The following is a 72,089-nucleotide window of genomic DNA, read 5'->3' on the forward strand; positions in this document are numbered from 1 at the left end:
TACTGTCCAGAAAAGGACACACTTGCAGAATAGTCGACTGATTATATCTGCCAAGACAGAGTAATCAGCCCTTAATAATTCTGCATTACTAGGTCTGTCAGATGATCCTGGGCCAGAAGGCTGAAGATCAGATGCTCCAACATTCTGTAGTATAGGGACTGTCCAGGTGTCCAGCGGTCTCTACAAATTGGCTATATTTTAGAAGCTATGCTTTATGCTTCCCATAATCTCAGTTAACTCAGTCATTCTGGATTTCTGATGGGGTTGAAAACTTATAGTCTCATAGCCAATCCTTGCTATTTACTTTGAGAGAAAAGATTTGAGTGGATGGTTTTCAGCTGACATTCATTCTAAAGCCAAGAAAAAAAAGCCAGGTTCAAAACTAAGTCTTTTATTTAGGAGAGATGATAGAGGTTCTGCTTAGTCAACAAAATGATTTACTGGGTATTAGGTCTACCTTGCAACTTACTGACATAAATTGGTATAGTTATGCTCTAACTGTATTTTGAGAGAAAAGTTTTATTTTAACATGAAGGGTGATATGTAGGAGGAACTAAGGTGGGAGGAGTACAGAGAGGAGGAGTAAGGAGAGGAGGAGGAGAAGGAAAGGAGGAGCTAGGTAATGAGAGAGAGAGAGGTGGGCCAGACATGGAGGTGGATATTCACATGTCTCTGCCAGTCAACGATAGCTGATATATCTAGATTGGGTATTAGGTTACACTTCTAATTGATATTGAGCATTACCAAACTTATAAAGCCTTTGGTTGACATTAAAAAAATTGTATAAAAGCAAAAAGGAGAAGGGAGCATGGGATAGGGGTTTTCTAGGGAGGGGAAATGGGGAAAGGGGATGGCATCTGAAATGTAAATAAAATATTCAATAAAAAAATAAATAAAAAAATAGAAAAAAAGAAGAAACAATGACCAAAACTTTAATGTACATAAAATAGATATTTGTTAGAGAGAAAAATAAATGTACATAAAACAGAAAAAAAAAAGAAAATGTTTCCACTGAAATCACACTTAATTGTAATTATTTGGGGATAAGAAAATATCCATACAATTTGTTTTCCTTTTTTTTTTTTTCTCCACCAGAATAAGTGGGACATAAACACTTTCCACACCTAAAGGAAAGGTATGGGGTAAAGAGTGTGATGTGGAAAAAAAAAACCACCAAACAAAAACAACAACAACAAAAAATCACTGCAAAGGCCCATCAAAATAGCCAAGAGGCGGATCACAATCAATGATCAGGCACAGAGCAAACAAAAGATACAACCTCTTGTCTCCCTCAGCCTTAAGAGCCAGGGCATGGCCTGGGGATAACCTCTTCCCATTTTTTTCATGGAATCTAAGGAAACTTCACTAAACTGAGAAAGGAAATATGGAACATTGACATCTCAGGAACCTGTCCCCACGGCCTCTTTGGTGTTCAGGGACAGGGTTTTGCTGTGTAATTTGGAACTCTCTGAAGAGCCCAGGCTGAGTCTGAACTCCAGATCTTCCTGCCCCAGCCTCCCAAGAGCTCTTATTACCAGTGTGTGCTACCACACCCAGCAAGATAAGGTACCTTTAAAGAAAGAAACAGGACACTCAAGAGTTTTGAGACCAGTGTCTATTACCAGCGTGCAGCCAGACTCCTTGAGGGATGAGCAGCAGCTGCTGGTCACCTGGCCTGGAGGTGGAGGGACAAGAGAAGGACAACAGGCCAGGCTCAAGGACACAGCCCTGGAGATTTACAGAAAGGGCCAATGCTACTGAAGTTGCTGAAGACCAGTCCTCAGAGGATGCTCTACAGTTCAACGTAAAGTTGCTCCTCCACAGGCTAGTGACCAGCTTAGTATGAGGGACAGGAGAAGGTAAGTCTTCATTTAGGACATATATTGCACACAAAAGTGCTTCAAGTAAGACCCAAGCAATATTAGTGTAATCAACTCGGAGATTATACAGACATTATAACCACTTAAATATGAGACAAGACACAAATTGTGACTAGGGATCTAGTTCAGTGGCAGAGTCCTTGTGTGGTACATGTAAGGCCCTGTGTTTAATCCCTAGCACCAAGGGGGGGGGAAGCACCAGGGCATCAAATTGTAAGCTTCACATATTCAATCACTCAAGATACACACACATGGACTAGAAAACGAAGACCCCATAGAGGGTTTGAATCCTAGTCACCCTGGTTGGGTTTTTGTGCTATGTCCAATATCATTAGGCGAGTTCCGATTACAGCTTGAGTATAGAACTAAGTTCAGCCCAGGCCACAGACTGGACAGATGCCATTTTTCCAAACCTTTTCAGTTTTAACTCAGGTTCGATACACTTCATACGACAAATGACAAGCCTTCTTTCCTCAGGAAGGGACAACTTGATTTACTGCTGTGGCCCAGGAGGACATGGCCAGTTCTTCAAACATAGCTAGCCAAAAGGGAACCGAGAGTGGATAGCTCTCGGTTCCCTAAGCATCAAGAAAGTCCGTGGTCATCGGCTCCGTGTCTGTCTTCTAACTACTGTCACTGTTTCACGTGGCGCTGAGACTACACAGTTGTGCTTTAATGATTACAGGGGCCTTTCACAAACACAGGCATTTTACAGAAATGGCTTGGCCTCCCTGGATACTCTTTTAGGTAAAGACATTCAGGCAGGATTCCTTTGGCTTCAAGACTGAGAAGGACATGTATCTGTCCATTTACCCATGCTATACCACTTAAGATGGCTCTCTCCCTCCTATAGCAAGCATTAACTGCCTGTAGATCTTCAGGGAGAGGTGGGGCCTTGTGAGCCCACCAAACTTCAAACCATCACATAAAAGAGCTCTCAAACTTTAGACTTATATGAAATACTAATAAATCGGTTTTAACTTGTTTTCCATTCACGGGGATACAGACACCAACACCTTCCTTGTGTTAAGTCAAACACTTAATATGAAAACCAGATGCATTTTAAATAACACTCACTGTTCGCTCAGAAAATGCTGTAGCTGGGGACTGGGGTGATAGAGCGCTTGCTTATTGTTTGTGAAGCCTTGGATCCTACTCCAGCGCTAAATGAGAACAAAAGTCACCCTCAAAAAACAGACAAAACCCTGCATTATCTCCAAATCAAGGGGAAAAGATCTGTTAATCAGTTCAGCATCTTGGGCACCAGTGACTAACCGATGTATGGGTTTGTACTCTCATCTCTCTGAAGGGTTTGGATTGGAACTTAGGTTAGAATTAACAGGACTTTTTTGAGAGTCTGCCTTGAGATCTGGGGTAGGACGGCTCCCAGTCGGTTGTGCTCACAGTGATTGAAGCTACTTTCACAGATTCCGACTCAATAGGCTTCACTGACACCTGGATCACGACCTTCGTCTCAGGAGGCAACCCTTCCAGCTGCGTAAGCTTCTGAAACATCTGGTGGCACTGGGTCTTATGCGCTCCATTTTCTCCTTGAAGGTTAAAAACTGTAGCCAGCACTTGGAGCACTGGTGGCCGATCCTTTCCCAGTGGCCCCTGTAATGGCACATGTACGGCATCCCAGTTTTGAAGATCTTAAGACAAAATGGATAAAGCAGGTTCTTAGTGTTTACGTGGCACTTTGTAAAATGTGTTTCCACATCAGCGAAGACAGAGGACCTGTACTTACAGACCTGGCACACATAGGACATTTCCCCAGGCTTATGATTGTCCTTCATGTGCTGTAAAAGGGCTTGCTCTGTCTCAAATGACAATTCACAGATTTTGCAGACCACAGAAGGGTCTGGTGCCGTGTGCACACGGTCGATGTGGCACTCCAGCTGGAAAGGGGAAGCAAACTGGTGGTGGCAGCAGAGACAGGTGGTGTGGCTCTCCCAGGCGTCATCACTGCCCCGCCTCTCGAGCTCCAAATGATGCTTGGTGTGGTTCATAAATTTAACAATTTTTTTTAGAGCTTTCAAGCAGCTGGGACATTTAAAGGTTGTGTGAGTCTTCTGCTCTGGCTTCCCATCCCCTTTATACTGTCCATAATAAAGGTCACTAAGTAACAGGGTCAAACTTCCTTTCTTGGGATCAAAAGTCTCTTGACTTGCAGGATTTGAAAAGTCCGCTTCCATCAATCCACTGTCCTGGCGAGGGTGGACAGAGGCCTCTGAAAGAGGTGCCCCATTCACAAAACGGTTCAGTGAGTTGGGAGCATCAAAGGAAGGTGTCCTTTGTTGCGCACTCGAGGTATGGGAAGTACCTGAAGGGGGCAAAGCCGAAGACAGGTCTTCTACAATCTCAATACTACGTTCAGGCCTCTGGGTTTATGGAAAAATGGCACTTCGATACACACAAACTTTCATTCAAACCTCCTCCTGAAAGCGCTGCCTTCGCTGGACTATTCTCTGAACTTGAGAGTGTAACCAGAGGTGAGCAACACTTGATGAGCTACTAGGCACAGCTTGTGGTGAATTACTTTTATCATCAGACTCGGACAAAAGCTCAATAATAATAGGACTATCTGTTGATCTTGATTCAACTGGAGACGCCGGCAAGACAATCACTGCCTCTGATGTGGGGGCGGCAGGTCGTGAGGGCTGCAATCTTGGAGTAGTGGCCTCTCTAAGCCGGCTATGCTTTCTTTTTAACCGTGAACCTGGGGTGACTCTGTTTAGAATGTTCGAGTTGGCTGGTTGGGAAGTTGAAATTACTCCAACAAACATCAGCTCGGCATCTTCGACGGCGTCGTGGACTTGCATGGGTTCTTGTGAACTCTGCTGTGGTTCTGGATCTTGTTCTTCATCATCTAACAGGAATGGCTGCTCCATTTCTAATGTGGCTCCTGACAGGTGCGGCCACCTCCTCCACACACACTGCCACCTCCCCGCCAGTGTACTGGAGCCTCCCCTGAGGCCCCGGCCTGTGAGGCTCTGCACGGAAAGCCCCACACCACGACCTCCGGGGGCTCCCGGCCGCTCCATATCCATACAATTTACCATACACGTGCGATGACTGGAACTCATGTCCCCAGCACCAATATGAAAGTTTGGGAAGAATGGCTGCCACATGAACTTGTAATCCTAGCACGAACAAGGTTGAGACAGGTCATAGCTAAGACAAGGTGGCTAGCTCCAAATCAAAAGCTATTCCAAATCAATTGTCTCAGAGATGAACAAGAAACTCTGGGGCAGTAAAGGATGTAGAGAATGATGGAGAATGACACCTGATATCAACCTCTTCCTTCTACACACAGGTGATCACACAGGTATGTGTACACACAGAAAAGAACACACACATAAACATGCATGCAAAACACAACAATATTTAGATGATATAATTATTATCATCCAACCAATTTTGATTGACTCTGACCAGATTGCTTGACAAGAATCATTTGTGATATTTGTATACATAACATAGGAATATTTTACAATGCCTAGATTTTATATTAACCTGAGTGTCTATTTTCTCCATGTGTCTTATTATTACTTTATTGTCTGTTCCTTGTTCCAATAGTTCTTTTATTAGAAAGGCACATCTTCAGTTCTTCTCCTCAGTACAAAAGAAACCATGATATATGTGATGGTTTGCATATGCTCAGCACAGAAAGTGTCATTATTATTAGTAGGTGTGGCCTTGTTGGAGTAGGTGTGGCACTGTGGCTGTGGGCTATAAGACTCTTATCCTAGCTACTTGGAAGTCAGTATTCTGCTAGCAGCCTTCAGATGAAGATATAGAACTCTCAGTTCCTCCTATACCATTCCTTCCCGGATGCTGCCATGCTTCCTGCCTTGATGACTATGGATGGAACCTCTGAACCTGTAAGCCAGCCCCAATTAAATGTTATCATTTATAAGACTTGCTTTGGTCATGGTGTCTGCTCACAGTAGTAAAACCCTAAAACAATATATATTCCAATTATTCCACATATTATCAAAATTTAATTAATAGGTTTCATTTCTCTTATCTTTAATTATCCTACATGAACATAGTTACCATTTCAACACCATTAAAATGGATTTGTTCAAAATGTATTTTATCTATTCAAATACATACATAATTTAAAGCAATGAAGCATACCAAATTTTCAATACAACCAATCTAAAAACCTTACTCTTTATTTCTGTCTTGTACTATTTTAGTTCATAATGATTTTCAGTCTATCTCTAGCCCTGTAAGGAGCTCTGTTCTTAGAATATTCAGATTTAAAATTAAACTGCATGATTTTGATAAGAGTCTAGAATATATTTTAACATCTAGCATGATAAAGACAGTCCATATATAGATAACAGAGTGATAACCTATCTTTCTCTACCATTATACTGCCAGATATCTGGTGCTAATTAAAAGAGACAAAACATGCAATAAAAAAAAAAAAAAACATTTCCATGGTATCCCACCCCAAATGCATATAAAATAACTTTATGCTATCTCTAAATACTGTTCAACCTCTCTATCTTGTTGGGACTCAATGTCATAAAATTAGTAAAATCTCTTAATTATTTTATCTGAAGCTTTCAATTAGAATACAGAGAAATTTCTTCTTTTGTTGGTTATTTTACTTATTTGCATTTCAAATGTTGTCCCCCTTTTTTCTTCTCCCTTCTGGAAACCCTCCATCCCATCCCCTCTCATTTTTGCCTTTATGAGGGTGCTCCCCCAACTACAATCTCCTTCCTTACCCCTCTACCATCCCCCTATGCTGGGGCACATAGGACAAACAGCCTATCCCAACAGTCTCCACAGAAGAAGCCATCCCTCTTATTGATGCCAGATACAGCAATCCTCTGCTACATATGTAGATGGAGACATGGGTCCATCCATGTATACTCTTTGGCTGGTGGTTTAGTACCTGGCAGCTTTGCAAGGTATGTGGAGGGAGGGGTCGATTAGTTGATATTGTTGTTCTTCCTATGGGGTTGAAATACCCTTCAGCTTCTTCAGTCCTTCTCCCAACTCTTCTATTGTGATCCCTGAGCTCAGTCTGATGGTTGGCTGAGAATCTGCTTTTCAGTTATTCATGTGGTGGCAAAGCCTTTCAAAGGACAACTATATCAGGTTCCTGTCAGCAAGCACTTCTTGGCATTAGCAATAGTGTTGGGGGTTGGTGTCTGCAATGAGATGGATCCCAAGGTGGTAATCTCTGGACAGCCTTTCCTTCAGTCTCTGCTCCATTTTTTGTTCCTGTGTTTCCTATAGACTGAAACACTTCTGGATTAAAATTTTTGAGATGGGTAGGGTGGCCCCATCCCTCAGGTGGGGGCCATGCCTATCTACTGGAAATGGTCTCTACAGGTTCTCTCTCCCTTTTGTTGGGTATTTTGGCTAATGTCAACCCAGTAGGGTCCTAGGGATATCTCTGCTCCCCTGGTGTCTGATGCCACAGTTATGCTGATACAAACACCACACAAAGACCCAACCAAAAAAAAAAAAAAAAAAAAAAAACCTTCAGACCAAGTTCCGTTATGAATATCTATGCAAAAATACTCAATAAAGTACTCTCAAACCAAATCCAAGAACACATCAAAAGGATCATTTATCATGATCAAGTAGGCTTCATCCCAGGGATGCAGGGATGGTTCAATATACTGAACACCTTCAATGTAATCCATTATATACACAAACTGAAAGAAGAAAGAAAGAAAGAAAGAAAGAAAGAAAGAAAGAAAGAAAGAAAGAAAGAACACATTATCATCTCATTGGATGCTCAAAAAGCCTTTGATAAAATTCAACACCCCTTCATTTTAAAAGTCTTTGAAAGATCAGGAATGCATGGCACATACCTAAAGATAATAAAAGCAATATACAGCAAATGAATAGCCAACATCAAACTAAATGGAGAGAAACTTGAAGCAATCCCACTAAAACCAGGGACAAGACAATGTTGCCCATTCTTCCCCATCCATTCAATATAGTACTCTAACTTCTAGCAAGAGCAATTAGAAAACAAAAGGAGGTCAAGAGGATACCAATTGGAAAGGCAGAATTCAGGATATCACTATTTGCAGATGATATGATAGTATATATAAACAACCCACAAAATTCTGGCAGAGAATTTTTATACCTGATAAACAACTTCAGCAAAGTGGCTAGAATCAATAGCTTTTCTGTGCACAAAGGATAAACATGCTGAGAAAAAAAAATAAGGAAATAACATCCTTCACAATAGTAACAAATAATATAAACTATCTTGGCAAAACTCAAACCAAACAAGTGAAAGATCTGTATGACAAGAATTTCAGGTGTCTAAAGAAAAAAATCAAAGAAAACCTCAGAAGATAGAATGATCTCCCATGGATTGGCAGGATTAAAATAGTAAAGAAATGGCCATCTTATCAGAAGCAATGTACAGATTCAATGCAATTCCCGTCAAAATTGCAACACGACTCTTCACAAAGATAGAGAAATTCTCAACTTTCTCTGGAATAACAAAAAACCCAGGATAGTAAAAACAATTCCCAACAATAAAAGAACTGGGGAATCACCATCCCTGACCTCAAACTCAACTACAGAGCAATAGTCATAAGAACCACATGGTACTGGCACAGAAACAAACAGGTAGATCATTGGAATAGAACTGAAGACCCAGAAATAAACCTACATGTCTATGGATATGTGATCTTAGATAAAGAAACCAAAACCACCCAGTCGCAAAAAGACAACGTTTTGAACAAATGGTGCTAGTTCAACTTGTGTTTGGCATGTAGAAGAATGCAAATTGATCTATTTTTATCTCATTGTACAAAGCTCAAGTCCAAGTGGATCAAGGACTTCCACATAAAACAAAATACGCTGAATCTAACAGAAATTTGTTATTCTTTAGATTTATTGGCATTATTATTTTTTATTGGATATTTTATTTACACCTCAGATGCCATCCCCTTTCCCCATTCCCTTCCCCTCTTAGAAAACCCCTATCCCATGCCCCCTTTTCCTTTTTGCACTTATACATTTTTAAAAAAAAAAATGTTAATCAAAGGCTTTATAAGTTTGGTATTGCTCAATCAGAGGTGTAACCCACTACCCAACCTAGATATATCAACTATCTTTGACTGGTGGAGATACATGAACATCTGCCTCTCTGTCTCCCCCTCTTTCTCTCTCTCATCACCTAGCTTCTCCTCTCCTACTTCTCCTCCTCTCCTTACTCCTTCTCTTCCTCTCAGTACTCCTCCCACCTTAGCTCCTCCTACATATCACCCTTCCTGTTAAAATAAAACTTTTCTCTCAAAATACAATTAGAGCATAATTATCCCAATTTGTAGCAGCAGAACTCTTTCTTCGATGTTTGCTTGCAGGATCAATTGACTGGTTTGTAGCTCAATATGGTAGAGCAGTGGAAGAGAACATGGAGTGATGGAGAAAACGAAGGAACTCATTTAATTAATGAATTTTTTTATACATCTCTCATTAACAACCACATGAAATTCTACATTTAATTTTTAAGTATATTGTTATATTTACACAAAATAAGAGAAACTGTGGTGTAGATGGAATAATGTTCCCCCAAAATGTTTATGCCCCAAGTCCCTATGTATATTACTTTACACAACAAAAAATTTGCAGGTGTGATCAAGGCTCTAAGTGATGAGATAGAAAACCTACCTAGAAAACCTACCTTTGATTGTTCATTTGGACTCCCTAATATCCTGTCAAAATTTATAAAGAAAAGGAAAAAGATGTGACAAAAAAGAAAGACCAAAGAGTATTTCTTGAAAGTTTACTGTTGTGACATTTCTTTGAAAAGCAAATAAGACAACCAGAAACTGTTAAGTGGCTGTAGCCACAAGTGAATGGGGAAAGCCATGGGCTGGACTATCCTGCAATGAATCTAAAAGGCAAAATATCTTTTTGTTAACTTGACCCTATGGAATGAGGTCAAATCAGACTTCTGATCTCCAGAACTGTAGAAAGAATCTATTATTTAAACTACAAATTTTGTGGAAAGTAATTACAACTAATAAATAATGAACTGACCCACTATTGCAGTGAAGCTAGGAGAGAATTACTGACTCCACAGGATGCCCTGAGGTACCTACCAGTTCCAGGTAGACAAAAATGTTTTTAATGGCTTGACCATGGCAGGGGAGCTAAATCAAATAAGTAAATAAGTAGCAACTCTATCTACATAAGATTTGGCTCTGATTTGAAGTAAAATGGTGTGTTTCCCAAAGATTAGCAGGCATGGTGCAGGTATTAGATGAAAAGTTGATTCATACAACCCCAAAAAAGTAAACCACAGCTCAATCTTCAAGTGTTTTTCATGTCAGTAAAATAAAATAAAGAAATACACTAAATTTTATGTAAATTATTAAACAAAAATTTAAGAAAACATAGGCAGAAAGACTAACAAAGTGAGATTTAATATAAAAATCTTCCATGAATAATATCATAGCTTAAATTAGACTCATAGGAAGATGAAAATAATCACAAATGACAGAATCAGAAAGTTATACAAGGTGGGTGAGATGTCTGAGATTGCTAAAGCACTGAATGACAAGCCAGATGATTTAAATTGAATCACTGGGTCACATACAGACTATACAGCTGCTGACATTTATGCCCCCCAAATAAATAATAAGTATAATAAAATTTATATCAAATACAACAGAAAGATTTTTCTACTTTGCTTATATATTGCTGAGATAAAACACTCTGGCCAAACACAACCTGAAAATAAAACAATAAACTTCATTTTACACATCTAAGTCTACTCCATTATTGGGGGAACTCAAGGTAAGAACTCAAATCAGGAACCTGAAGGAGAAATCAGGATAGGTGGGTTTTTTGTTCTTTGTTTTGTTTGTTTGTTTGTTCTCTTGTTCATCCTCAGATAGTTTTCTTATATAGCCCAGACCTACCAGCCTAAAGACACTGCTGCTCACAATGGATTGGGATTTTCTACATCAATCATCAATCACGACAATGCCCCAGAAGGTATGTTCATAGGGCAATCTGATCAACGTGATTCTTCACTTGAGGTTTACTCTTTCCCAAGTGATTCTAAATTTTATCAAGGTGACAATAAAGACTATAAAGACTAGCAAGTTCAAGAACAAAAAGATGAACACACAGGAAAAAGCCTAACAATCACTAATTAAAAAAACAGAAATAATTTTTAAAAATAGATACTTTAGAAGAAGAGGTTTTGCTCCATTCCCTTGCTGCCTCTCCCCCACCCCTCCACTATCATTAGACCTGAGTCTCCTGAGCCATACAAGCTAATTTCTCTTCCCCTACCCATTCTCTGCTAGCTGAGCCCTCTGGGCCAAGCCATGCTGCCCTGAGCAGCCTGATATCCCAAGAAGATCCTTATTCTCTTGCCACCTCAGCTCTTACCATCAGAGCCTGTGGCTCTGGAGTCATAAAGACCTACAGAACTAGAACCATACAGCCAAAGGATACCTAACAGAGGCCTGCCACACCTGGAACACTGAGGTTCACTCCCCTCCCAATACATACTACAAGAAAAATATCTAGGGACCAAAACTATCCTGATGGTTAAAGGCCCTCAATAGAACACAAGTTAACAAAACCCAGGGTAATATGATACCGCCAAAGCACACTTACCTTGCTATAGAAAGCCTTGGATATCCTAACATAACCAAAACCACTAAAAAAATGATAGAGGCCTTTAAAGAGGAAATGAATAAACCACTTAAAGAAATACAGAAAAATACATTCAACAAGATAAAGGTCTTTAAAGAGGAAACAAATACCTTAAAGACATACAGGAAAATACAGTTAAAAAGGGGAAGAAAATAAATAAAACTGTATAAGACCTTAAGTTGAAAATAGAAGCAATAAAGAAAACATAAACCGAGAAAATCCTAGAGATGAAAAACCTAGAAAAGAGGAACAACATATGCAAGTATCATCAACAGAATATGGGAAATGGAAGAGAGAATCTCAGGTTTATAAAATACAATGGAATAAACTGATACATCCATCAAAGAAAATGCTAAGTCTAAAAATTCCTGACAGAAAACATCCAGAAGTTCTGGGAATCCTTGAAAAGACCTAATCTAAGAATAATAGGAATAGAAAAAAGTGAAGAGTACCAGCTCCAAGGCCCAGAAAATATTCTCAACAAAATCAAAGACGAAAACTTTCTCAGACTAAATGAATGCCTATAAACATACAAGAAGCTTATAGAACACCAATTAGCCTGGATCAGAAAAGAAAATTCTCCCAGCATATAATAATCAAAACACAAACTCGATAGAACAAAGAGAGAATATTAAACTGGGACATAAGAAAAAGACTAGGAAACATACAAAGGCAGACCTATCAGAATTACACCCAATTTCTCAACAGAGATTCTCAAAGCTAGAAAGGCCTGGAGAAATATCCTGAAACTGAAAAAAAAAAAAAAAAAAAAAAAAAACCCACAGGTGCCAACCTAGAGTATAATCAGCAAAATTCTCAATTACCATAGATGGAGAAAACATGATATTTCGAAACACATCCAAATTCAAACAATATCTATCCACAAACCCTGCTTTATAGAAAATACTAGAAGGAAAACTGCACCCCAACAAGAATAACTACATCCAAGAAAACAAAGGAAATAAGGAATTACATACCAGCAAAAACAAGGAAAGCACACACACACACACACACACACACACACAAACACACACACGCCCCCCCCAACACTAACACCAAAAACATCTAAATAACAGTCACTAGTCATTAATTTCTTTCAAAACAATTCCCCCAATAAAACGACACAGAGTAACAGAATGGATATGAGAACAGGATCCATCATTCTGTTGCATAGAAGATACACACCTTAGCAATAAAGATAGATATTACTACAGAGTAAAGGACTGGAACAATGCTTTCCAAGCAAATGGACTCAAGAAGCAACCTAGAGTAGCCATTCTAATATCTTCTAAAATAGACTTTCAATCAACTTTAGTCAAAATAGGCAAGAAAGGACACTTCATACTCATCAAAGGATAAATTTATCAAGACGATACTTGAATTCTGAACATCTGTGTCTCAAACACAAGGCATCCGCAATTGTAAAAGAAGCCAAACTTAAATCACACACTGAACCCCATAGATTAATAGTGGGAGACTTTGTCACCATACTCCCACCAATTGACAGGTCATCCAGACAAAAACTAAACAGATAAATAATGGGATTAATAGACATTATTAATGAAATGGACCTAACAGACATCTATAGAATATTTTACCCAAACACAAAAGAATATACCTTCTCTCAGAACCTCATGGATCTTTCCCTAACATTGACCATATAGTCAGTCACAAAGCAGGCCTCAACAGATACAAGAAAACTAAAATACTCCTTTGTATCTTATCAGAACACTATGGATTAAAGTTTGAGTTCAACAACAGAAACTCCGGAAAACCTACATACTCATGGAAATTGAAACAGTGTCTGCTCAGTGAACTCTAGGTTAGGAAAGAAATAAAGAAAGACATTTTAGAATTCAATGAAAATGAAGGTACAACATACCCAAATTTAAAGGACACAATAAAGAGGAAAGTTCCTAGCACTAAGTGCCTCCATGAAGCAATTAGAAATTTCTCATACCAGAAATTTAAAAGTGCACCTGAAAGCTCTAGAAAATAGAGAGAGAGAGAGAGAGAGAGAGAGAGAGAGAGAGAGAGAGAGAGAGAGAGAGAGAAGAATACCAAAAAGGAGAAGAAGGCAGGAAATAATCAAGATCAGGGCTGAAATCAATCAATTTGAAACAAAATTTTAAAAAATTAGAAGAATCAATGAAACCAACAGCTGTTCTTTGAGAAAATAAACAAGATAGATAAACCCTTAGCCAAACTAACCAAAAGACAGAAAGACAGGTGCCATTAGCAACTTTAAATCAAGATCACATAAACTATTTACACAGTCTTTTAACTCCTAAAAAAATAGAAACAATCATTAAAGGTCTCTCAAACAAAAAAGAGCTCAGGGACAGAGGGTCTTAGTGCAGAAGTCTACCAGATTTTGAAAGAGATAATATCAATACTTCTCAAACTTTCCACAGAATAGAAACAGAAGGAACACTACTAAAATCATTCAGTGAGGCCACAGTAGCCCTGATACCTAAACCATATAAACACTCAACAAAGAAAACTTCAGACTAATTCTTATGAATATTGATGAAAAAATACTTGATAAAATACTCGAAAACTGAATCCAGGACCACATCGATGACATGGTCCATTAAGATCAAACAGACTTCATCCCAGGAATTCAGGAATGTACAATATACAAAAATTCATCAACATAATCCACAATATAAAAAATGAAAGAACTCGGGTGTCTGGCTCCAGCGTCCTGGCTACTGGCTCTGTGGCCTGGCTGCTTCTCTGGGCGGCTGGGCTGGTCGGCTCTGGACTTCAGTGATGCCCCCTTCAGTGCTGGTGTAAGGGCTACATGTTCTGAAATTATTTTGAAGCAAGAATTTTTGAAAAATGGTTTCCACAGAGACCTTTTAATAAAAGTGAAATTTACAGGAAGCATTGAGGACTTACAGACCCACCAGCTCTTGATTAAATATTACATTCCAACAGGACTCTTTGTGGATCCCTATGAGTTGGCTTCATTATGAGAAAGAAATGTAAGAGAGGCAATGATGTTATCAGAAAGTTTTAATATAGAAGCCCCAACAATTTGTCCAAAGAATATGCAATCCTCATTTATACCCAGCAAGATGCACAGTGCATCAAATGCTTCCAGGCCTTTTTACCGGAGAACTATTGCTATCACCGGCCACATAGGCAAAATGGAAACACCCTCATTATTTCCATTGTGGAAACAACCCTGACTTACTATATTGAACTGTGACCAAGAGTTCCCAATTTTGAAATGCTGGGCTCAGTCAGAAGTAGCAGCTCCTTGTGCTTTGAAAAATAAAGAGATATCTCAGTGGGAAAACATGCAGTACAAATCAATACTTAAGAATTTGATAGTACAGGTATCGGTGGGAACAACTATACATACCTCTTTAATGTGTTCTATGACACCACTCATTACGATTCTGTGTTCTACTCAGATCCTTTTAGCTGTTTTCAAATATGGCCATTTCCCTGTAAGTTTTATACAGTTAAGGGTTTTCTATAAACTTAATAAATGAGACATATTCACTTGTAAAAAATATGAAAGAAAAAATCATATGATTAAATCATTAGATGCTAAAAAAAGCCTTTGATAAAATCCAACATCCCTTCATGTTAAAGGTGTTACAGAAATCAGGGATATGTGGCAAATACCTAACCATAATCAAAGTAAAATACAGCAAGCCAATAGCCTACATAAAACTAAATGGAGAGAAACTTAAAGCAAGACCCCCAAAACCAGGGATTAGACAAGGCTGCCCACTCTCTCCTTAACTATTCAATATAGTACTTGAAGTTCTAGCCAGTGCAATGACACACCAAAAGGAGATCAAGGAGATGCAAATTGTAATGAAAGAAGTCAAAGTATTGCTATTTACAGATGACATGATAATACACATATTCTACCAGAATAACTACAAAATTCTACCAGAGAATTCCTAAAGTGGACAAACACCTTCAGCAAAGAAGAGGGATACAAAATTAACTCAAAGAAATCAGTGGCCCTTATTTATAAAAGTGAAAAATGGGCCAAGAAAATTATCAGGGAAACAACACCCTTTATAATAGCCATGAATAATATATAAACATTGTATATAGATATGTGTGTATGTGTATGTATATAAATAGATATAGATATGTATTTATATAAAAATAATCATTATATATATATATATATATATATATAATATCTTGATGTAACTTTAACTAAGCAAGTGAAAAAACTCAATAATAAGAATTTCAAGTTCCTGAAGAAAGAAATTGAAGAAGATATCAGAAGATGAAAAGATTGCTAGTACTCATGAGTAGGTAGGATTAACAGAGTGAAAATAGCTATCTTACCAAAAGCAATCTACAGAGTCAATGTAATCTCCATTAAAATTTCAACGTAAGTTTTTATAGACCTTGAAGGAACAATTCTCAACTGTGTATGAAAAAACAAAAATGCAGGATACCCAAAATAATCCTGAGCAATAAAGTCACTTCAGGGGGAAACTACCAGAGTGTACTACAGAGCAATAGTAACAAAAACAGCATGGAATTCTTAGAGAAACAGGCAAGCTGATCAATGGAACTGAATAAAAGACACCATAAATAAACCCACACACCTATAAACACTTGATTTTTGATAATGAAGACAAAACCATATAGTGAGAAAATTAAAGCATCTTCAACAATTTCTGCTGGACTAACTGGATGTCTAAATGTAGCAAAATGAAAATAGAAATATATTTATTACCCTGCATAAAACTCAAATCCATGTGGATCAAGAATCTCAACATAAAACCAGAAACACTAAATCTCATAAAAGAAAAAGTAGAAAATACCCTTGAGCACATTGGTACAGGAGACAATTTCCTGATCAGAACATCAATGGCTCAGGCTCTAGGATTAACAATGGATAAATGGGATCTCATGAAACCGCAAAGCTTCTGTAAAGCAAAAGACACTGTCATTAGGATAATTGAGCAGCCTACAGATTGGGGAAAGACCTTCACCAGCCCCACATGTGTCAGAAGGCTAATATCCAAAATGGACAAAGAACTCAAGAAATTACATACCCAAAACCCAACAAACACAATAAAAATGGGATACAAAACAAAACAGAATTCTTAACAGAGGAATCTGTAATGGCAGAGAAGCACTTATGGGAATGTTCAGTGGCCCTAGTCATCAGAGAAATGTAAATGAAAACATCCCTGAGGTTCCATCTTACAGCTGTCAGAACAGCTAAGATCAAAAACTATAGAGGTAGCACATGCTGGTGAGAATGAACCAGGAGAACACTTCTCCATTGCTGGTCAAAGTGCAAACTTGTATAACCTCTTTGGAAATCAATTTGGCATTTTCTCAGAAAAGTGGGAATAGCTCTACCTCAAGTTCCAGCTAAACAACTCTTGGACATATACAAAAAAAAAAAATGCTCCAACATCTCACAAAGACACTTGCTCAAACTGTGTTCATAGCAGCTTTATTAATAACTAGAAACTGAAATCAATATTGATGTCCCTAATTTGAATAATGGATAAAGAAAAGGTGGTACCATCTTGGCTGAGGCAGACACCTAGCTGGTCTGCTCCATTGAAGAGACCATATCCTAAGACACACTGAAGGAACCACTGCACACAGAGCTGCAGGATTTCAGGACCCCAGAGGCAGCTTGAGAAAAACTTCCCTAACCTAAAGAAAAAGATGCCTATGAACATACAGGAAGCCTACAGAACTCCAAATAGACTAGACCAGAAAATTAATTCCTTCCATCACATAATAATCAAAACATCAAAAGCACAAAACAAAGAAAATGATACTAAAAGCAGTAAGGGAAAAAGGTCAAGTAACATATAAAGGCAGACCTATAAGAATTACACCAGATCTCATAGAGAATATAAAAGCCAGAAGATCCTGTACTGATATACAGACCCTAAGAGAACACAAATGCCAGCCCAGACTACTATACCCAGCAAAACTCTCAATCACTATTGATGGAGAAACCAAGATATTCTATGACAAAACCAAATTTAAACAATATCTTTCCACAAATCCAGCACTTCAAAAGATAATTGCTGGAACAGCACACGGAGGAAAACTACAACCTAGAAAAAGCAAAGAAGTAATCTTCCAACAACCCCAAAAGAAGATAGCTACACAAACATAATTCCACCTCTAATAAAAAAGATTACAGGAGGACACAATTTTCCTTAATATCTCTTAACATCAATGGATTCAATCCCCCTCCCCCCCAAAAAAGATGGAGACTTCCAGACTGGATACATAAACAGGACCCAGAATTTTGCTGCATATAAGAAACACACCTCAGTGGCAAAGACAGACACTACCTCATAGTAAAGGGCTGGAAAAAATTTTTCAAAGCAAATGGTCCCAAGAAACAAGCTGGTATAGCCATTCTAATTTTGAATAAAATCAACTTTCAACCAAAAGTTATCAAAAAAGATAAGGAAGGACACTTCATACTCCTCAAAAGAAAAATCTACCAAGATGAACTCTCAATTCTGAACATCTATGCTCCAAATGCAAGGGCACCTACATACATAAAAGAAACTTTACTAAAGCTCAAAGCACACATTGTACCTCATACAATAATAGTGGGGGGCTTCAACACCCCACTCAGCAATGGACAGATCATGGAAACAGAAACTAAACAAACACACAGTAAGACTAACATAATTTATGAACCGAATGGACTTAACAAGTATCTATAGAACATTTCATCCTAAAACAAAAGAAGGTAATTTTTTTCTCAGCACCGCATGGTACCTTCTCCAAAATAGACCATATAATTGGTCACAAAACAGGCCTCAATAGATACAAAAAGATTGAAATAATGCCATAAATCCTATCAGATCGACATGGACTAAGGTTGGTCTTCAATAATAACAAAAACAATGAAAATCCCACATACATGTGGAAACTGAACAATGCTCTACTCAATGATGACTTGGTCAAGGAAAAAATAAAGAAAGAAATTAAAGACTTTCTGAATTTAATGAAAATGAAGGATCATCGTTCCAAAACCTGTGGGGCACAATGAAAGCAGTGCTAAGGGGAAAACTCATAGCTCTAAGTGTCTTCAAAAAAAAAAAAAAAAAAAACTGGAGAGAGCATACACTAGCAACTTGACAACACACCTAAAAGCCTTACAGGAAAAGAAGCAAATACTCCCAAGTGCAGTAGAAAATAATCAAACTCAGGGCTGAAATCAACAAGGTAGAAACAGAAAGAACTATACAAAATATTAACAAAACCAGAAGCTGGTTCTTTGAGAAAATCAACAAGATAGATAAACACTTAGCCAGACTAACCAGAGGGCACAGAGACAGTATCCAAATTATTAAAATCAGAACTGAAATGGGAGATAAAACAACAGAAACTAATTCTCCCTAATGAATATCAATGCAAAAAATACTCAATAAAATTCTCGCAAACCGAATAGAAGAACACAGCAAAACAATCGTGCATCATGATTAAGTAGGCTTTATCCCAGGAATGAAGGGATGGTTCAGTATTCCAAAATCCATCAATGTAATCCACAATATAAACAAACACACACACACAAAAAAAAAAACCCACATGATCATCTCACTAGATGCCTAGAAAGCATTTGACAAAATTCAAAATCCCTTCATGGTATAAGACTTGGAAAGATTAGGAATTCAATGCCCATACCTAATTATAGTAAAAGCAATATACACTAAACCAGTAGCCAACATCAAACTAAATGGAGAGAAACTTGAAGCAATCCCACTAAAGTCAGGTACTAGACAAGGCTGCCCAATAAAGTATTGGATGTCCTAGCTAGAGCAATTAGACAACAAAGAGAAGCCGAAAGGATTCAAATAGGAAAGGAAGAAGTCAAAATATCACTATTTGTAGATGATATGATAGCATAATTAAGTGACCCCAAAACTTCCACCGGAGAACTCCTAAACCTGATTAAAAAAAAAAAATTTCAGCAAAGTGGCTGGTTACAAAATCAACTCAAACAAATCAGTAGCCTTCCTTTACTCAAAAGTTAAACAGGTTAGAAAAGAATTACACCCTTCACAATAGTCCCAAATAATATAAAATACCTTGGTGTAAATCTAACCAAGCAAGTGAAAGATCTGTATGACAAGAATTTAAAGTCTCTTAAGAAAGAAAATGAAGAAGAACTCAGAAGATGGAAAGATCTCCCATAATCATGGATTGGCAGGATTAATATAGTAAAAATGGCCATCCTTCCAAGAGCAATCTACAGATTTTATGCAATCCGCATTAAAATCCCAACTCAATTCTTCACAGAATTACAAAGAAAAATCCTCAAAATCATTTGATATAACAAAAAACCCAGGATTGCGAGAACTATTCTCAACAATAAAAGAACTTCTGGGGTAATTACCATGCCTGACCTCAAGCTGTACTACAGAGCAATAGTGCTAAAAACGGCATGATATTGGTACAAAGAACACAAGAAGATCAATGGAAAAGAACTGAAGAACCAAAAATGAACCCACACACCTATGGTCACTTAATCTTTGACAAAGAAGCTAAAACTGTCCAGTGGAAAAAAAGACAGCATTTTCAACAAATGGTGCTGGTTCAACTGGAAGACAATATGTAAAAGAATGCAAATTGATCCATTATTATCTCCTTGTAAGAAGCTCAAGAACAATTGGAGAAAGGACCTTCACATCAAACCAGATACACTGAAGCTAATAGAAGAGAAGGTGGGGAAGACAATCTAATACCTGGGCACAGGGGAAAAGTTCCTGAACAGAACACCAATGGCTTATGCTCTAAGATCAAGAATTGACAAATGGAACCTCATAAAATTGCAAAGCTTCTGTAAAGCAAAAGACACCATCAATAGGACAAAGCGGCAACAAACAGATTACCAATCCCACATCCGATAGACAGCTAATATCCAATATATACAAAAAAACTCAAGAAATTAGACTCCAGACAACCAAATAACCCTATTGAAAAATGGGGTATAGAGCTAAACAAAAAAATTATTAGCTGAGGAAACTCAAATAGCCAAGAAACACCTAAAGAAATGTTCAGTATCCTTAGTCTTCAGAAAAATGCAAATCAAAACAACCCTGAGATTCCACTTCATACCAATCAGAATGGCTAAGATCAAAAACTCAGGTAATAGTAGATGCTGGCGAGGATGTGGAGAAAGAGGAACACTCCTCCATTGTTGTTGGGATTGTAAGATGGTGCAACCAATCTGGAAGTCAGTCTGGTGGTTCCTCAGAAAATTGGACATAGCATTACCTCAGGACCCACCTATACCACTCCTAATCATATACCCAGATGATCCAATAAATTAAAAAAAGAGAAAATTTGGTACATCTACACAATGGAATACTATTCTGCTATTAAAAACCAAGACACCATTAATTCATCAAAGAATTCTCAACTGAGGAAACTCAAATGGCCGAGAAGCACCTTAAGAAATGCTCAACATCCTTAGTCATCAGGGAAATGCAAATCAAAACAACACTGAGATTCCACCTCACACCAGTCAGAATGGCTAAGATCAAAAACTCAGGTGATAGTAGATGCTGGCATGGATGGGGAGAAAGAAGAACACTCCTCCATTGTTGGTGAGATTGCAAGCTGGTACAACAACTCTGGAAATCAGTCTGGTGATTCCTCAGAAAATTGGACATAGCATTACCTGAAGACCCAGCTATACCACTCCTGGGCATATACACAGAAGATGCTCCAACATATAACAAGGACACTGCTCCACTATGTTCATAGCAGCCTTATTTATAATAGCAGAAGCTGGAAAGAACCCAGATGCCCTTCAACAGAGGAATGGATACAAAAATGTGGTACATTTACACAATGGAGTATTACTCAGCTATTAAAAATAATGAATTCTAGAAATTCTTAGGTAAATGGATGAACTAGAAAATATCATCCTGAGTGAGTTAACTCAATCACAAAAGAACACACATGGTATTTACTCACTGTTAAGCAGATGTTAGCCCAAAAGCTTGTAATAGCGAAGACTCAACTCACAGACCACATGAAGCTCATGAAGAAGGAAAACCATGAGGGAATGCCTCAGTCCTACTTAGAAGGAGTAACAAAAATGCTCAAGGGAGCAAATATCGAAACAAAACCTGGGACAGAAACTGAAGGAGGGGCCATCTGGAGACCATTCGAGCTGGGTATCCATCCCATGTACAGTCACCTATGCTAGACACTGATATGGATGGCTGGAAGTGCATGCTGTCAAGAATATGATACAGCTGTCTACTTAGAGGTCTGCCAAAGACTAACACATTCAGAGGACAATGCTCACAGCTAACCACTGATATGATCAAGTGTCTCCCAATGAAAAACTTAGAGAGAAGAGTGAAAGAGCAGAAAGGTTTTGTGACCTCAGGAGGAAAGCAACAATACCAACCAACCAACCAGATCTCCCCAGGGTCTAAACCACCAGCCTGGGCCCACATAGGGAGGGACCCATGACTCCAGCAGTATATGTAGGGGAGGATGGCCTTGTCGGGCATAGGTGGGAGAGGAGTTTCTTGGTCCCATAAAAACGAACACAGAGTGGGGCGGGGGTAGAATGTGAGGGTGGGGAGGGGGTAGTGGGGGGTAGGTGTGGGCACTGCCTCATAGAAGCATGAGGAGGGGGAATGGGATAGGAGGTTTCTGGGTGGTGGGAGGAAGTGGGGTAAGGGGATAAAATCTGAAAGGTAAATATAATACCCATTTTTTTAAAAAAAAAAGAGATGAAAAAAGGGGAAAAAGGGAGAAAAAAGAGAATAAAGAAAGAAAAAAAAGAAAAATAGGAGATTTAATAACACAAAGGGAAGGATTTGGAAATTTAGGAGGCAGGTTATGTTAATGGAAACAGCATCATAGAAACTGTAAAATCACACCCTCAGAGAAGCACAAGGAGCGGGGATTGGATAAGGAGTTTCTGGGTGGTGGGGGGAATGGGATAAGGGGATAAAATTTGAAATGTAAATATTACAACCAATTTTAAAAGGGGAAAAGATAAGAAAAGTTGTTAGAACCAACATCTTTAAAAAAAATGACAGCCCTGTAGGAAAAAAATTTTTTTTCTTGATACTAAAACTTGTTCTGAGAATTGTATATTGCAGAATACACAGCCTTGGTGTATCTACTCATCAAGCAAGCTGAGCAGACCTGCCCAAACCTCCGATGTCCTGGAATTCCATCTAGATTCAGTGAAGACACAGCATCAGAGGCTTATCAATTTACTCTTCCCCCCACCCTTCTTCTAAAATCTCAATGCCCTTAATCAGCTTGAAAAAGTTAAAGAGGAGTCAGTGCCCCTATTCCCTGGGCTTGGAGACTAAGGTGGTTACTATTGGTCTGTCTTTCTAGGGAAAAATAGTGGTTTTGTTGGAACAGGGAGGGTTAGCTAGGACTTATTACATAGCCATAACCTATTGGTAGAAATCTGTATAATTAGTATCAAGATGAAGTTATAATTTCTTAAATGCTACAAAATTTACTTTGATTTCAAATTTAAGGTTTTCATTGATATGAGCTTCTTATTGATATAAAAGTGAGATGAATATTGATACTCTCATGGGCATTGTGCCTGTATAACACATTTATGAATACAAGGCTTAGACCCAGTCCTTCTTTAACTTTTTTAACTGATTTGGGATGGTTAGACTATGAGTTAAGGGACTATAGCAAATTCATGGCTTTGAGTTTATTGTTAGGGTGTTTTCCATATTTTATTTAGAACTGGCTGAGAGGAGTTAACAGACAACAGTCCAGGTTACCTTACATGGATAGTTGGTTTTCAAAACGTCAGAAGTCCATAGAGTTGACATTACAAATATTTCTATATTAATGTTCATTTTGATTAGAGACCTGTCTGCTCCTGACAGCTTCCTGTATTGAATTCTAAGAAGAAATTGAGCATCCTTGGAGTTACTCCAGTTGTGCAGTGACAGCCACTAGGCAAGAATTGCCTCTTTCCATCTACAGACAAATTACTGTCTAGAAAAGGACACACTTGCAGAATAGTCGACTGATTATATCTGCCCAGACAGAGTAATCAGCCCTTAATAATTCTGCATCACTAAGGTCTGTCAGATGATTCTGGGCCAGAAGGCTGAAGATTTGATGTTCCAATGTTCTGTAGTATAGGGGTTTTCCAGGTGTTCAGCAGTCTCTATAAATTGGCTGAGTTTTAGAAGCTATGCTATGTGCTTCCCATAATTTCAGTTAACTCAGTCATTCTGGATTTCTGACAGGGTTGAAGACCTATAGTCTCATAGCCAATCCTGGCTATTTACTTTGAGAAAAAAGATCTGAGTGGATGGTTTTCAGTTGACATTCATTCTAAAGTGAAGAAAAAAAGCCAGCTTCAAAACTAAGTGTTTTAGTTAGGAGAGATGACAGAGGTTCTGGTTAGTCAACACAATGATGGACTGGGTATTAGGACTATCTTGTACCTCACTGGTACAGTTAGGAATAATTATGCTCTAATTTCATTTTGAGAGAAAAGTTTTATTTTAACAGGAAGGGTGAAGCTAGGTGATGAGAGAAAGAGAGAGAAGGGGTGGGGGACATGGAGGCAGATGTTCACGTGTCTCCACCAGTCAAAGATAGTTTATATATCTAGGTTGGGTATTGGGTTACAATTCTGATTGAGCATTACCAAACTTATAAAGCCTTTGATTAACATTTAAAAAAATGTATAAAAGCAAAAAGGAAAAGGGGGCATGGGATAGGGGTTTTCTAGGGAGGGAAATGGGGAAAGAGGTTGTCATCTGAAATGTAAATAAAAAAGTAAAATACACAAAAAATAAATAAAATAAAATAAAATAAATCAGCAAAACAAGAACACTAAAAATAAATATAATAAAATTATATAACCATAGGATTATTTCAAGCTTTAATTGTTTCAAGACATGTATAAGCTGTGCATAACTCTTGCTCAGTTGCTGACAATTACATGAATGTTATCAAAACTCATAAAATGAATATCTTTCCAGAAACTTATATAGACTATCCTCAATTTATAGTAGTCCCAATGAACAAGGTCTGGCCCTGGTAAGGACGATGTAAAAAGAGCTTACATCAAGAGATGCCACCCTCAAAGTTATGCTGCAGACCTTTATCTTGATAACAATGTGTGACACAATATTTTCATGATAAAGAACAGCAGTAATGTCCCGGAGGACTACTAGCCATGTATTTACAAGGGCAAACAATGTATTCTCTACAATATTTTTTCTATTAATTTCCAGTGTTCAAAATGCTGTGCAATAAATGTAATTTTTTTAACATCTAATCATTTCGCCAGATAAAACACCATCAAAATTTCAAAATAGCTACATTGGGACACCAAACCATCCACAAAACATTCAACCTACACTTTGTCCTGCCTGCAAGATACGCTGGGGTAAAAGTAGCACAGAAATTGTGGGAATCATCAACCAGCAACTGGTCTGGCTTGAGACTCATCCCATGAGCAATACTCCACCGAGACACTGCCTGGAGGGCTATTAGCCAGAGGCTGGACAGTCCACAGACGTAGGATAGAGGCAAAACCAACCAGCAAAAGAAGAAAAGTCAATGAAATGATTCTTAATTATATTCTGCTATACTCTTAGAAGAACCCTACCATCATCAAAGAGGCTTCATTTAGCAACTTAGATGCAGAGAGCCATAAGAGATGCCAAACATAAGGTAGAACTCAGGGAATACTGCAGAAAATGGGGAGGAAGGTTTGTCAGAGCCAGAGGGATCAAGGATATCACAAGAAAACTCACAAAGTCAACTAACCTGGGCTAATAACAGCTTTCAGAGACTGAAAAAACAATCAGGGAGCCTGCATGGGGCTGACCTAAGCCATCTGAACATTGGTTACAGATATGTAGCTTAGAGTTCTTACGAGATTCCTAAAAGAGAGACTAGGATCTGTTTCTGATACTCTTGCTTTTTATGCAGACCCCTTTCCTCCTGTGGGCTGTCTTGCTCAGTCTTTATTTTTTTTAAAAAATAATAAAACAAAATGCTTTTATGTAGACTTAGAAACATAAAAGAAAAATATCTTTTAAAACTTGGAACTTATAAAATATCAAAGCCAGAATAAATTACAAATAATTAAATGATTCTATTTACAGTACCTCAGGTATGGTCAATGAAATATATACTTTGAATTTTGAAGTCAAGTTTCTTTTTTTATTTTAGTAGTTTTTTAATCTTTTTATTGGATATTTTATTTATTTACAATACAGACGTCATCCCCTTTCCCCACTTTCCCTTCCTAGAACCCTGTTGGGAGCCGACTTTAATAGAAAGCAGCTAGATCAACTTTGCAGCCATCTGGAACCATATACCCTGATGAAAGACTTGGTTTTCAAAAGCCTATAACAGCTGAAGCACACTTTGATAAATATATTGTTTATCCCACATAGCTTGCTTTGCTGTTTAGTGACCTCAGCTGTATGGTGCACATGGCATGAGTTCATGGGCTCCTGGCAGGGTTTATAAGCTGAGCCCGGGAAGGGATCATGGGCTCGACATCTTGACTACCAACTGCTAAGCATCCTGAGTAAACTGCTGTGAGAAGGAACCGGTTGTTCCATGTCTTAATTCCTGCTCGTCAGGGTTGGTGCGGCACAGAATCCCTCTCCCATCCCCCCTCCTCCTTTATGCTTTTATACCATTTTGATTACACGCATGTATTAAGGTCAGTTCTAGGTTGAGGATCTAGCAATACAATAGATGCAAATAGTCAAGAAACAAGCAAGACAATAAACACAAACAGTCAAAGAAAAAGCAAGGCATTAAACCCAATTACATGAACAGTCCGAGATCACTGTTTCTAAGGGCTTATCAGGATGACCAAAAATATCTGAGCCTACTTCCCTGTCCTAGCCCAAGGTCATTTTCATGTCTGACACCTACTTCCTTGTTCTAGCCTAAAATCTTGCTCAGTCTTAATATATGAGAGGAGGTACCTAGTCTTATTGCAACTTGATATGCCATGTTTGGTTGATATCCACGCCAGGTCTGGCATGGCTGCAGAAGGGACAATGTGACATGGTTCCTGCCCCTGGAGTAGAGCCAGATGTGCATAGGTCTCCTCCAGTGCTGATAGCTGTTGTATGTATAAGGTTTGTTTATATAATAATGTGCATATTTCACTTATGTTCCTCCTTTGGGGAATGTACTCCCTGTCAAGGTTAATGACTCCATGATAATCAGAAACAACACACTTCTGAGAAGTGAGACTGTGTCTCTGTGACACTGAGACCTTCAGGACAGCCCTTAAGGCTGTGAAAGAAATCTGAAAATATGAGTTCATGAATACATAAATCAGTGTAAGAACTGTTCCTTACAGGTTTTCTCAACTATGTAAAATATAAGGATGCAATATGAATTGTATAAGGGGCTTCATGGACCTGAAAGTACAGAGGTAGCTGCACTAATGAGTCTGCTTGTTCAGAAAGATATTAAGGAACTCAGATGCAGTGGCACAAGTCTTTAATCCCACCATTCAGGAGACATAGCCATGTGGATCTCTGAAATCAATGTCTAGACAGCAAGTTCCAGGACAGCCAAGCTTAGAGAAGGAATTGGAAAACAGAAACGTGGTGATAATATAATAGAACAATGAGGCCATGTCCCAGCTCCAGCAAGCAGCAGAACTCAGCAGCTTAGTCCTTGTGACTCTGTCTTTAGTGTCAAGGGGTTAAGGTCATCAAATGCTGATGAATGGGATAATAAAAAAAGGAACCTAGGGTAAATAATTGAATTGACATCCAATTCCTAAGGAAGTAGCTTATGCAAAATAAAAAGACTGGGATTTGGTCTGCCAGAGATATCTCAAGCAGAGAACTCTCTGGAGTAGAGAGCCAGCTTGAACAGAACACAGAGCTGTCAGCTTGCATCCATCACTGATTCTGAGTCATTTGTCTCCTGCTTTCCATTCAGCCCTTCCTCAGGACCCTCTCTCAAGCTGAAGCAGGTCCATGGGATATCCCATGGGATATCCATGGGATATCTGCTCTTTTCTGAAGGGAAATGGATGAGGAGGAGTGGATCTGGGGGTAGAGGAGAGGTAGAGGAGGGAGATTGGGAAGGAAAGGAGGAATGTAATATATGAAAGAAGAATTATTAAAAGACAGTATGTAAATTCTTATTAACATCATTATAATTAAAATTTGTAACAGATATAGCTATGTAACTGTCCTTGGGAAGACATAAGCAAATGTCTACCAATCTAATAAGGCACAAATAACACACCAATATTTTGTCTAAGCACATCTAGCTTGGGGAACTGGTAAGTTTGCCCCCTATCTGATTTGTCTTCCTTGTCCTCTACTTTATCTCCTTTCACTTTTAGATCACATACTCTATTATCTTCCCTAAGGTCATCCTCTAAAGAAAATGTGCATGTGTAAAAAATTGGAAGCAAAGGTCTACGTCTGTGAGAGAGCTTGGGGTTTCTTTATTGTTGTTGTTTGATTTTTGTTTGTTTGTTTCATTTTGTTTCTGTCTTCCAAAGCCTGGGTTGCCGACCTTAAAACAGTGAGACAAGCTGACTCCATGATAGGCTTCAAATGGACAGTTTAAGAGACTAGGCCTAAATCTGTTTCCAAGAACGAGGCAAGTCTATTCAAGCCAGTTACAGAAAAATAAAAAAATTAAAAAATTAAAAAAAAAACAAAACAAAACAAAACAAAAAAAAAAAACAAAACAAAACAAAAAAAAAAACAGGCCTCAGCCAGCCAGCCACTCAGAAACTGCCCTGCCATTAGAAGCTGACTGAGGCAACAGCAATAGGTCAGCAACAGTTTCCAGACTTCCTCAACAACAGTTTCTAGACTTCCCTAGAGACAGTATCCAGTACTCCATAGCCTTGCAATGGTCCTAAAATGTCCATAGAGATAGAGACAACAAGGTTAAGATAGAGGTCACCTACTGCTCCCTGGAATTCCCCTAATGTGTTTTAAATTGGACCTGTGAACTCACTGGGGTACCTCCATCTTTACAGATGATAGATTCCAGCATATTAGACTTCTACAAAATAAGACACTCTTTACATTTATATAGTATTTGAGTCTAGGATATCACCAAAATTTGTCATTTTTTATTTTTTAAATTTGTCTTAATTTTAAGAGTATGCCTGTATACCTGAATATACATACATGTATAATACACAAGCAAGACCCCAAAGAGTCAGTAGAAAGTGTCAGGTCCTCTATAACTGGAGTTACAGGTGATGAGCTATCCTAATGGTGCGTGGGAAACAAACCTGGGTCTTCTGAATAAGGAATTGATGCTCTTAACTGCTGAGCCATTTCTCCAGCCTATCATTTATATTCTTGATGTGAGGAAAAGTCTCAAAACAGTTGTAATTTGAATTCTCCTAATAGCTAAGGATACTGATTAGTTTTAAAAAATATTTATTAGCCATTATGTTTTATTTTTCTTTTGTAAACCATTTATTTAGCTCATTTTTCATTAATTGATCAGCAGTTTTATTGCTTCTTTTGTTTTGTTTAGCTTTTAAATTTTGCAGTTATTTATTCCAGAGGGGCAATGCAATATGCTAAAAACTTCTCTTACACTCTAATAGACTGGGGTATTTAATAGGTCTCACAGTCAGAGTTAATAATTCAGTAACTTAAGACTTAAAATAACTAACCTACTGTGTACTCAATCTGTTTGCTTAACCTGCCTTTAAGAGAACTATGTAATAAACTACTTTACTTGTCCTGTATTTCTCAAGTAATCAATTTTTACATTCTAAATTAATGGATAGCCATCTGTGTCTCACTTTGGGTTCTATTCCATGTTCCTGACCCAAAGTAATGTATGTGTAGCATTAATGTATGTGTAGCATTTGCTGAAAGCACTAAATGCACGAGTAGAGAGTAAGTTTCTAAGTTCTACCATAAATGTTTAAAACCATGATTTATGATTATTGGTTGATAAAAATTGATGTTTCTTTTTTATCTGGTCAGCTGGGATCAGTTGGAGGCAGTAACTTAATCTCTTCTAAAACTCTGCTAAAGATTTCTGTATTCTCCCCTTCCCCTTTATGATGCTTTCTATGCTATTCAACACAAAATAGTCCTTTGTTAGGAACACACACACACACAGACTCACACAAAAACACTATTCACAGAGTTGATAAATCAGGCACACATCGAGATAGACAGACACATGGACAACAAATTCTTCACAAGACAGCTTTTTGGTAGTTACAGTTAATCCCTGCCTGAAGTATAGTTGGCACCTTCTTTAAATACTATAAAGGTCATGTGATTCCTTTTGGTAGTATAGCCATTTTACAACATTACTTCTATCAATCAAGGAACATTTTGATATTAAAAAAAAAAATCCCATATTAGAAAATGGAGCTATAAGGTGTTTACTACATGGATCTTAACTCTTTAGAGCTGTCTGGTCTGCTTTTTACACACTGATGTGTCATATGTTCAATTATACCCTCTAGTTACTGGAATTTCTCACTGTGTTAGTATTCAATACAGTTGTATCCTGGCTCCCTTGTCATTACTTTCTGAGTGTATTTCAAAGTAATCAATAAAGACAGAGGTACAGGCCACAGGATCTGCTTCTAAGCTCCTGCATTCCTCAGTTTCTCTCTCTCTCTCTCTCTCTCTCTCTCTCTCTCTCTCTCTCTCTCTCTCTCTCTCTCTGTCTCTTTTTTCTCCCAACCCCACCACTGGCCCTGCTATATTTTGAATAGGTGTATACTGCTGAAATTCATTTTGAAATCTTCATTGTAATGCTATTAAGACTTGGGGTTTAAAGTTTAAAGTGAGATTAGGTTACAAGAACTGAGCTTTTTTGGAAAATATTGGTGTTCTTATAAAAGAAGTTCAGAGAGCTGCCCTTCTCTGCTATGTAAGGACCCAACTATAAAGTAAACTGTATAAGGTAGAGAGTAAGCCTTACCCAGACACCAAAACTGCTGTTAATTAGTACTTAGATGTCTATTCTCTAGAACCATGAAACATAATTTTCTGTACTTTACAAATTAGCCAGTCTCTGACATTTCGTTATAATAACTGTAATGGTCTCAGATAGGCTGGCCAATAGATCATGATTTGCTTTTGCCTCTTCTTGATAATGTGCTTTCTGAATTAGTGGGCCCCATCTTGTTCATTTCTGACAACTGCACATGTAGAGGAGTTTTCTGTAAAATGTGCTTTACTCTCCCCCTTGCATTCTTTCTTTTCATTTATACTTCCTCTCTTTTTATTGCACATAGCCCCTTTAAAGGCAGACTAACCAGAAAGCATCAAGTAACATCTTTCAACTCTAGGTGAAATGGGTGCATGATTAACACTCACAATTAACACATGTTGCTGAGTGTGACCCAAATGATTAATTCTGTGTAATTTGAGTAACCTTTTCCCAGGAGCTCTACTTTTTTGTCTTTAAGATTATTGTTTTCCTTATACTCCTCATGTATCCCACACAGCCCAGCCCATTAAAAAATGATGTTGGGCTGCATTAAATTACAGACCTTTTAACCTCAAGAAAATATCAATCCAAATGCACTTTCAGAGACCTAGAATATTGGCCAAAGGTAAGAATAGGCTGCCTATGTCCCAAATGCAGCATTTCTAACCAACTTCAATCAATGTCATAACCAAAATATGCAGATCCAGTATGGAAGTTAGATTCTAATCTTACTTCTGTGGCATTTCTCACAGACTCTATGAAGTGTTTACTTCTGCTAAATGCTGAAAGGCACCAGGGATGCCTTTTTTGTCATTGTTCTTTTATATAAACTTGAATATTTACCAAAATGTCATCAGAGTACTAACTGCTTGCAGTTACGACAGTCATGACAATATTGATTTATATAACCCTGAATAAATTTTATAGACATATCACAAAAATCCAAATTGTATGTTTGTGGCTTTTCTCATTTATAGAATATTTTTTGCAAATAAACCCCCAAAGTCCTATTATTTCTACAGAAATCTCCTGAAGTTCAGAGAATAAATGGCTTTGCACAAATTCACTCAAGTATATATTAGTCACTAAAAATACAAACGTTTTATACCAGAGAAAAATCTTAGAATTATTCTTTAATTTAATTCTATTTATATGACTATCATTCCTCTGCATTTAATTTGTCAGAACAGGCAGAGTGAAGTAATAACTTAGCTGTTTCCTCCCTCCTTCTTCCACCAGGGATTCTTGCTGCATACCATTAATTAACCTGAGGAGACTGATTTCATCAGATATCTTTTGCGCAAATGCTCCAAGAACACACTATTTCCTGAATCTATATATCACAAACTCCTTTCCACATTCTTATCTTAGAAATCTTGACTATAATAACCATCTCACTGTAAATACTCAAGGAAACGTATTGCAAGAGACTTTCATACTGTTCATAGCAATCTAATGTCTATAATCTAGTATACATGTTGATATGTATGTTTTTCTACATATGTATATACCTGTGCAAATGTATATAGAGGCCAGATGTAAAACTCAGGTGCCATTTTTCAAGAGCCACCAAAAGTTTTTTGGCATAAAGTCTTGTGTCAAATATATGAAAGATATATATTCCTATTATTCTCATTTGCCTGTTTCCTAATGTGTACCCAATCAAACTTTTAGGCTGAATAAGGCAAAAAAATAACTAACACTATTAAATAAATTTGAAAACTCTATAAATCAGAAAGCTTTAACCTAAAAACTGACTACACAATATTATAAATTTAAATTATATCTTTTTATTCATTAAAACATACTACCAACAAAGCTTACAGGTCAGTTTCTACTTTGACAGTTGTTTATTGTAATACCAAAAAAATATGCTGATAATGTGCACATTGAGAAGAAAGAAAACAATGAGTACGCTACCTATCCATAACACCAAAAACATTGAATTTGGGTGGGAAAATAAATCACTCAATAGATGTTAATCATCATAATAAATTTAAAAATTATCAGTGGGTAGCAAGAAGGCATCCAATCTACTCAACACTGCTATATCAATCTGTCTACCAGTTTTTTCGGAGGGTAAAATTGAAATGATATATTTCCTCTAACCTTCATTAAACTTTCATAAGCTCAATGATCCCCGATAATGTATATCTTCATTGGTTGACCAATTGCTTATTTTTACATTCTATCAGTAAGCATGTTTTGTATTTACTAGCAGTAACTCTAAATATTTCAGTAGCTCACAGTCCATTAGATACAATTAGTATAAAATGTCCACAGATGACAAAATAAAAATTAAGTTATTAGCTAATCAATCAAAGAATATTGCAAGGAGAGCAGAAATGGGATGGAAACAATAGTCCCATGATGGCAGGTGAAGGAGGAGGGACTGTGCAAACAAGTCTGGCTGATTTGTTTCATAGCTGTGGAGAGAAATGCTAAAATTACAGTATTGTTCTGTAATCATTGCTTCTGTAAAGGGAGATTTTTATGTCAGTGGGCTAATTTAAGTAGAATGTTCCACCACGGCCTCAGCCTTTTCCTGTGTCTCTTTGTTCTCTTTAGTAATATAAGAATAATGTACACACAGTAACCATCATTGGAGATATGTATGCAGTAATCTGTATTCGTTTACATTCACCACCACCCACTTTAAACTTCTGAAGATAATCTGAATGAGACATTAGGACCTGTTCCTCTCAGTATGCAAGTCTTCAAAACGGAGCCATATCTGCCAGAGTAAACAGCTTCTGGTATTCTCTAATCAAATCTCCCACTCTTGGCTTGCTTATTCAAGCTGTTCTGGCTTTGTTCCAGGCTTAGGACAGGCTCACATAGAAGGGTTAGGTTTGGGAGTTTTATCTCCTGCAGGTTTATTTCTCTAGGTACCCAGGTGAAGAGTTTTTATAGCCTTCAAGTATTTGCTCAAATCTCTACTCTACACAGTGATTCATCCTTTATATCCACACTTTATCTTAGCTACCAGTCCATGTACCATCTGATACTTAAACCTGCCACAATGTTTTTGGTATTTTTCTTTCTACATTATTTCATCTTTTCTTGCTAGAGTTTTAAGATACATAGGACAGGAGTATTTTTATTTTCATTTTTATTCAATAACTTATTCTAAGCTCACAAACAGAGTCTGAATGCAATGATTCCTGTGTCTATTTGTAAAATATAAATTGAAGAAATGATCTGTAACTTGCTATTTTTGATTTAGAAAGGAAAAAATAATGCCATACTCACCAGCATCTCAGCATCAGGTTATATGTGTCTCTTCCTATCTATGGCTAGGATTCAAATGTCCTATTATTGTTTCAAGTATTTACTAAATACTAATATCTATGTTACTGAGTTATTACTTTTAAGTTGCTATCTAAAATAATGAATATCATGATGAGGTTTCTACACATACATATTATTCTGCATTATTTTTATGTCATTCTTCTGTTTCAAGACTTACTTTTTGCTCCTCTATTCTTCTTAATGGTCTCATTCCATCACATTAATACTTGCTGCTTCTGATCTCACAAACATTACCATTGTTCTGTGTTTTGCTCTGCTTTAAGATCTCTTTCTTTACTCTCAACTACCATGCACCACATTTACAACACACACACACAAACACACACACTCTTGCATGCGTGTGAGCACATCACATTCACAAATAAAGATTTATAATTTGTATCTGGATGGTACATACGAAAGGAGACACTGATAAGTGTCTAATTCTGACTTACTTTTGTTAACGTATTAGTAACAATATGTTAGTAAAAAGACAGTCTATCTTTCTGATGACAAGATAATCCACATTCACAGGAAATATGCAAAAGAAAGAACTAGATAAGCTACCTTATATAAAAACCCCAATAACATTTTTACTATGTACCAAATTGATGGAATAAATTTTATATGACAAACAATATATACTATATTCCTGATTTTGATCTGCTTTTCTTTTATCACAGAGCTGATGGTCTTCACTAAGATAAGTTAATGCCTTTACAGCTTAAAGTAGATTCAAAAATATGACATCATTCCAACATATCATAAATGAGATATGGATTGATTCTTTAATAACATTTCTGCTTGTGATAGAATCCCTTCTTTCTCTTAAGCATACTGGGAGTGTGTCGAGTCTCTTTATTTTGCTTTCCTCCCATGCAGCTACTGCTTTCCCACATTCTCCCTTTACAGTGTGATTAAGTGAAAAGCTGTTTTTTTTCTTTATAAATCCATCCTCCTTTTTTGATTTCTTTACTAACTTATTCTCACATATAATATATCCCGAGAGGAGTTTTCCATCAATCCTCTTATCCCAGCCCCCTGCCCCCAACTTCTCTCCACCATGCTTGGTGGCAGATCTCCTAGGGACATCAAACAAACATGGCATATAAACTTGCAGCAAGACCAGATACCTCCTGTCACCTATTGAAACTGGAGAAGGAAACCTAGTAGGAGGAAATGTGTCTCAAAAACAAAGAAAGGTATCAGAGACAGCCCCCGTCCCCACTGTTAAGATTCCCCCAAAACAACAAGCTATACAACCATGATATATATGCGGAGGACCTACTTCAAACTCATACAGGCTCCTTGATTGTCAGTTCAGTCTCTGTGAGCCCCTATGAGTCAGGGTTTGTTGATTCTGTTGGTTTTCTTGTGGTTTCCTTAACCTTCTTGCTCCTACAATCTTTCCCCCTTTCTTCCATAGGAGTCATTGCATTCTGCTTAATGTTGATCATGAGATGCAACATCTATTTTCATTAGTTGCTCTAATTAGGAGCCTCTCTGTTGGTGATTATGCAGACTCTTCTCCATGGGTAGAGCAGAATGTCATTAGAAATCATTTTTTACTTCTTTTTCTTACCATATGTATTTGGTTCTCTCCTAGGTCTTTGTGCTAACCAACCTTTGGTTTGTGGTCTTCTAGACAGTGACAGATAGGCTCCCTCTTGTGGCATGGGTCTCAAGTCTTTGGTTTGCCACTCCCACAATTCTGTGCCACTTTTACCACAGTATATCATGCTAGCAAGACAAATATTAGGTAGAAGGTTTTGTGGCTGTTTTGGTGTCCCAGTCCTCCACTGGAAGTCTTGCCTGTTAGAGGAGATAGAAGGTCAGGGTTCCATAGTCCTATTACTAGGAATTTTAGCTATAATTATCCTAATAGATACTTGGGAGTTTCCATTGCAGTAGGTTTTTACCTTGACTCTGAATTGCCTACCAATTCCAGTTGTCCCCCTCAGTACTATCTTCCTCCATCTGTACGAAGCTGATTCCTCCTGCTCCTGTACGCACTCACACCCAATCTACTCTATCTATTCAATTTCCCCTTCCCAGGGTTGATGAAAAATTTTTTCACGTTCTGTAGGCTGACATTTTGTCTTACTGTGTTTTTTTGCCTTATGGTAGTTTTTCAATTTTATGAAGGCCCATTTATTGCTGATCTTGATGTTGTGCTATTGGTGTTCTGTTCACCTGTGCCTGTTCTGTCTCCTGTGCCAATTCATTCCAGACTACTCTCTAATTTTTCTTTAGTTTCAGAGTATCTGGTTTTCTATTGATGTCTTTGATGTACTTGGATTTGAGATTAGTGCAGGGTAATAGATATGGAGATATGGGCATTTAACTACCTGTGCATATTCAATTAGACAAGCACCATTTGTTGAAGATGCTTTCTTTATTGTACTGTACAATACTAGTTTCTTTATCAAAAGCCAAGTGTCCATAGATGTATGGATTTTCCCCTGGTTCTTTGATGTGATTTTATTGAACAACCTGTCTATTTTCATGCCAATACCACGTGGGTTTTATTACTATAGTTCTTAAAATCCTAGAGCTTAAAATCATGGCTGCTAACTCGAGAATTCCTTTTATTGTACAGGATTGTTTTAGCTAGCCTATGTTTTGTTGTTGTTGTTGTTTTATATAAGTTGATTATTGTTATTTCAATGTCTGTAAAGGATTGTGTTGACATTTTGATACAGATTACATTTAATCTGTAGATTGCTTTTCATAGGGTGGTCATTTTTACTATGCTAATTCTACAGAACCATGAGCATGGGAGATGTTTCCATCTTTTTATATCTTCTTCAATTACTTTCTTCCAAGACTTGAAGTTCTTATAATATGGATCTTTAACTTGCTTGGTTAGACATACTCCAAGATATTTTACATTATTTGTGGCTATTGTGTAGTGGGTTGTTTGCCATTTGTCATTTTTATATAGGAAGACTACAAAATTTTCTTTAATTTAATCTTGTATCCAGCCACTTCATTGAATGTGTTTATCAGTTGCAGGATTCACTGGTAGAATTCATGGGGTTTCTTAAATATACTATCATATCATCCACAAATAGTGAGATTTTGACTTGCTTTCCTATTTGCATCATCTCGATCTCTCTTAAGGTTGATATTCAATAAGTTTTCTTGTTGCTTTAGCTACAATATCAAATAAAGTATTGTATAGATATGAAAAGAATAGAATTTTTCTGTGCTTGTTACTGATTTTAGTAATATAGCTTTTTTCTTATCACATAATTTTATGTTGGCTATAGGCTTGCTGTAAATTGCTTTATAGTGACTAGGTAGGTTCCTTGTATTCATGTTCTCTCCAAGACTGTAATGAAGTTGTAGATTTTGTCAAAGGCTTTTTGACCATCTATTGAGATGATCATTTTGTTTCTTTGTCTTAATTTGTTTATCTGGTGGATTACATTGATGGATTTTTGTATGCTGAACACCTCTGCATCACTGGAATGAAACCTACTTGATCATGGTTACATTTTGATGTGTTCCTGAATTCAGTTTACAAGTACTTGATGAATATTTTGCATCAATGTTCATGAGGGAAATTGGTATGTAATTATCTTTCTTTGTTGAGTCCTTGTGTACTTTGGGTATCAGGCTGACTCTGGACTCATAAAATAAATTTGGCAATGTTCCTTCAGTTTCTATTTTGTGGAATAATTGAGGAATATTGGTGTTAGCTCTTTTTTTTTTTTTTTTTTTTTGAAAACCTGGTAGAATTCTGCACTAAAACTGACTGTACTTGGCTTTTTTTTTTTTTTTTTTTTTTTTTTTTTGGAGACTTTTAATGTCCTCTATTGTTTCCATAAGGATTTATAGGCATGTTTACATTGTTTATATGATCTTGAGTTAACTTTAGTAAATGGAATCTAGTAAGAACATTGTTCATTTCTTTTAGATTTTCCAAGTTTGTGGAGTTCAGGTTTTTGAAGTATAATCTAACGATTCTTTGAATCACCTCAGTCTATTGGTATGTCCCCCGTTTTGTTCCTGACCTTGTTAATTTGGATATGGTCTCCCTGTCTTTTCCTGGGTTTGGATAAGCATTTCTTTATCTTATTGATTTTTTCAAAGAATCAACTCTTTGTTTGATTAATTATTTATATTATTTTCTTTCTATTTTATTTATTTCAGCCTGAATTTGATTATTTCCTGCTGTCTACTCATCTTAGGGGCATTTACTTCTTTTTGTTCTAGAGCTTTCAGGAGTGCTGTTAAATTGCTTGTATGAGAACTCTAATTTCTCGATGAAGACACTGAGTACTCTGAAATTTCCTCTTAGCTTCGCTTTCATTGTGGCCCATAAGTTTGGGTATGTTGTGTGTGCCTTTATTTTCACTAAATTCTAGAAATTTTTAAATTTCTTTATTTCTTTCTTAAACCAGTAGTCATTAAGTAGAGCATTGTTCAGTTTCCATGAATGTATAGGCTGTTTTTCTGTTATCATTGAACTCCATCTTTAGTCCATGTGGTCTGATAGGATGAAGGAGGTTATTTCAATATTCTTCAATAGTGAGTTGAGCTTTAGCAATCTTTCCTTTACAAACATGGGTACCCTTGTATTTGGGGCATAGATTTTCAGAACTGAGGCATCTTTGTGGCATATTTTTCTTTTGATGAGAGTGAAATGTCCTTCTCCATCTTTTTTGATTAATATGATTTGTAAATGGAGTTTGTTATATATTAGTATGGCTACAGCAGCTCGTTTCTTGGTCCCATTTGCTTTGGAAACATTTCCAAACTCTTAACTCTGAGATAATGTCTATTTTTTAAAGTTGAGGTGCAGAAAGATGAATTCTGGTTTTGTATCTACTCTGTTAGCCCGTATCTTTTGAGGGAAGAATTGATTCCATTGATATTAAGAGATATTAATGGCCAACGATTATTAAGTTTTACATTGTTGTTAACAACTCTGTGTGTGTGTGTGTGTGTGTGTTTCTGCCTCCCTTCTTTTGGTTTTGCTGGGGTAAGATTATTTATTGCCTATGTTTTCATGGACGTGGTTAACTTCTCTGTGTTGGAGTTTACCTTTTAATACTTGTGTATGGCTGTATTTGTATATTAATGTTATTTAAATTTGGTGTTGTCATAGAATAATTTGTTTCTCCTTCTATTGTGATTGGATGTATTCCTGGATACAATAATCTGGGCTGAAATCTGTGATCTTATAAAATCTACAGGACTTCTGGCCAAACCTATCTGGTTTTTAGTCTCCACTGAGAAGTTGGGTGCAGTTCTAGTAGGTCTACTACTTTTATATGTTACTTCTTTTTCACTTGCAGCTTTTAGTATTATTTTCTTGTTCTAAATACTTAGTGTTTAATTATTATGTGGTGGAGAGGCATTCTTTTCTGGACTTATCCATTAGATGTTCTGTAAGCTTCTTGTACTATTATAGATATTTCCATTTTTAGGTTAGAAAATTCTTTTCTATAATTTTGTTGACAAGTTTTTAATTCTAATTTTATTATTCTTAAGTTTGGACTTTTCATAGTATCCTAGATATTCTATATGTTTTATGTCAGGAATTTTTTAGATTTAGTGTTTTCTTAGACAGATGTATCCATTTCTTCCATCACACCTTCCATGCCTGAGATTCACTCTCCAATCTACTATAATATGTTGGTGATGTTTGAATCTGTAGTTCCTGTCATGTACCTAGATTTTTCATTTTTTCAGTCCCAGAATTTCCTCAGTTTGTGCTTTCTGTTTTTGTTTTGATTTCCATTTTCAGGTTTAAAACAGTTTTAATCATTCAACTCTTTGTTTGTTTTGTTCTTGGCTTTCTTTATGGTGTTTATTCATTACCTCTAGTTGTGTATTTGTATTTTGTAATAGAATATTTCCCCCACTACAGTTTACAAGAAACTTGATAATTTAGGAGGAGCTAATGTGGGAGGAGTAAGGAGAGGAAGAGGAGGAATGAGGAGTAAGAGAGATGTAGGCATCATGAAGAATCACACATGTTTCAAGAGCAGTCCTGGGTAACAACTTACATCAAGGTTAGTTAATTGGGTAACACCTCTAATTGTATGGGCATCTTGTTAATTGAACATTACCAAATATATAAAGCCTTTGGATAATCTTTTAACCTTGGAGGCTCATTTCTACCAGGTAATGGCAGAGCCATCTCCCACGCTGGCATCTTGTGTGTGCGAGGGCCAGTACTTTGGCCTTCATGTGGTCAGAGTTGAGCAGTGGCAGGAACAAGCTGCCGTTCTTGACCTCAGGCCTTGTCTAGTCAGGAATATGGCAGGCCCATAACAACAAGACAGTTTGAGTGCTGCTGTTTTTAATATTAATCACAAAAGTATTTTCTTAATTTTCCCTGAGAGTTTTATTCATTTCTTCCTTAAGAATTTTAATCACCATCATAAAGTTGGTTTTTGTAAAGGAATTTTAATGCAGCAACATGACTGCTCTGGCAAGGGATAACATCCAAAGATATGATCTAGGAGAAATACTAATATACCATACACCTTTAATGCCTCTAGCAGGAATACTGATACACCCTTAGTTTATACATTTTATCCCTGTGATTTGAATACAGACACACTTTTACTATACTCTTTAAATTCCAGACAATGGCATCTAATTGACAGCAGACAGAGGAACAAATCTGAGAATGATTTAACAGAATGAGTCAGAGTTAGGATAGAGACTACTTTAAGAGCAATGAGTGAGAGAATTCAATACAATTCAAAGCAATACAATTTAGTTCAGTGATGTTCTGTGAGGCTCAGATGACTGCAGTTGATCTCAGTTGAGTTCAGACCAGAGAAGTTGAGTTTAGAGCACTTCAATTTATAGAGTTCAGAGGCAGTTGTTTCAAGCAAAACAACCAGAAAGCAAGAAATGCCAATTTGAATCAGTCAGCTTTGAGAAGAGTTTGAACCAGAACTACTGAGTTGAACCATCCAGTCATAGTTTAAAATTGTTAGAAAGAATGAGTTTATTCAGCAGTAAGTCTTGGAAGCTAAAATATTTTAGGCCTATGATGTTAGCAGACAAAAACTGAAAACTGAAGTCTTCAAGGTCTGGGCAGGGAAAAGATTAGATTATATGGAAGCTAGAAGCTTCCAGGTCTAGGCTAAGGATAGCTAGAAACACTCTTGGCTCAGCCCAAGCCATGTATTTGTAAAGCTTGTGAGTAAAAGTGTTAAAATTTTTCAAAAACTCCTAGCAGGCTGAGCAGAACCAAGAGTGCAGGTCAGCTTGGTCATGAGCTCTGTGCTTCAGGAACTTGGCTGACCACAAGATAGATGGTTGAATACGAATAGGCTCTTTGAGAATAGCCTATACAAAATGTTCCCCATGACTGTTCCTTGTACCCTGTCACAACTGAATAATGGGCTGGGACTTTCCACAGGTGCTCTCCAATAACCCCCCTTCATTCCCCCTGGGTTGTGGTCCCCCCCCCCCATTTTGGTTTTTTCCTTTAAATTTTCTCTGCCTCCAAAGCCTGGGGTCAGACCCCACTGCCCCTGCATGGGTTATGGGTCTTGACCTCAGCATGCTGATTGAAATATACCTCTTGCTGATTGCATTGAGTTCTGTGTCTTGTGAGTTATTGGGTGGCCAAGAATTCCCGAGACTTGGGTGAGGTCCTCTCTTCGTGGGGGTCTTACATGAGCAGCTCTCATCTCATCCCTTTATCCAAGGATATAAAACAAACATTGACATTACAGGTTTAATTTCTTTTTTCTTTTACTTCAGTTCTGTTGAGATATTCAGGGCTTGCTGTAATAAGACAGCTGGGTTCTGGAGGTAACATTATGCCTTAGTTGTTGTTTCTTTTCTTAAACTGGCCTCTAGATATCTGGGTTTGGAATAATTAAAGGTCTAGGTACTGATTTCTGAGTTTGACTTTGTTGGATATCTCTTTTGTTCCTTATTTTCTGTTTTCTCTCTGGTCTTCAGTTCTATATAGACTGGGATTCTCCCAGTTTATATGGTCTCTCTAATTAAACAGAAAATCCCAGTCACAGTTGGAGGCTTGGGAAAGAAACTAGGAGGATTCAGGACACATAGAAGACACAGAGGTAGAGTGGGGAGGATTCAGGAGTAGGCAACCTACCTTACTTCTCTCAGTCCATGAGGACTCTATTAGGGCGGGAAGTCACTGTCCCGTACTGGTCACTGGACGAGCAGAGAGAGTCTCTACCTAGTTGGGAACTGGGGTATAACAACTAGTAGTGGTGATGGCTGGCAATAGAGTGAGCGAAAGCTAAGAAATAAGGAGTTTTCAGGGAAGGCACCCTACATGGACTACACTCAAATTTAGTTTGGTCTTTAGTAAAGTAGGGAGTCTATGCCCTTGTTGGAGGCTAAAACACAGCAAGTAAAGGGGCACAGGACTGCGGATAGGCTTCAGGGAGGAAGGCTGAGATACTGAGAGCATATAGAAGTCTGGGCAAAGGGCAGCTGTGGTTGTTTGAATATGCTTAGCCTAGGAAGTGACACTATTTGGAGGTGTGGCCTTGTTGTAGTAGGTGTAGCCTTGTTGGAGAAAGTGGGTCAGTATGGGTGTGAGCTTTAATACCTTTGTCCTAGCTGCCTGGAAGCCAGTCTTCTCTTAGCTGCCTTCAGAAGAAGAGGTGGAATTATCTGTTCCTTTAGTCCCACGTCTTCCTGGAAGCTGCCATACTTCCACCTTGATAATAATGGACTAAACCACTGAATCTGTAAGCCAGCCCCAATTAAATATTGCCCATTATAAGAGTTGGCTTGGTCATGGTGTCTCTTCACAGCAGTAAAACCCTTAGACTGCAGCCTACCTGGAATTCTTTCTTTTTCTAGGACTTAAGATGCAAACTACAGACTTTGGTCTTTTCAGAATTTATCTGCCATGTTTTCTTTGTGATATGCTTACTCCATATAAAAGATACACTAGTTTCAGGATAGTGGGATGTCTCAAAAGTTGAAACCAGTTGCCTCCTATGTCTCATAATGAATTTAGTCCATAGAACTCATGAAAGAAGAGATCCAAATTCTCAAAGTTAACCTCCACTTATGGATGATGGCATTTATGGTGCTCTACACATTATCATGTGCATGTCTAGACAGAAAGAGAGATGAATACACACAGAATAATAATTATATTAGCAAAATATGTTTTAGTTAGATTATATTACCATACTATAATTGATATAATAAATATATCAATAACAACAATAATGGTGATGACAATAATAAATAAAAGTGGAGATGTGGAGAATGGAACTGAAGTAAAATTAAGGGGAGACTTAATAAAACTTAATGATATATATGAAAACTTAATGATATACATATCTCTTTGAGGAAATACCATAATGTGTAGGAAAATATTATGAATATATACACACACACATACACATACAAATGAATTTGCACAGAAGCAAAATTCCTGTGTAGATTATACACACACATACACACATATACACATATATACGAATTTGAACAAAAGTATCATACCTTTTGCTCTAATATATGTGCATTATTGAATGAACATCTCAGTTCTAGGCATAAGATACATCCTTATGAGGTAGGGAGGTCCTAGAGGCACCCAAAACAACACAAACTTTTACCTCATGCTCCACTGTTCATCATGAATAGATAAGAAACTATTGTTGAAGACATAACTCACTTTGGATGCAGTAAATAAATAGACCAACTTTGAATGGACCAGGAATTTTTTTCCTGCTGGCTACCTTACATAGATCCAGACGATATTATGAAGGCTGCTGGAGAGTAAAATTCATCAAGATTGTACAGTGAGTGCTGCAGTACAAACCTATATGGCAGGATACACCCATGAGACAAGAGTGGTATAAAAGTTATAGGATAAAACAATTACTTTCGAATTGGATATGAGGCATGCACTATAGGAGGGATTTCCTATCTGGGGCAATAAATCTGGTCAAAAGCCCGTGACAGGGAAGATCATATATCTACAGGGAAACTTATGGTTGTTTTATGTTAAACGTTCATGTTACCAAACTTCTTTCTAATATCTATGCTTATACCCTTATATCTGTGGTACTCTCAACTTTGGTCATAGAAATTTCTTCAGACAACAGGCAGTGGCTAATGACAAAACGTATAATTAGACAAAATGACAAAAATACATAATGTTGAGGGGGCAGCTGTGGATGTGTTATATAATAACCTCTCTTCACCTCAGGTTCTGAGAACATTGATGAAAATTGAGAGGAAAGAAATAAGAACTGGCACATGGAGAGGTGATCTGGAAAATGCCCACTTCTGAGTATGGCTTGGCTACTGCAACCAACTCATGACAGCCGTGATTACCTACACAAGATCAAACTAGTCAAAACTAACATAGATGGAAGAAGGTGTCCCGAGTCACTACCCTTGTCAAAGAGGCAATAAGCAGTTGGTATGTACTAAAGGAGGGGGAGCATCTCACCTTGAGGCATGTGGCTGCTGGTAGGTTATTCATGCCCTTATGTTTGACCCACACCCATGAGTATATTCCCAGCACTAATTGGGCCCAAATGTTTATAAATAATAACAAAAAAAGGACATGAAATTGGAAACAGTGAAGTGGAGTGGGAATGCTACATACAAAGTCTGGGGGAATTTGTTGGGTGGTTATGCTCAAAATACATGGGATAAATGTTTGGAATTCTCAATGAATAAATAAAATATCACTAATTAAAAAGAAAAATATATTAATTCCCATTAAAATAGTATCATTGATGCAGTGCAATAGGTGATTTTCAGGAATTCACCTATTTTCTTCAAATTTTAGTTTTGTGGTTTTGATTGTTTAGTTTCTCATTAGATTTGGTTTTGGTTGTTTTTGAGAAGAGTTCTGGCTATGTCATTAGAGATAACCTCAAACACATGATCACGGCTGTCATGAGTTGGTTGCAATAGCCAAGCCATACTCAGAAGTTAGGCTTATCTGTGGAAGAAAGACAAAAACATAACTGTCACACAAATAAATAAAAAAGATATTTTTTCACTAATGAAGATAGATTGTTCTGGTAGTTTCTTATGCAATACAATTGATTTTATACATACTGGGTTAATTATTATTCAAATATTTCAATCATTAATGAATCTTTTGACCTTTCTCTTTTGTCCAAGACATTTTACCACTAGAGTTTGGTTGCTTTTCCATTTAGAGATCAGAATTTAAAGATATAAAAACAAATAGCTTTGTTAGTATTCAAGTGTTTGGACTTATTATATATTTATCTGTATACATTTGAGCATACCCAAAAATTAACATGTCTATGTATTTTATCACATTTAAGACAAGTAACCATTAAGATGTAATGTATTTTATATTCTATTAAAAAAAAGAAAGTGGTTTGTTATACTCACATGCCATTAAATTAATGTAATACGTGGCAATACAAATTCATATGTACATCCATATATGATAATCTGAAGTAAACTCACTCCTAGAAATAAAATATAACACTAGACTGCATAATTGAAAGGAAAGTATGTTATTTCCTTCTCTCTCTCTCTCTCTCTCTCTCTCTCTCTCTCTCTGTCTCTGTCTCTGTCTCTGTCTCTCTTTTAATGCAATAATCAACTTTATACAGAGCATCAGGCAATTTATCCTCTGAGGGTTAAGAAGAATCTCATGAGTAAAGTGTATAACCAAAAGGGCAAGCCACAATTGGCAGACAAGATGCACATGAAAAATGAGCTGCACATGGCAGGAACATGTTTTTCCACAAATGCACACAAATATAGAACAACAGTCCATTGTAATGAATAATCTGAAGTAAACTCACTCCTATCCATTATGCCTGGGAGAAGTACAAAAATACATTCCACAGATTTTGTGTTTGTGAAGAAACTGAGGCCATAAGACTCATGTCTTGTTTTCTTGGAGTATTTTCATAAGCACACAGAAATTTTCTCACACAGATCCATTCTTACACGATGTTCTTATAAATGGCTTTTATGACCCCCAACAATATGAGTAAAAAAGAAAAAGTAGATCTCACTGCAGGAAAACAGGGTAGCTCCTACCAGTATTACCTAAAGTTCAATAAAATGCATTGATAACTCTCAGTTTCTCTACCCAGAAAATATTATAAAATGTGGTTGAGTGGACCACAATTCTAATCTCTAAATTACATACTTTTTCTCCTTTATCAGCATTACATTAGTCAAAATCATTATTTATTATTTATGGACCAATATTTTTCATTTCAAAAGATAATCATCCTATCCAGCAAAGTTCCATTTGGGTTTTTTTATTAAAGAGAAGATGTTTTTACAATAAAAGAGAATTAAGTATCTTAGTTATTTCAAGATGATTCCAATCAGTGGTATCTAGTAATGATCCAGGATATAAAAATTATCCTGAGGCTTGGTGAAGGCATGCTTTCTGGTACATGTACCTCAGCAGCAGGTTCTGTGACAATCATCCTGTAAAATTCAAACTCTGTGATTAAATTCCCCTTTGGTGAAATATCTACAGTGATTTCTAGAAAAAATATAACTAACATTATAATTTATTTACTGGGAATAATACAGAAATAATTATTTTAAAATATTTTACTCTTCCTGAAGGGATTACTTTTTAAAGGATTTTTATTCTTTTAAAGAGTTCAGTTAAATTGAACCCGTGATACTAAAGATTGTTTTGTTCATGTCATTTTAAAGTGTAGTATACTGTACTTTCAAAATAAAAACAAAAACAAAGAGTAAGCCTGGAGAGATTGCTCAAATGTCCAGAGTGCTTGCTGTTCTTTCATAAGACCTGAATCCAGTTCCCACCATCTACCTATGGGTCTTAAAACAATCTGTAACTACAGCTGCAAATCTAAGCCACCTTCTCTACTCCACAGGCACAGACACAACCCCTCAAAGTGATACATATACATAAATATAATTAAAAATCAAATATTTAAAAACATAGCTATCAGTCATTTTTAAAGAAAGTTAAAGATTTAGAAAACCTGCTGTAATTATCTTCTCTGTTGCATTATAAGTAGTAAAGTCATCTTAGTTCCTGAACCTTTCATTTTATTTTCTAGAATGAAAGTTGAACAAATTAAAAATCTTGACAATAATCACACAAGCCAAAACGAATTAGTCTTGATTAATATCAATCAATTGATAATATCAAGAAATTTAACTCCATCCAAATGTATTTAAATATGACTATTAAATGTCTTAGAAAATGACAAGGAATTACATTGCTACAATTACTAATTTCTACAGAAGACATTGTTGTTAAGTAATTTATTCTCAAAGAACCAACAAGAGAAGGGTAGTCTGTAAGTGAGGACAATCAGTACCTGTAATGGGCAGCCTGTTCTCTGCAGATGGACACAGAAGAACAATGCCCTAGTTTCATAAGCAGTTTTAAATTGTCTGCATCCTTTCATGATTACTCTCAAATGATGTCTTCATCTAAAAAGAGGAAGAATTACTACAGTAAAAACATTAATTAACATAACTAACTGAAGGGGAAATGTTTTTGTTCTGTCTTGCATGTCGTATCAAGTCAGCCCATATAACAAAAGCAATTTTAGTGTTGTGTTGAGATTTACTTATCACTAGGCACTTTGGTGTTGTGTAGACACATTTGCACACTAACATGCTTAATTTAATTCAAATAACTGACAAAATGCTATATCTCATGATATTATTGAAATATGTCTGCTTATCACCATAGATTATATCTCTAATACTGTAGTACAAATATACGTCTCAATTTATTTGTGGTAAGTTAAAATACTGTTTTGAAGTAAATTAATACTTAAGTTGTGATCATGATTTATTACCACATAAATATCTATCAAGTCCTTTGCCTTAAGTCATTGTTCATTTTGAAATTTCCAAGTTTTAATTAAGAATCAAAAAATTGCTTTTGGTTTTGGGGCCAAAGTCAGTGTTGTGTATTTCACCATGGATTTCATAAGACAGTTTATCCCTATATTGAAGATGTTATTGAATAAAATTGAAAATGCAGAATGTTAGTGGGAAAAACATTTAATGTTTAAATGTCATTTTATTTGTTTGCTATAAAATTTACTATTTGATGTCTTGTTGCTAGTTTACCATCTTAATGTCATGTGTACAGAGTAGTGTAACCAGATTATGCAAAGAAGCCCAAACACAAATTGGATTTTTACCAAAATCAGCTGTTTCAGTGAAAGTGTATGTATTAATTTTAATTGTAACTTTATAAATGTTCATGTTACCTACTATAACATCATGACTACACTTGAACATGTTACTTTGTTGCTTTTTTTCAGAAATATATATATATATATATATTTCAGAAATATATATAATTTTTTCAGATATATATATATATATATATATATATATATATATATATATATATATAGTACTAATATAAGGTCATAATATATGTATTGAAGTTCCTATGAACACAGAAATTATCTTCTCTCCTCTTATGCATGTTTCATGGAATTATGTGTTCTCAGGCTGAGTATAGTATAAAAGTCATCTTTATTTCTTCAGATGAACTGACAAGATGAGAGCTGTACACACGCTGTGTGAGAGGAGGGCTTGGGCTGAACCCAGACTGTTTTGTTTCTGTGTTCTAACTACCCCTAGGCCTAAGCTTGGGAACTTCGAGCCTTACGATCTAATCTTCCAGATTGATTCTACCTGGTTTCTCTTGGCTTCTGATTAAATTTCTCTGCCTAGCCTCATACTAACTTTTGTAATATGCTCTAATATTTTGGCTACTTCTTTTTCTGTCTAGTTCTGCCTTCAGCTGTTTCTAGCTTGTTCTCTCTGTAACCCATAAAAACTGTCACACACACCCCACACTTTTTTTTTTCACTTCAGCTTCTCTTAAGTAACCTCTCTTCCTCTGTTGTTCTTATGAGTGTTGGGCTTATGCAATCTCTGAATCATCTGTCAAACCTTTCTCTGATTGATCACTTGTTCTACCCCTCAATTAGTTGTCACTTTCAAACATAGCTGTTTCCTTCTGCAAACTAGCCCTGCCTTTATTGGTAAGGACTAAAGGTGTGAACTAAGGGCATTATCTGTATTCTAGCCAGATTATACTACAATCTAAGATGTGGCTGCATTCTGACTGATCTTATGTTTGAATATTATCCCTTAACAGAGCAGCCATGTTGCTGGATTAAAATTTCTCTACAGGTGTTCTGCAAAGGACTTGTACTTTACAAGAGAGTTTAAATGTAGCTATGCTTTTAAGTTTTGTTGTGATAATTAATATGAGGAAACATTTCCAAAAGTTTTACTGTTTAAATATCGGACTCCAGAAGTTTCAACCAGGACTATCTAAATAAGACAACCTGAATGGAATTTTATTTTTTGATTCTCAGCTGATAGCTTCACATTCAACTCTTACGCTTGCAAGAAACCCCACACTTTTCACTTTGCTTCTCAAGTGACAGAGTGACCAGTTTAAGGTTTGCTCCTCCCTTGGTATCTGGCACTTGCATCAAACACTTAAAGCAGTGAATCTACCCAACCTTAAACTGAATCTTACAAAACAATTAGAGGAAATAATGTGTTCTCTTTGAAGTTTCATTTTCTTAGATTTTTTCTTTAATAATGTAAAGCTAATAAAACAGACATTATTACATTATCACCACATCAGATGTTAAAGAAATAGACTCTGGCCGGCATAGATAGTTTAATCACCATTTTTAACTCAGTAGCACATGTTGAGTATCAGAATACTTGCCTGCATTATGTATTTCTGTCTCAGGATTCCTAAAACATAGGTGTTATATTTTCATGTTAAAAACTAAGTATCAAAGATATTGTTGTAGAAAGAGGGTAGAACTACTATTCAGATGCTCAACTTCAGACAACAAGCTCTAAAACTTTGCCAACAACAGTGCCTTAAAAGCCCATTCTCGAAGGCAGTAATATGTCTTCATTAAAACAGATTTCTTTTCTTGGAGTTTTGCCTGGAGACCCACAGGTCAGGTGATACTAAAAGAAAAGATATATTTGATCATTTTTAAGGTCAAATCTGTGTTGATGAGATGCTTGTAAAAGACAGGGTTAAACAGACACTTGAGAAGAATTTCTGAATGGCAAAGCTCCACTTAGCTAGGCAATTTAAACATCATTCTCAGCTTGATTAAATCTTAATGAGTTCCTTACTTATGAAAGACTCCTGATGGGGGCTTTTTTTTTAATAATATTCATCTATCTTTGAAAACATACAACTACAATTTTCCTGTCTTAAAACTTTTCTGATGTAAATGTTCCATGACCCAAGAGTGTCTTTCTTTAGGCTGTGAGAGCTCTCTCTTTGACATATACTCATCAAAAAGAATAAATGTCCTGTTCACCATGAATACAGAGGAACAAGAATGTGATACTGTTAAGGAAAAATGAGCAAATGCAGTTGGCTTAATCCTAAGCAGTTTGTTTTCTTACATTCTTCAGTGCTTTTCCATTGGGTACCTAAACATTTAAAATATTCTTTTTTTTTTCTACAGTAGATTTAAGTTCAAGCCTCTTTTTCCCTTACAATAGACTTAAAAACATTGCTTTTGTATCAAATATTCACTGTAATTTCTTCTCTCTTTATGTTACAATATTCAGGCCATAAGTGTTGTAGATTACTTCTTTTTTCTTGATATACATAGTATTTCTGTAAAGAAGGAGTTGCATGCGTGTAAGCTCTAGGGATACATAAACTATGATGCAAAAAAGTCTGCCTAAACAAGATGCAAGGTACAGAACTGTCGTAGCCTCACTCTCTAGATGTAAAATCTTGTGTTAGGGTTCTTGAATAAAATGAACTAGCAAGATGTAGATAAGATATAGGAAAGAGAGATTTATTACAAGAATTGATATTGCTACAATCTGAGATATATAATATTTATAGATATAATACAAATTAAACCACATAATTACGATTTCTAAATCTCATCTTCTGTTTGAAATTTGAAGAAATGAGTTAGTAGTGAGACTCAATCCAGAGGATACACAAATATAAGTCCAGAGCCTAGAAGCCAATAAAAACAAGGCCTCCAAGATCAGATGACTGAAGATGAAGGTCTATGCCTAATAAAAAAAGAAAGAAAGAGAATAGTTCTTCTGTCTTTGTTTTGTTCTGACTGAGCCTTTTGAAAATTAGGGGATGCCAGCCCACATTTGCAATTCTAAATTTTTTTTAAACAGAACTGTTTAAATACATATATTTTCTGAAAGACTCACATAGAAGTAACATTTTCTAGCTGTCCACACATTCATTAGTTCAGTCAACTTTACATATAGAATTAGTTGACAAAACCTTCACCACAATCTTTGATCTCTGCTTCACAATGGCATCATGTTGCACATGCAAATATATCAGGCACTACCAAGACATTGTAGGGTTAAAACAAAGTTTGTTTGTTTTTGTGGTTGTTATTGTTATTTTGTTGTGTTTTATTTTGGGAGAGAATCAAGGCCTGATCATTTATGTGTTAGTCTTAAAGATTTATTTTTGATTGGGCTCAGATTTAGAAGTCGAATCTCTCAACAAGAACAGCCTGCTTCTTTTAGCTATCCATTTGTAGAATATTTCTTTGGCTTTCTTCATTTTTGTGGCCAAAAGTTTAACATTCTGAAGCCTCCTTCTTATATCCCTGAGTGTGTAGCTCCCTTGGAGAAAACATCAGTATTTGTGTTGTAGGACATGCGGATTAACACGTAGATGAATCAGGGCTGCTTTGCTCCTGAGCTTGTTGGTTTAATGGCTTTTTGTCAACATATTTAGACATCATCTACTTTAGAGAGATTTAGAAGCTTTCTCATAGCATATTTGGATCACAGTTACAAAGGAACAGTAGTATCTGTCAGTCCAAGAAAATCTTTCTCTCTGTTTTTTATACAAGAACTAACTTGAGAACATGTAGATCCACAATGCATCTGGAAACCAACGTGTGCTTCCACTCGACAGCTTTCACTGGTCCAAACCACAACAGTACATATGCTCTACTTCAAGAAAACTTGTATTATGAGAAACTCTTTTTTGTCCTTCCCATCACTGCTTCAGACCACTTAACCCTTCCACTCTTCACCCAGAACATCAGCAGCTAATTCTGTGGCCAGGCACTTCACACAGGAAGTACAAATCTCGCATGTATTATCCATTCCAATGAGTTTCTGACAGTCAGTGGCTGGGAAAGAGATATTCAGCTACATGTTGACACAACTTCATGTTGACACAACTGGTTTGCAGCAAGATATACAGTGGGCAAGCTCCCTGGAGATGGCTTTCCAACCGTGCTCATCTGCAGTGGGTGAGCTCTGGTGTGGCATTAGCAGAAATTTCATCGCAGAACTCCTTGCTACTGATGTCTTTTTTCATGTTGTCATTGCCATTGCCATACTCCTCATTTATTTGGCTTTGTGTGACTGGACACCTGGAGAGCCTCACTGCCTGTAACTCGGTTGCATTACCTCTTGGGTGTTAGCCTAGTTGGGTAAGTTTGTTATGGATCAACATGAAGATGAAAGTTCTTCAAATAATGTCTTGTAAATGAATTAATGATTTTATTGAATTTCTGACTTGATTTTAAGTAGTTTTAGGAAGTGAACTTGATATAAATAATTTTGGGAAGTTAGGGCAGACAATAGAAAGTTTAAAGTTAGGAACTTAGGCCAGTTGACAGAAAGTTTAAAGTTAGAATCGAGAATAAAGCATGCCCCTTTCTCAGAGAATGGCCAAAGCTACTTGAGTTAGAGACAGGAGTACAGTGAGTATCCATGCATTGCAGGTACATAAATGAAGAGGCAGGAAAAATAAAGGCTTAGGACAAGTTAATGATCAAAGAAAGCATATGCTTTAGGTCGGGCCTGTGTTCCTTCATCTTGTGATCTAGGAATGGGGTACCAGAAAATAATAAGATTATAAGAAAGAGCAAATAATTCTATTATGACTATAAGAATAGGGAATAGATTATTACCCAGTGTAGCTGATCAAGATTTCAAAAATAAGATGTAAGGTAGATGACTTGCTCCTTAGTAAATACAGGTTGTTGTCAAACAAGCATAGGGGGAAACTTGCTACTATAGACTTGCCTTGCTTTATACTTTGTCAACCAACAATTAAAGAATTACTCTTTCTGGGTTATAATGCAATTGTGGAAAGAGAGACAGATAAAAATTGTTTAGTTAGATATTTTTTATATAAGAAATCATAATCAATAATTCTGTTGGAATTTTCTCTTGTGTAATGATTATGATTTTAATATATTTGAAAAATGTCTTTGTGGGGACTGACTCTAGAAAATGTGTAACTTGTGGCTATGAAGTAATATTCTTTCTAATAGAAACATTTATCATAAAATGTATAAAAAAGGGTTAAGAGAAAAGATAAAGTGCTAGTACAGCCTGTCTTTGCTTCAACAGTTCTCTCTCTCTCTCTCTCTCTCTCTCTCTCTCTCTCTCCCTCTTTGCATGTGTGTGTGTGTATGTGTGTGTGTGTGTGTGTGTGTGTGGTCTTCTCCCTTTCTTTTCTGTAATTGCTGTCTAAAAGAGGTAACAGCCCACATTGTCTGCCAACTAGACCTACCCTCTTTAGTGTCTCTGTTTGCTGAACCCTGTCAGCTGCTCTCAGCACTGACTGCAGCCGATGTTATACCTTGCTGCCTACCTCAGTTTATCCTGTGGTGTCAAAGCTGGTCTTTGACAGCTGATTGCCTGAGAGGCACCACAAAAAGATCAAAGTTCAACTTTTTAGAATGATTCTTGGCCCCCAGGTGATGTAGAACGTGTATGAGACTCATAAGAAACTTAACAAAGGAATCCAAAGCAGATTGATTCTCACTGGTGCTATGTACAGAAGCCTGCCTCAGTTAGGGCAAGAGTTCAGGTGATTCCAAAGTTTCGCCAGAAGGAAACAAATACAGTAGCATATAAAAGTCAGGCAGGCTAAAGGGACTGCTGGGCTCAATACCAGTCCCTAGTGAGTAGTCTTAAAGAAGGCAGGTATCCTTTCTATAATTCATTGTATCTAAGAAGAGAAGTAACTAAAGAAGACCAAAAGTATAGAGAAAGATGCAATATTTTGAGTCTGCAACACAGGGATGAATCAGGATAGTATAAAGTGGGTAAAATTATCCAAGAGGCTGTAGTATTACCTAAAACAATTTGTTCTAAAGTGAATCAGAACTGCTTAATCTTGAAGAATCTAATCTTGAGTTTTTGAAGTCTAAGCAGTGAGAATATGCATCAATAAACACTGGTGAAAATACACAGTGGTTCATAGTCAGTTTGTTTCCTTTAATATTGAACACATTCTTAAGATCCAGCAAACACACTCCTTGATATTTATCTAAAGATTATAAAACAAATTCACATGAAAACTTGCACAAAGATATTCAATGAAGTTTTAGTCATCTTATGTATTTTATTTTTATTAAATATTTCCCCATTACCCCCATCCCTCTCCTCCTTCTATTACCCCCCTAAAATCACCTATCACTTCTCAAATTCATGGCTTTGTTTTCTGTAATCAGTATTGTTGCATATATGAATTCATTTACAAATACAACCTGTAGAATCCACTTGCATATGGAGAATTCTCATATGCATATGGTTTTAGGACTAACTGCCTACAATTAGTTAACCAATCAGGAGAATGATCACTCAGGGAGACTAATTGTACCTCTCTTACAGGTCCTTAATTGCCTGTAGCTCTTCATCAAGAGGTAAGGCCCTTGGTGTTTTTCTATTTCCATGGTTTTATGCTAGCTACTGTTCTTAACACACATACATTATTTAAGAAACAATGTTGTGATTTCATAGAGTAGTTTCTTTGTCATATCTAGAAGATACAATTTAATATCTGACCTCCTGGTCCTCTGGCTGTTAGGATTCATTCTATCACCCCTTACACAATGTTCCCTGAGCCTCGGTTGTAGGGTTTGTGTAGTAGTTTTAATATGTGCCTGGGGACACCATAGTCAATTGCTCTCTGCATTTTGACGAGTTGGTGTTTTATGTAATGGTCTTTCTCTGCTACAGGAAGAAGCTTCTTTGACTGGGGATGGGTGGAACTTACCTGCAGATATATGGATAAGTATATAGAAGATACAAAATATATGAAATTAAAAAGTTGGCAATGGTAGGTTTTCCTCAATGATCCATGACCTCACTAGTCACGGTTATGGTTAGATTTACTCCACTAGGCATGGAGTTTCTTTTGTTAATCAGGCCTTCTTCAGTCTAAGACCACCATAACATGTTAACACTCACATCACTTTTGCACTTTTCAGACTATCATGCCGTATTGGCCGTTGATGTGGTTCACAGGCTTCACATCTGAGGATTGTTGATTTTTTCCCCTTGGCAGCATACAGAGCACTTTAAGCTCTCCAGGAGGGTGGGTCATACCCGGCTGGACTTTTCAGTATACTGTCTCCAAAGTTCATGATATCTTCAACAATAGGTGCTTAGTATTATCCTTTGGGAGGCAATAAAGGTTAAGAACACTATCTTATGTTATTTTCAGAGGCTCTTAGACTAGACAAAAAATTCGGAAGAGATGTCTCAGTCCTGGTACTGGAGTTTTTCTTCTAGTGTACCTCCAACCTTATTTAATATATATTAATAAAAATTCTTGATATTTTAAGTACATATTTATATATTTATGCATATATTTACATATTATATGCAGTTAGGAGTAAATACAAAATAATATGATTTTCTACGGCCTTTTCAAAAACCTTTAGTGTTTTCTCCCTCCTTTTTCATCTCCTATTGTATTGTCCTCTTTTTCTGACCTGAACTATAACTTTCCTATGTTGTTCATCCTGCCATTACATCTTAGTGTGGGAATAGCTTTAGGAAGTCATTATCTTTGCTACCTGATAAGCTCGAGGACAATGAGAGAGCCTATCTCAAAAGTGATTAAGGCATTTCTGAGGATGATATCTGAGCTTTTCCTGTGGCCTACACATGCACAAACAAGTACACATACATGGTATAAGCACAAACCTTCACCCACCCCACCCACCCATATACACATTAAGAATGTATAAGCTGTCATGTCAGTATATTTTCTTACTTTTGCTAGGTTTTATTCTTATCAACTCCAAAAATAATCTAAACTTAAAAGTGTTCTGAATAAAAAGTTTTAAAGCCACTGTTTGCAAGAGAAAAAGATTGAATGCTTCCTAGGTCATCAGTTACAGAGGCCCATCCTCTGTATAGATGCACCTATTGCTGTCAGCTTAAGAAATGAATAAAATTGCCACAATCTTAATTTAGTAAGTGTTCCCATATTCTTAGCTCGTTGCCTCAGTTGTTGATTTACCACACCTGGAAAATGGGAACCTATCAGTTCTTGTGAGATATATGCATAGCATATTATATACACATACATATATTATAAATTATAATGTATAATATATATCATATATATGATATATGATAAATAATATATCAGATATATAATATGTAATATGATATTATATATATTAATGACAATGTATGCTTCAGTTTTCCCTTTCTGTTTTTGAAAGACAACATATTAAATAGTATAGATCAAGATTCAAATCACTGGGTAAACACATTGTATATAAGTTGGTCATAAAGTAAAAAGATTAAACTTCGTGAATTATTTCATAAAGGTGATGCTTATATTTAAATATGTTTATAACCCAGGAAGTTGTTATGCTGGGCACATGACCAGCAGTTAGGAACCTCCTTTAACAGGGTATAGTTTCCTAAAGGAAAAATATGTGATACATCACTTGGAAAGATGGGAGAGTGAGAAGGAGGGAGCAGGAAGGTAGATGATTGGCATGCAATGCTTAGAGGATGCATAAGTAGAAAAAGCAGAAGGAAACAGGCACTAGGTAAGATTCAGAGGAAAACAGTAAAAGGAAAAGGAAAACATGATGCTTTCCCTTGAAGACTTTAACGCTCTCTAGATAAACCCAAAATAAAAGAAATTAATAGGCAAAAATTATTGTAGTGGGATGTTAATCAAAGAGTTAATAGAAAATTCTACAGGTTCTAAACTTATTCATACCTTTTCTGTATACACTTAACAGCAGTCTTTTCTGAAAAGAAATAACATAAGCTTAATGAAAATGCATAAATATAAAAGATCTCACTGAAATATGACAGGAATTATTAAGATTTAGCTAATGTGTACTGTTACAGGTCTCTCATCCCCAAACATGGAAGGTAGAGGCAGGAAGATTGTGAGTTGAAGCCAGCTTAGGTTAAAAATCCAGACCCAGGCAAGGTCAGAGATAATCTGTCTAAAAGTTCTCACAAATCAACATTGACATAAAAAGTAATAATTTCATATGAAATAAAATTATTTAAATATATTCATTTCTGAAAATCTCAGTCTTTTAAGATCAATTATTGAAGATTGATTTTAGGTTTGATGTTATTCACTGATGCACATAAAGATTGAAGAACAAGTATGTTTTCAACCTTGATCGTTCTAGGGGATACCCACTCTTCTAGAAATTATAGATTTAAGAAAGGTTGGGTAAATTAACAGTTGTCACATTTTCAGGAATTCTTAAGTGAACTTAAAGTGTTATGATCAAATATCTTAACTTTTTCCCTGATGATTTACTAGGATGGAATAAATCTCTTCTTAAAGTTCATAGTGACAGCAGATCCTGGTTAGTCAACAAAATGATGGACTGGGTATTAGGACTATCTTGTACCTCACTGGTACAAATTAGCATAATTATGCTCTAATTGTATTTTGAGAGAAAAGTTTTATTTTAACAGGAAGGGTGATATGTAGGAGGAGCTAAGGTGGGAGGAGTACTGAGAGGAAGAGAAGGAGTAAGGAGAGAAGGAGAAGAAGGAGAGGAGAAGTTAGGTGACGAGAGAGAGAAAGAGGGGGAGACAGGGAGGCAGATGTTCACGTATCTCCACCAGTCAAAGATAGTTGATATATCTAGGTTGGGTAGTGGGTTACACCTCTGATTGAGCAATACCAAACTTATAAAGCCTTTGATTAACATTTTTTTAAAAAATGTATAAGTGCAAAAAGGAAAAGGGGGCATGGGATAGGGGTTTTCTAAGGGGGGGGGAATGGGGAAAGGGAATGGCATCTGAAGTATAAATAAAATATCCAATAAAAAAGTGACAGCGGATCCTAATGAAGAATTGGACCTCTAAAATAATTGGAAGTTCCTGGTATTTTCTCTGCAATTTTATTGTACGTTTTCCCAACCCACCATAAGCTTACTGAATGCTAATGCCAGACTCACAGGTGCTCTTTCAGTTTGTATATCCATAGCAACTTCATTTACCTAGACCTTCCTTATATCCTACCGTGTTATATTTTAGTAATAACCACCAAGCTGCTAAAATGTCAAGCAAAGGGTTCTAATAAGAGTAAGCAACAGGGTTATGATCTATCTTTCTCTTCTGAACATGTATGGTAGGGCCTTTTCTCTGCTTTTGCTCAGATAGTTCTCACTAAAAACACTCATTTCAGTTGAAGAGAAGAATCTTCAGTAGAATTATCTGCCTAATTATCTCAAAAGTGTCAGTTGTAAGTTGAATGAGCTCTTTGTCAAAAATCAGAAAAAAAATGGTTTTAGCATTTAGCAATCAGATGATTCTTCAACAAAACTTTTACTCCAGTATCTGTCACCAGATTTTTCTTTTCATTATATATCACATCAGAATATAAAGACCTCCACCAGTCATTTTGCTATATGCAGTCTTATAATATTGGTAGCTTTAAAAATAATAGGTCACTTTCAGTAACATAGGAAACAAATTTAAGGAGTATAACACTTCCCAGTCTGGAGTATGCATTATAGAGATGCATACATGGCTTGCTAGGAATTTGTTCATCCTGGTTTTCCAAATCACAGCACCAAAAAGTCACCTCTCTCCCAAATCCTGAGATTTTATTTCCTGTCCACTCTGCCATGCACAATGTGTTTTTGACATATGTAAATATATGCAATTAATATTCTACTAAAATTTAATTCTCATGTTAAGAAGTTCCTTTAATTTTTCTATTGTATTTTTGGCTCTGTAACAAGTAGCAGAGCTTAGATAATACATATTTATTAGATGAATTAATGAGTGCATTAAATAAATTAATTCATAATTGGGTAATTGTGTAAAGAATAATTCTTAATCACATTTAAAATCTAAATCTATAATGCCTTCTCCCTTTGCCTTCTTAATACTAGGTAAATCACTCAAAATAAAGACCTTAATATTCCTAGTATTATTAAAGCACATTTACACTAAGGCCAAGTCCTTTATATGTTCAGTGCTGCATGGAATGACTCAGGATAGGAGGAGGATACAAATTTAAGTGCCCTGCTTTGGCAGTGTGCTAAGTGAAATCTTGACCCTAATAACCAGTATCTTGATAGCTTGGAAAACAGAGATAGGTAGTTCAGTGAACTCTTTCATTTACTTTTGCCTCCCCCTGGTAAAATCTAGACCAATATTATCAAGTCACATTATTGTTTTGAATGATCTCACTGGTTGAGTGTGAAAACGCATTTTAAAGGTACCAACCCACCTACAAATATATAGGTACTATCTAAAATCTTCCTGAGATTACCTGCTTTTCTTCCATTAGCCCACTCAAAGACTCAGCCTTTCAACTTTTACTTTCTTAGGCATATTATGTAAGCAGCTGTACAGTTAGGATTTGAATTTTAAATTTTGTGTTTTAAAATACAATCAATATTTCTCCATTGCGCACTTACAGCAGTTGCCTGTTGCATAATCAGCATGAAATCTAACAAAACGGTACGCCAAAGAAACACAGAGACATCTGCCTAACTGCTTTATCGAGCGTTTCAGCAATTCTGCGGAAGCTTTGCTGTATCACCTGTGGTGGAACAGATGTGGCAACTGTGTGGAGCATATATTAGGATTATAGAATACTTTCTATAAAGAAACACCAAATGCAGAAAAATGTATTTTAGCTTATGAAAAGGGCCTCAAGAGATATAAATCACAATCTCCTATTACAGAACTATAGGCTGAAGAGAATACACTATTCAAGACAGCTCCAGCTGAGTAAGGATTTTATGAGGAAGAACACGAATAAATTACAGCTTCAAATCTTGTCATTTTTCTTAATATGAAAATACTTCATTTTAGATATGAAACTGAGAGTTACAGTGAATTGAATATTTCTGTGTATAAAAGATATTTAATTATCTCTTTTGTTTTTAAGTGAATCTTCATTAAGATATTTTTGATGGAATTGCAGAAAGTGTATTTGACAAACAACTAGAAGTCATAGCTTGCCCTAGTGCCTAGTCTGCAAAAGCTTGAAGGGGGGGTAAGTCAGTGACAAAAAAAATTCTAAACTACTAGGGTAGAAGTAAGTCTCTGTGGGAAGCAAGCACTCTAGTCTCAGGAATTGCTGCAGAGAGACCACTCTATCCCTGCCTATAGTACTCTGTTGGGTTTTATATAGTCAAGGTTAAGCATAAGGCATTATTTGACTGTCCAGATTAGGATATAGTATGGAGCTTTTGATGCTCTGTTTAAATCTACTTCTGGACTCATAAGAATCTTCTGTGTTGTTCTCACCCAGTGGAAACTGCCATTGATTTCCCACCTGAGGCTCAGGGGTGAGCTCCTATGATTCCAAGGGCACTTGACTAGCCTGATTTTACTCTTCTAGTTCACTACTGTTACTATTATTATTCCTATATTGATTTGATTTTATAACATAGAGTCACTTTGTACCTGTTGCTGGCTGGCTGGCCTCAAACTCCAAAATACTTTCACCTTGGCCTCTTTGTTATTGGAGTTATGGAATGCGCCAACGCAGCCAAGTTCCTTCATTTGAGTTAGGTGAAAAGTTTAGTTTATACAACAAAACCAAAAGATTTTACAATGAAAAAAATGTAGTCCACGTCATTGTTTCTATCTTCAATGTTAAGAAAATATAGATAATTTTATTTTGAAGCTAAACACCATTGTCACACCTCATCTAGAAAATTGAAACTAACAAATGTTATAAAACAAAGGGATCTAACAGAGGCTCAGGGGGAGAGGGCAGAGGAAGGCAAAAGGGGAGAAAGATCAGGTATGGGAGGAAAAAGGAAAGAAGCTTAGAGGACCAGGAGAAAGAATGAGAATATGCAGCTGCAGCGGGTGGAGGCAGGGGTAACCTGTAGAATTTTTCAGCAACCTGGAATGTAAGAGGCTCCCAGGATTCAATGGGAATGACCTTAGCCAAAATGCCCATTAGTGGGAGATGGAAGAGACCACCCGAAATAGATAGAAAGGGCCCTCAGTGAAGGGATTGGTCCACCCTCCTCCTTTCAAACTTTTTGGCCCAGAATTGTTTCTATCTAAAGAAAACGCATGATCAAAAATAGCACAAAGACTGCAGGAAAGGCTATCTAGTGATTGGCTCAACAGGATCGACCTCCTAAACAGTATTACTATCCCATGAGCACCCTGACACTATTACTGATTCCACCATGTTATGCTTGCAGACAGAAGCCTAGCATGGCTGTCTTCTGAGAGGCTTCACACAGCAGCTGACTGAGACAGATGCAAATACTCACAGCCAACCATTAGACTAAGATCAAGGACCCCTATGGAAGAGTTAGGGGAAAGATTGATGGAGCTGAAGGGGATGGTAACTCCGTAGGGAGACCAACAGTATCAACTAACCTGGACCTCTCAGAGCTCCCAGAGACTAAGCCACCAGCCAAAGAGCATACATAGGCTTGTCTGTGGTCCCCAGCACATATGTAGCAGATGACTGCCTTATGTGGCCTCCATGGCAGGATGTACCTAATCCTGTAGAGACTTGCTGCCTCAGAGAAAGGGGATGCTGGGGCAGAGGGGTGTGTGTGGGGGGGGGGTGGGGAGATGCGAGAGTACCCTACCAGAGGAAAAGGGGATAAGGGATCCGGTGAAGAACTTTGGAAAGAGGGAGCAGTAGAGGGGACAACATTTGAAATGTAAATAAATAAAATAATTTAATAAAAACAAAGACAGAGGGACTGGAGAGATGGCTCAGTGGTTAAGAGCACTGTCTGCTCTTTCAGAGGTCCTGAGTTCAATTCCCAGCAACTACATGGTGGCTCACACCCATCTGTAATGGGATCTGATGACCAATTGTGGTGTGTCTAAAGATAGCTACAGTGTACTCATATAAATAAAATATATGAATCTAAGAAAGAAAGAAAGAAAGAAAGAAAGAAAGAAAGAAAGAAAGAAAGAAAGGAAGGAAGGAAGGAAGGAAGGAAGGAAGAAAGGAAGGAAGGAAAGAAGGAAGGAAGAGAAAGAAAAAGAAATGTTCAACTTCCTTAGTCATCAGGGAAATGCAGTCAAAATGACCCTAAGATTCTATCTTATACCTTTCAGAATGGCTAAGACAAAAACTCGAGTGACATCACATACCTAGTGGAGGGATAAGGACACCAACCCACCCACAAAATTTTCACTCAAAATTTGTTCTGTCTATAAGAAATGCAGGGACAAAAACAAAGTAGAGACTTTGAGAATTGCCAACCAACAACCAGCCCAACTGGAGACGCATCCCATGGGCAAACACCAATCTCTGACACTAATGGATGCAAAGACCCACAGCCACACATTGGACAGAATTCAGGCAGTCTTATGGAACAGTTAGAGGAAGAACTGAGGGTCCAGAAGGTGATAGAAAATCAAGTAAGATCAACAGATTCAACTAGCCTGGACACTTGGGGTCTCTTAGAGACTAAACCACTGACCAAAGTACTTTCAGGGCTGTACCTATGCCCCTGCACATATGTAGCAGATGTGCAGCTTGGTCTTCATGTAGGTCCACCAACAAACTGAAGAGGAGGCTTTCTCTAAAACTGTCTGTCCCCTGTCTATGGAATCTATTCCTCTAACTAGGTTACCTTGTCTGGCCTCAGATAGAGATCATGTGCATAGCTATGGAAAGGCTTGATGTGGCAGGGTAGGGGTATAGCCAGCGGGGTCTCACCCTCTCAGAGCAGAAGGATAGCAAAGACGAGTGAAGGGTGAAAACAGGAGGGGGCAGTGTTCAGGATGTAAAGTGATAAAGTAAATAAATTAATAGAAAAAAGAGAAAGATAATTTTGCACCCATTTAATCCATTTTAATACTATTATTTGTTTGATTTACTTTTTATATTTCTATGTTTTTCAGATTAGAGTTCATTGAGGCTAACAAAACTGTCAATAGTGTTGCTATTCTTTTCTTTAGGATGTGATCAAGAGACTATAACAGAAATTAAGTACAAGTAGGGACAGTGAGGCTAGAATCTGCTAACTGCTCCCAAGCAATATGAGAAGGTGGAAACTGAATTAGGAGAAGCAATGTGTGAGGTTGACCATATGCAGTGCTCAATTTCTGTCATTATTAAGTGAATTTAGAATCTCTGTGTGAGGGAAGGTACCTTCAATATAACGACGAAAGAAAATCAAGCAAGTGTGAGGCAGCATGTTTGCTCATTAAACAAGCACACGGAAATGGAAAAATGTCAAAGACTTTGGAGAGAATGGTCTGCAGGGACTCCTGAGAATGGTGCTCCTTTTATAGCAAGGTCTTCTGAAATATGGTGAAGCTGCTGGCTAAGAGACAGGGTGGCAGTGATTCTTATAGCACCCAGGTCCCTTGGAATGTTTATGCAGTGACATTAAATGGTCAGAGAATTTAAAATTGTCCCTCCACATTTGCATTAAAAATAAGGAAGATTTGATAAGCGCAAAGGGTCCTTGAGTTCCATGGTCCACTATGAGAACATGATCTGCATATTTTGCTTACTTATGGTAAACTCTTTTGAATAGTGTATGTTAACACCAAAAAATGCATATTTGAAATAAGCATAAAATAAAATAAACTAAAATTTAATAAATCATGTGTTTTAGACAGTAACGCATTACACACAAAAATTACTATAAAAGTGACTTTTTAAGTTAGGTATCCAGCTACTCAAGCAACTCTGAATCTTTGGCCAGAACTTAAAGGCCAGCCTTGGCAACACAACCAAGCACACAAGTTCTAATCTTAACAATCTTAGCAAATAAACCTCTCAAGCACACACACACACACACACACACACACACACACACACACACACTTCTCAAAATTAAAATAGTAATAAAATATCTTCCTAGCACCTTTATATTGGTGTTTAGTTTGTACTAAAAATGATTACAGTGAGAAATATACAGAAAAGGGTTAGGAAGATGCCTCAGTAGTTAAAAGTACTACCCTCTTCAGTCTTCTTTAGGATCCTGTACTCTCTCTCTCTCTTTCTCTCTCTCACTTTTTTCTCTCTCTTACACACACCCACACACAAACACACACACAGAGAGACAGAGAGAGAGAGAGAGAGAGAGAGAGAGAGAGAGAGAGAGAGAGAGACAGAGACAGAGACAGAGACAGAGACAGAGACAGAGAGAGATATTTATATTCATTCTTTAAAGAGTGAAGAAAAGTATTTATAGTTAAATGCTAAAGATTCATAATTTGGTTAACTCAGAACTTGTCTTGAAGGACTAGGAGTGGCACATTGAGCTTTAGGGTGCAGCCCTGATTAGATATAGACACACATACCTGTGAGCTCCCTGCAGGAACTAGGAGTTTGTGTGCACTGGTGTTAACCATTATTTTCTTTCCATGTTAAATATTATTTAGCATAGAAACAATTTAAATTACTGGTGACAGATGTGTCTTAGTCTTATTGCAGCAAATGTGTAATGATACAGATTTTACATCACTGTGAAACATGGTTGTTGGTTGCGCTTCTAAGTGGCCAGTGGAGCATAGTAGATGAACTTCAAAAAGATGCTTGTTTTGTACAAACAGTACTAATTCTCTGAAGTGGGAACTTCTGATTTGCCTGGAGACTCAATTGTGCTATGTGATGTTTAACTGGAAGCTGTCTTATGAGAGGATGTTTTGCTGAAAACAGACATGTGGCATTTTTCTGAAAGCTGGCTGGTGAAAGGTTATATAATTTTTGCTGGAACAGACACTGGGCTTGAGGAATGAGAAACTCATCATTCTTTGGCCATTGCACAGAAAATTCTTTGTTGCAGTTAAGTTCAAATCCCCCAATTAGAGGGTGAAAATTATTCACATATTGTCAATTGGTGAGCCAAATTTTGTATCACAAATTTGATTTATGTCACTGCATCTTGTTAGGAAAAAGTTAAAAGCTCAAAAATTTCTCCAAACATACAGTGTTCCACAATATTGTACTTTCTTATACAATCTGTCCACACACTTCATACTTAGTGTTTTATCTTCCTGTATTTTATACAACAGGATTTTTATAAAACATTTATGAATAACATTTACACAAAAATACCTAAAATGTTTTTTTCTTTATCAAAAAATGTTTAAGAAGACATTTTTCATTATGTGAAAACATATTTTTGCTTATATATACAAAAGTATAACTTATCCACATTTAAACATATTTTAAAGATGTATATAGAAATCATTTTAGTATATTTATATAATTCAAATAATTATACCATTTCTCTCTCCCTTACGCTGACCATTGCCTCTTGCTCCTCTGCCAATTCATGGCCTCTCATTAGAAGTTATTTTGTTACACAAAATACTTGTTTAAATGAATATATAAATGCAACATAGTAAGTTTAGTGTTGCTTATATGTAGACATTTTAGCCCTGACTACTTGTTTTAAATGCATAATTATGGGGCTTATTCCTGGAAAAGACTAATTCTGACTTAGCCATCCTTAATTGTGTAAAGCTCTTCACATAGATATCGGGCCTACTGAGATTTATTCTTTTCATTTGTGTTGGCCTGTAAACAGTTGCCATTGTCTAGATTTCGTTTAGGCAACTACATTGTCCAAATTTTATTGGCATAGCTTCCTTATCGTAAGATAAGAAAGAGCTTGTATTACAGCTGACTCCCTGGATTCTGACTCTTACATACAATCCTGTTAGTTGGTTTCTCACAATGTTCCCTGAGACTATTAGTTAGGGTTCCCACTGCTGTAAAGAGACACTGTCGTAGTTAGAGTTTCTATTCCTGTAGAAAACATCATGACTGAGAAGCAAGTTGGGGAGGAAAGGGTATATTTAGCTTACATTTCCACATTGCTTTTCATCACCAAAGGAAGTCAAGACTGGAACTCAAGCAGGTCAGGATGCAGGAGCTGATGCACAGGCCATGGAGGGATGTTACTGGCTTGCTTTCCCTGGCTTGCTCAGCTTGCTTTCTTATAGAACCTAAGACTACCAGCCTAGAGATGGTACTAATCACAAGGGGCCCTCTCCCTTTGATCACTAATTGAGAAAATGCCTTACAGCTGGATCTCATGGAGGCATTTCCTCAACTGAAGCTCCTTTCTCTGTAATAATTCCAGCTTGTGTCAAGTACAGCCAGTACAGACACCATAACCAAAGCAACTCTTATAAAGGACATTTATATAGGGCTGGCTTGCTGGTTCTGAGGTTCATTCCATTATCATCAAGTCAGAAAGTATGGCAGCATCCAGGCAGGCATGTTGCTGGAGGAGCCGAGAGTGCTACATCTTGATCCAACAGCATCCAAGAGAAAACTGACTCCCACATCGTGTATTCATTAAGAAATCAAAATAAAAATGCAGATCATGTACCTCCAATATTATGCAGGATATACATTACTATTTCAAAAAATCAATGGTGAGGAAATACTCGACTGAAGCAAGAAAAAAAATCTAGATAGCAAACTCCAAACTCCACGTCTCCATGACCTATGTCAAAGTGCTCTTCAGATCTCCAACTCTATTCATCCTTCTTGATGTCTGTTGACACGTCTGGCATTTGGCAGCAACAAACTTCATTCTCTTGGCAGGTTCCACCTTGTTAGTAGCTTTCCTTGGCATGTATCCCATGACTCTGACATCTCTAACATCTCAGGGCATCCAAAGTAAAACTATACAGCTTAGTTCTATTGCTTTCTGGGAATGGAACATGTCCCCTTTGTTCTATTACATCCCTCACTGCCTAAGTCTAGATGTCTTGGAACTTGCTCTGTAAACTGACCTTGAATTCAGAGAACTGCATGGCTGTGTTTCCTGGATGCTGGGATTAAAGTTGGGTACCATCACACCTGGATTTAAGCTTTTCTTCTTTTAGAACTCAATCTGTCACGGGAGTAGCCTTGAACTCAGAGATCTACTTGCTTGCTTTTGTCTCCTGGGATTAAAGGTATATACCTCCATGCTGGGCTTAAACTTTTAATGGCCACTACTCCTTAAGATTTAGATAAAGAAAACTGTGCCCTCTATTTACAGATTGTGGTTTTCCACATTCTTACTTTTGCAGCAGGTATTGTCTTTTAAACATATCATATTTTCTTTCCATATTTTGTACTTAGAAACATTTAAATTTTTGATCTTTTAATATAATCTGGGGCAACAACATTAAAAAAGGACAGCAAATGACCTCTATGGTTCAGTCTTTTTTCAGTCACAAAACAATAAGTAAAAGTATAGTGAGGGAAGAAAGGTCCTGTGATTTGGACAATTCAGCAAATGCAATGCACCTACTCATGAGATCTTGGATAATTCTATTCTGATAATAACTATGGTTACAATTAATGAGGATTGGTAAGATCAGTGGAGGATATAGAATAAATGTTCTGTCATCATGGAGAAAAAGAAATCTTACAAGGAATAGGAAAACTGCAAAGGCCTTGAAAAAGTGCACAGCATATTGGAAGTTATTCAAATAATCCATGGTGTTGTAACTGAAAATCACAGAGATACATGTAGACAATAGAGATGTTATGAATATAATGGACTAAACATTCAGTTCATAGACTTTGCAATTGTTTTGGAGATAGTCAGTAATAATAGAACAGTCTGGAATAAGGACCGGGCATGCTAACATGTAATAAAAAGGCCACAAGGACTCTGTATAACAAAACAATATCCTGATGGAAAGTGAAAAAGAGTTGAAGAAAGAAGACTAGATACAGAGAAAAATTGGCTACTACTTAACCAATGGAAGCTTAATGACTACAGTAATGAAATTATTGTTAAATAATTGGAAATATTTAAGGAGAGTAGTAGATAAGTACAGCAAGACTTGATCATTAATATGTAAGTCAGCCTAGAATAGAGAAGAGAGATTCTGTACTGTACTGCTACTCTGCTGTGGAAATTTTCTATCACTTACCAGAAGATGAGCCAAGTAGAGAAGGATAAAGAAAACTATTTTTAAAGTGTTTGATTTTTACTTTGAGTTCAGGTGCTAGTAGAATAACACAACAGAAATGTCCCCAGGCAATCTAAAGATAACGAGAATGACCTGGGGCAGAGATGTTCTTTTTGAAGTAAATGATGCATGGATTGTAAGAAAAGCCACTGGAGAGGAGGGTTTAAAAAAAGCACACACACAAAAAAAAAGGTGCTAAGAAAGACAAGAATTTACAGTAAGTATAGGAGAATAATAATTTTAACCTGAAATATAATTATGATTATTTTCATCTGGAATTGGTACATTTATATTTAACAAGAGTTGTCCTCTCCATTAATTTTAAAAAATGGCTAAATTAATTCTGGAATTTGAATTTCAATCCAGTTCAATTTATATTCTTGCTTCTCTGAAAGTGAAAACAACTAATTTAAATCACTGTTATTTAATATTGATCACTCAGCTAACATAAAGACTTACAATTGGTCAAAGTGCAGAGAAGAGGTGGTAGACTATTGAGCCCTAAAAGGAGTTTCTATGTCACAAATCTCCTGGGGTTTAGGGAGCACCACAAAGGAAGGTGTGGAAGACTGTTGTGACTAGTGTTTTATCAACTTGCCACACAGCAAAGCCATGTTGAAAGAGGGATCCTCAGCTGAAGAACTGACCCCATCAGATTGGCCTGTCTACAAGCCTGAGGGGCATTTTCTTGATTCATAATTTATATGGGATGGTCTAGAATACTTTGGGTGATGGCAGCCCTGCTCAGGTGTTCTATAGAAAAGCAGACTGAGCATGCTGCTAGGAGCAATCTAGTAAACACTAGTGAACACATTCCTCCATGGCCACTTCAGTACCTGCCTCCAGGATTCTGCACTGAGTTCATGCTGTCACCTACCCAAACAATGAAATATGAAATAATTCCTTTTCTTCCAAAGTTGCTTTTATTCAGGTGTTTTTTCACAACAACAGAAACCTTGGCTACACAGTCTGGAAGAGCCAGAAACTGGAGGTCGCCAGAAATTGGAAGTCTACAGGAAAATAAAAGCTTTCTGGATCTGACATGCATTCATTGGGTCTTCATCTGCTTACACACGATCTGCACAACATCACCCCAGTCAACACTCCAACACAGGGGAGGAAGGAGGTCGAAAACCACCTTGTGTCCCAACTGTGGAGCTACTGGCAATTTTTGAGGTTGTTAAGACAACAAAATAGGACTTGCTCTTTTAAAAATGGCAAATATTAAGAAACAAAGAAATAATTGCATAGATTTCAGACATTGCCAGCAGTTGAAACAGCAAAAAATAAAAGGCAAAATAATAAATTTTTTATATATTGAAACTCTGATAGAATCACGTCATTTTTATCTTCTCTTTTTTTCTTCAGTCTCTCTGATGTATACCACTCCTTATCCTTTTACAATTCATGGTCTTCTTTTATGTTAACAGGAGATATATATATATATATATATATATATATATATATATATATATATACATACTGAGAAAGAGACTATAGACAATGAGTCTCCTAGCCTCTTGTCCTCTGTGAGCCTGTGTTTATTATTATTGTTAAAATCTCTAACCACAAATAGATACTATCATGGCTGCCCAAACATGAGCTGAATAGATAGATAGATAGATAGATAGATAGATAGACAGACAGACAGACAGACAGACAGATAGATAGATAGATAGATAGATAGATAGATAGATAGATAGTGGGTGTATTTGTGATTTTATATATATAATTAACATATATATATATATACTATAAATTATTATTACATATACATTATATATGTAATTTCCAAATTTTCTAAATGCAACCTACTAAGTCAGTATAATATTACTTATGTATATGTATTTAGGGTTGATCATTTGTTACTGGATAAATAATTGTCATGTTCTTCTCTGGGGAATACCACTTATATCACTGTTAGTACTCCTTAGTTGCCTACTGTTTACTTTTTTATTTTGTTTTGTGTGTGTGTGTGTGTGTGTGTGTATGTGTGTGTGTGTATGTGTGTGTGTGTGTGTGTGTGTATGTGTGTGTGTGTGTGTATGTGTGTGTGTGTGTGTGTGTGTGTGTGTGTGTGTGTAGGCTTGAGGCCCATGAGTCTTCCTCCATCTATGTTAGCATGTCTATTGTTATTGTCCTTGTTCAGCTCATGTTTGGGCAGCCATGATGGTATCACTTTGTGGTTAGAGGTTCTGACAATAATAATAAACACAGGCTTACATAGAAAAAGAGGCTAGGAGACTCATGGTCTATAGTCTCTTCCTCAATTCATGTTTCTAATATGTACTCCAATTTAGAGCTTGCTATAGACAAGAAAAAGTGCATTGAGTTTATGTCAGTTTGACTCTTGAAGCAAGTCAAATATTAGGTCTGTATGTCTAAATGTTGCTTCAGGCTTAGCAGGAGGCACCAGCCAGTGAGAAAGGGGTTCATTTGCATGGAAAGACAGAAACTAAACTCCTATCTTTCTCCAACATTTTGCAATGACAAAAGCCTATAAGTAAAGGTTTCAAAAATTTATTTAGCTAGTATTCTAGTTCAGTAGCATTTACTTTAGAAAAATCTAGTTTGGTCATTAAATATCAAAACATTCTTATCCTCTAAGTTTGAAGTAGTAGAAGTTTTGTATTTTATAAATCTGAAGATTAAAACTTCTAGAGTTTTCTGAGAATGTTTTTAAATTTTTGCATATTTATAAATTAAAATTTTATTGAAGCAAAAAATGTAGAAAACTGTATTGTTTGAACTAAGATCTTTGAAAGCTTTTGAACAGAGATTGCCCTCAATGACATTATGGTTTTCAAATTGAAAGAATACCAGTGTGGGAATTTTGTAAAATGTATACAAACTTCATGCAAAGCTTAATGTTCATAGTAACTCCCCATCATATACTAATTCACATAATGTATGTTTGTTAGAATAACATTCTGACATTTTAAAAATAAAATCAGTGTTCCTAAGAAGCCACTGAACCTCTGTGCTCCCTGTAGCACTACTCACAACACTCAAGGAAAAAAAGATGCTTGAATGTCTAACAATTGAGGAATGGAAAAGGAAATGGCATATGTATACAGACTAGAATAGATTCAGCTATGGAAAGAAGGAAAATCTGCTATTGTGACAATGTGGCTAGAACTGATTAATGGTTATAGTCATTACTTTAAGCAAAGCAATCCAGGAACATGAAGGTAATTGCCATAGGATCTAAGTCATATATGAAATTTAAAAATGTGTCTGGATAGATGGTAGAGCCTTTAAGAGCATAAACTACTCTTCTAGAACAAAGTTCTCAACTCTTTAATATAGTTCTTCATAGCGTGGTGATCTCTTAGCATAAAATTTATATTTGTCGCTACTTCACAACTGTAATTTTGCTACTATTATAATTCATAATGTAAATATGTATGTTTTCCAATGGTCTTTTGAGGGCATGGTCCACGGGTTAAGAACCATTGTTTGCAGGATCTGGATTTATATAACAAGCTCCCACATCTAGCTGCTTACAACTGTCTATAACTCTGGTTCCAAGTAACCTAATGCAGTCTTATGGTTTATATGGGAAGCCATCCACAAGTGCTATACATACATATGCTCTTTCACACCTTCACATAAAATAAAATTAAAATTGATGTTATAGAGATTGAGACTAGGATAGTATACATATGAGTGGATACTATATTAAAGTTAGATAATAATGAAGATAAGAGGATTCAGTCAGAATTTGAAAGCAAAATCACCTTTTGCTTTCCTGTAATCAATGAGGATATAAAAGGTTGAGAAACTTTGTTCTAGAAGAGTAGTTTATGCTCTTAAAGGCTCTACCATCTATCCAGACACATTTTAAAATTTCATATATGACTTAGATCATATGGCAATTGCCTTCCATTGCCTAGATTGTTTTGCTTAAAGTAATGTCCATAACATTAATCAGTTCTAGCCACATTGTCACAATAGTAAATTTTCCTTCTTTCCATAGCTATATCTATTCTAGTCTAGGATATCCTCAGTACAGGAAAGTTTAAAGAACACAGTATACACATATGTGGGAAAGAAAGTGTGAAGTGAAATATATTTTAATTATTAATGTTAATATATGCATTAAAATTGCATTAATCATCAAATGTTCTAAGCTAGGAG

General features: G+C 36.7%; 2 pseudogenes; one reads left to right on the plus strand and one right to left on the minus strand.

Annotated features, from left to right (window-relative positions):
* Positions 1–3,215: 3,215 nt before the first annotated feature.
* LOC117717338 (zinc finger protein 280B-like) lies at positions 3,216–4,771 on the minus strand (annotated as a pseudogene).
* A 180-nt stretch (positions 4,772–4,951) lies between these two features.
* On the plus strand, positions 4,952–52,203 carry LOC117717339 (GPI alpha-1,4-mannosyltransferase I, stabilizing subunit pseudogene; annotated as a pseudogene).
* The last annotated feature ends 19,886 nt before the right edge of the window (positions 52,204–72,089 follow it).

Source organism: Arvicanthis niloticus, chromosome 11 (assembly GCF_011762505.2).
Source record: "Arvicanthis niloticus isolate mArvNil1 chromosome 11, mArvNil1.pat.X, whole genome shotgun sequence".
NCBI classification, from domain to species: domain Eukaryota; kingdom Metazoa; phylum Chordata; class Mammalia; order Rodentia; family Muridae; genus Arvicanthis; species Arvicanthis niloticus.